This window comes from Mesocricetus auratus, unplaced genomic scaffold, assembly GCF_017639785.1.
Source record: "Mesocricetus auratus isolate SY011 unplaced genomic scaffold, BCM_Maur_2.0 Super-Scaffold_100003, whole genome shotgun sequence".
Lineage (NCBI taxonomy): Eukaryota > Metazoa > Chordata > Mammalia > Rodentia > Cricetidae > Mesocricetus > Mesocricetus auratus.
Window position 1 is genome coordinate 112,684,043 of NW_024429188.1, and position 72,089 is coordinate 112,756,131.

At 39.3% G+C, this 72,089-nt stretch overlaps 1 protein-coding gene and 1 pseudogene across 2 annotated transcripts; one reads left to right on the forward strand and one right to left on the reverse strand.

The window, feature by feature from the left end:
• Window positions 1-18,309: 18,309 nt before the first annotated feature.
• Window positions 18,310-42,968, forward strand: Fmr1nb (FMR1 neighbor). Of its 2 annotated transcripts, XM_040743918.1 has the most exons (6): window positions 18,310-18,670; window positions 21,574-21,669; window positions 24,817-24,954; window positions 27,877-27,973; window positions 42,042-42,184; window positions 42,837-42,968. In XM_040743918.1, the coding sequence occupies exons 1-6, from the start codon at window positions 18,382-18,384 to the stop codon at window positions 42,851-42,853; spliced, it is 780 nt and encodes a 259-aa protein (XP_040599852.1). In that variant the 5' UTR covers window positions 18,310-18,381; the 3' UTR covers window positions 42,854-42,968. The 2 variants fall into 2 exon arrangements, with proteins under 2 accessions (XP_040599852.1, XP_040599853.1); XM_040743919.1 differs by lacking the exon at window positions 42,042-42,184.
• A 6,871-nt stretch (window positions 42,969-49,839) lies between these two features.
• On the reverse strand, window positions 49,840-50,393 carry LOC101833207 (annotated as a pseudogene).
• Between the last annotated feature and the right edge of the window lie 21,696 nt (window positions 50,394-72,089).

Here is a 72,089-nt window from a genome sequence, read left to right on the forward strand (position 1 = left end):
GCTCACATCAAACTCATGGCAGTCCTTATCTCTTACCTTCTGAATGATGGGATTTCATATGCGTGTGATCCTGGCTTTTGTGTGCTTTCAAAAGAGAGAGAAAGGGGGCAAGATGAGTGGGTGGGCAAGAGGTGGGAAGGGCCTGAGGGAAGTAGGGGAAGGGAAAGCCAAGATCAGAATATATTGTATGAAAAAGCTTAATAAAAGTGTAAAACAAGAAAGAAAATACTTAAATCTATCGTGTTCTCCAGTATAAAATTCCAGTATATTAAGGGATAGGATTCCAAAAAATATATTAAACTTGTGTCTGTGAACACATCAGCACACCCTGCCATTGGGGATGGGGGAGCAAGTAGATATTTGTATTTTAAAAAACTACATTTTTATTATATTGTGTGTATACATATGCACACATGTGCCACAGTATGCATATGGAGGTCAGAGTACAAGTTTTTAAGTTGATTCTTTCCATGCTGAGAGTTCCAGCGATCAAAGTCAATCCCCCAGGCTTAGAGGGAAGCACCTTACTTACTCTCTGAACTCAAGAAAACAAAACAAAATTAATTTATCATTTGAGGGTGTTTTTGTTGTTGTTTTGCATGATTATCATCACCCCAGATTCCCTTCCCTCCTACGCCTTCTATTCCTCACTTCCACTTTTCTCTCCAAAGGTCATGAATGGTTTTTTTAAAACCCACTATCTAAATCATTTACTGTTACCAGTATGTTCATGGCCATAAGGCCTTCTACTGCAGCATGGGTAGCCTGTCAGGGACTGAATCCTTGAAGAAAACATACTCTCTCCTCCTACCCCCAGCAGACATCAGATGCAAAGTCCATCAGGTAGGGAGAGGTGGAATGCTCACGAATGCTAGAATTTTGGCTGATTTGGTACTGTGCCAATCTTGTGCATGTATATATAATCAGTCACTGTGAGTTTCTGTGTGAAGCAGTCCTGTCACGTATCCAGAAAACATTCCACAGAAGTCCTTCGTTACCTCTAGCTCTTAACAGTTTTTCTGCCTTGGGGTGGAGGGGTAATAAAGATGTCCCAAATAGGGTCCAGTATTTCTCAGTCTTACTGCAGTTTGACCAGTTTTGAGTCTATATTGACCACCATCTACTTTCTATTACAAAAGGAAACCTCTGAGGGGAGTTGAATATAAAAATAAATATTTAAGAGGTAGTTTAGTACTATATTCATTTTAAGAATAATAGTACTAGATTCTCTCCTAGATCCTACAGTCTACTCAGTTCTTTTGAAATAGCCATTGCCAGGTACAAGTCTGGATTACTCAGAAAGCTTTGCAGGCACAAGGATTTACATCTTGGGCATCTCTTCTTCGGGCTGTTTTAAATATTTTCTTGTTATACCAAGGAGCTTTATGTTAATGGGAAAGTATAAAAGTTTTTTAAATCTTTCACGTGCCACGTAATAAAAGTCTACAATTCAGAATTGAGTGTTTAAACGTCTTTGTGACCAACTTATATGTACTGTATCCTTGATTATTGAAATAGATTGAGAAATGAAGCAAAGTAAATGTCAACAGGCTGTTGCAAAGAATTCTGGGAATTAGAATTATCACTATTCAGTATTGCACAGAGTTTGGATGGTTTATGCTGAGCAGGAAAATGATAACCTATTTGTTCAAGATCAAAATTCTTTTGGTTAATTCTAAGGCATTCTTGTCAGAGTTTTCTAGATAGTAGGACATGTAAGATACTGTGTAGAAGAACGGAGTGCTGGGACTCGATATTTGTCATTAGAATGTGCTGGTACTAATGTAGCACAGACACCATATATACCATACAATGCAGTTTAAAAGAAAGCATGGCTTGGGGCAGGGCTAGTTGTAAGCATTTTTATTCCACATTTCTACTGTATTTGTGTTTTATGTGGAGAAACCTTATTTAAAAATATAATGGGAAAGTCAACATTGAATTAAAGGACAATCCCATCCATAGTGCATTGCCACTGCCAAGATGCTCAGTTAGGTGAAACCATATAAGAGGGCCACAATCCAAACAGGACTGGCATGGAGTCAGTAAAAAGACTTCTTGGATGAGGTTAAAATGCCTCAAGAAAGAGGGCATGCAGCCATGCAACAGAGTTCAAGCGGAGGGGTTTTTATTAAGGAGAGCTGATCATAAAAGGGAAGACCAGCCTCAAGGACGGGAGCAGTGGGAAATAGGAAAAGGAGACGGGGGGGGAGGAAGAGAAATAGAGAGGGATGGGAGATTGGCAGGGCCCTTTTAAAAGGAAACATTGAATTAGGCACAGGTGGTGCTCTTACTGGCAGCAACTGGGGGTGTATCCTGTCAGAACTCCAAAGGCAGGCCAGTAAAATGCCTAAATACTAACAAAGAGAAACAGATTTGGCTATGGCATTGATCTATGCATGTCATGTTAAGCCCATTGTTTTCAGGAAACTTCCAAGTTTGATATATAACTAGGGCACTTAGAATTTGAGAGTAAAGAGATACTATTGAGGATATTAGAAACCAAATTGAAGTTGAATGTAAGAGCCTTTGAAAAATTATAATCAGATTTGTACTTAAGTATAGGAGCACAACTGGACTTAACTGCTGAAGGGGCTTTGCCCAAATCCTAATGCAAACCCCATGGCACCTAAGGTTACAGTTGCTAGCAGCTGGTGTTCACAGACAGTTGTCCCTGCTGAAAGCTGTCATCTAGGCTCAAGCTGGTTGACATGTAAGCCTTAATTTGTATCTCCTTTTGCAAGACAGCCATAGGTCTTGCTCTGTGGGCCGACAGACCACAGAGAAACACTTTTGGAGTACAGGTATTCAGCTATGCCTCTGTTGTCATGAGAGAATGGAATCCATGTGCTGCTTTCATGATCACCCTTTCTTTGATAACACGTTATCAATATTAAACCTTCGTTTCTTATATATGCTGTGTGGTTTGCCTTGATCCACTACTTCACAAATGATAACTTGAAACAAACTATGCCTTGCCCTTGGAAACTACAAAAGGGATCAAGCCAGAAGCATACCTTGCATAAATGAGTAACCCTCCTAGGACTGGTGGCAATAAATGGAAATGAGGTGGAGAGTTGGTGGAATGCTTGCCTAGCATTTCAGGATGTCCTGAGTTCCCTCTCCAATATTACATTAACTGGGTATAGAACACAACTGTAATCCAGTCCTCGGGAAGTGAAGGCATAAGGATCAGAAGTTTGAGGTCAATCTAAGGTATGTAAAAAAACTGTCACAAATGAGAATGAGATAAAGTATCTGGTGAACATGTTTATGACCTATGACTACACAAAAGCTTTGGAAAGCTTACCACGGTAGGCAGGTAGAAATAATTTAACCCTTTCCAGGCCTAGTAATCCTAAGGAAAAATAATTTCAGGGGAAAAGATTCCACTTTCACCACCTACTGCCACTGAAGCAGCTGATGCTACCTAAACTTGGGCACTTGAGTTGTCACTTGAGCAGTATGTACTTTCCATAGGTCTTTGTAGAAAAGTAAGTCTTGACCTGTGGGGCTTCAGTATACTTAACAGGGCATTGGATTCTAGCTGTGGACACTGCAATATCTTGAGGTTTGAATGGTTATGTGATAAAAAGGATACACCCATGAAGTAAGTAAAACTGAATGGCAAACTTGTGATTTTACTGCAGTAGCTCTCAACCCATGGGTCATGACCATCAGAAAGCACATTCCTGATGTCCTAGGAACTGTAACACTGCTCAGTAGCAAAATTACAGGTGTGAAGTAACAATGAAATAATTTTATGGTTGGGGGTCACCACAACATAAGGAACTGTATTAAAGGTCAGCATTAGGAAGGTTGAGAACGGCGGCATTAATGCATGGTTCACTTTTGCCTGACTGATTAGCTAAGCTGCTGACCTGTGAGGAAAAAGCAAATATGAGTGCAGCTGTTTCTAATGTGGATGCTTCAGGAGGAATTGGGGCACAACCCCCTTTTTGAGTGGGCTGAGTTAAACTGTTGCACCTTTAGGGATATCCCACCTTGCAGGATATTGTGGTTCATAAGCATCACAGCTGGGTGGGACTGTTGGTTGCTTACCTCCCTTGGCAACTTGTATGGTAGCTTCTGGTGCTATGAAAGCTACTTCTCAGGAAGCTTCCAGGTAATATTCAATTTGATCCTATGTCCAAAGTGCATGGTGTCTTCAGCAATAGGGACTTAATCTTCAACCTCTGAGAGGTAACCAAGAGTAGCAGAATAACCTATATTGTTTGGGGAAGTCTCAACAACTTGAGAAGGGTGTTTTTGTGCCTAGGGTTTTTGGTAGACAGTCAATGGCTTGTGGGGATTGCATCATCAGCCAAAGTGATATAACTTCATTTAAGACAGACAGATACACACACACACACACACACACACACACACACACACACGGTATACATAATTTAGGTAAGTAAACAAGTAATGTGATGGCCTGGAGAGATGGCTCAGCTGTTAAGAACACTAGCTGCTCTTCCAGAGATCCTGAGTTCAATTCCCAGCAACCACATGGTGGTTCACAACCACCGTGAATGAGGTCTGGTGCCCTCTGCTGGCCTTTAAAAAAAAGTAATGTGACTTTTTCAAGCATCCTTAGTATTAGTTTTTCTTCCCTCATTCCTCTTCTTTCATATTCCCTATGCCCATGACTCAGGGAACATCACAGAAGAGTGGAAAGATTGTAAGAGTCATAGGACCAGAAAACCTATGAAATTGTATCTCCAGAAACAATAGGGAAGCTATGCTACCTCAACAATATGGCTACCTAATCAGGACCTGAATAATGACAACACTAATAAACATGCTATCATGGAAGGAGGAAAACTCATGGGGCTCTACCTCCTGGCAAAGAACTACCAGCAACTAACCACTCCTGAGAAGGAGAACAGTCAGGCAAGAGCCCCTAATTGGTTATCCAATACCAAGTGGTGAACCCTGAAAATATATACTCAAAAGCAACACTAAATTGTCTCAGCTGACTGCATTTATGTATGCATGCATTTATACATATATGTAATAATAACAGTTAAAGAAAAAGATTTAGCCATTGTTCTATTGCCATAAAGAGATACCTTCACTAAGGCAACTCTTATAAAAGAAAGCATTTAACTGGAGGCTTGCTTACAGTTTCAGAGGATTAGTCCATTATCATCAGGGAGCATGGTGGTGGGCAGGAGTGGTGCTGGAGAAATAGCTGAGAGCTGCATCCTGATGGACAAGCAGAGTGAGATTGAGCCTGGCATGGGCTTTCAAAGCCTCAAAGCCCACCCCTACTGACACATTTTCTCCAACAAGGCCACACCTCCTAATCCTCTAATCCTATCAAAGAGTTCTGCTCCCTGGTGACTAATGGATGAGCCTATGGGAGCCTTTATTATTCAAACAACCACAGTGACCATGAATTTGAGAGGGAGGGGGGGTATACTGGGACATAGGAGGGAAGACAAGGAAGGGGAAATAATGTAATTATATTTTAACTTTTAAAAACATTTAGAAAACCTCTAAATTTTAAAAACTGAAAATTTTTTCTTCAACAATTTCCTACCTCTTACTCCTCCAACTTTCCTCAGGTTCCCCTATTACATTTCCCAACTTCATGCCATTTTTTTTTTTGGTTTTTTTCCAGACAGGGTTTCTCTGTGGCTTTGGAGGCTGTCCTGGAACTTGCTCTGTAGACCAGGCTGGCCTCGAACTCACAGAGATCTGCCTGCCTCTGCCTCCCGAGTGCTGGGATTAAAGGCGTGCGCCACCAACGCCCAGCCTTCATGCAATTTTTAAATTAATTTTTGTTTTAAAATCAACTGAGTCCACCTGATACTACCCATGTGTGCATGACTGTGGGGTCATCCACTGGAGGATAGAGAACCTACCAGTGGCATCAGTCACCAATAGTTCCTCAGCTGGGATGTGTCCTTGAGATCTCCTCCTCCATCCAGGCCAAAATTACTTACTGACTTGATCTTCAACAGGCAACCATAGATGTGCTAAGCTTATATGTACAATGGCTATGCCGTGTCCTGAATGCAGCATTTCACAGCATTGCTACCCATTCTCTGATTCCTACATCCTTTTCTCTCTCCTTGTCCTAGTTAGGGTCACTATTGCCGTGGTAAAACACCATGACTAAACAAGTTGGGAAGGAAAGTATTTATGTGGCTTACACTTCCACATGATGGCCCATCACTGAAGGATGTCAGGGCAGGAACTCACACAGGGCAGGAACCTGGAAGCAGGAGCTGACAGGCCATGGAGGGGTGTTGCTTACTGGCTTGCTCCTCATGTTTTGTTCAGCCTGATCTCTTATATAACCCAGGACCACCTGTTCTGGCATGGAGAGGTGGCCCCACCCACAACTGGGCCTTCCCACATCAATCACTAATTAAGACAATGCTCTGCAGGCTTGCCTATGATCCAATCTTATGGAAGCATTTTCTCAATTAAGGCTTCCTTCTCTCCAGTTGCTCTAGCTTGTGTTAAGTTAATATAAAAGTAGCCAGCACACTCACATCTGTAATATGCACATGTAACACACACACACACACACACACAAAGCTAACAAGTATTGGCCAAGACACAGTAAAGAGAGCAATTACAAACTGTTGATAGGTGAATAGGGCAACTACGAAACAATTTGGAGATTCTCCAAGATCAAAAAACAAAATTGTCATATGATACATCAATGACAGTTTTGCATATGTAGCAGAAAGAAATTTAGACTGAATACAAACAATAACTATACTCCTAAGTCTATTGCAGAAACATTCAAAATAGCCACGAAATGAAATCAACCCAAGTTTATTTCCTTAAAGAGGCTGGAAGGGAAATCTAGGCCATTAGCTAACCTTGCTTTGACATTCACTGATAAAATAAAAAACCTTCCCAAATATGGCCCCCAATACTTAATGCCAGTGTACCAGTAATGGCTTGTATGAGCACATTCCATTACATCGATGACACTTTGACAGTGGCCATTATCTAGTCTTCTAGAATAACATTCTCACTATGATATATGTTCTCTCACTAGAAAGACTATCCACATGTGGTCGGGGCCTAATTGAGAGTAGAGCCAGGATTCAATCTACTGGAGTTCATATTTGGGCACTGTAGAAACAGTAACCCAAAAAGATGTTTTATAGTCCAATAAAGGAAAGCTACTGACCTCAGAGTTACTAGCTGCAAGACAAGGCTTGTGACCTGTTTTTTCTCTTTAGGTATCAGAAACAGTATATCCACAACTAGGTATGTTATTCAAGCATGTGAATTAATTCACCACCCTGGTAGCCAAATTTGAGTAGAGATACCTGTGCCAAGCCTCGCAATCAATACCATAAAACATTACCTGTTATTCCCAACCATTCTGATCCCTTGGTGTTTATGTATCTGTGACTAGCCTCACCTCACCCAACATTTCAATCAGCATGAGTTTACTGAATCAAGTCCCATAAGGTAGGGATCAGGAAGGATCCGATCATGGGGATCTGATCGTATCTGATCAGGAAGATAAATCACATTAGTAACTTTTTTTTTTTGGTTTTTCGAGACAGGGTTTCTCTGTGGCTTTGGAGGCTGTCCTGGAACTCACTTTGTAGACCAGGCTGGCCTCGAACTCACAGAGATCCGCCTGCCTCTGCCTCCCGAGTGCTGGGATTAAAGGCGTGCGCCACCAACGCCCGGCTCACATTAGTAACTTTTATATTTCTTAAAAATATTTGTGTATGCACACATTTACCACAGTATGTGAATGGAGATCAACAGACAACCTGTGTGAGCCAGTTCTTTACTTCCACAATGTGGGAGCCAAGGATCAAACTTAGATCACTGGGCTTGGGGGTAAAGCCCTTCTTAGTTATCATGCCAGCCCAATATTTGTCTTTTTCAAGTGGTTAGATAACATTTTTTTTTGGTTTTTCGAGACAGGGTTTCTCTGTGGCTTTGGAGGCTGTCCTGGAACTCACTTGGTAGTCCAGGCTGGTCTCGAACTCACAGAGATCCGCCTGCCTCTGCCTCCCGAGTGCTGGGATTAAAGGCGTGCGCCACCAACGCCCGGCTTAGATAACATTTTTTATATATAAGATAATTTGAAATATATGTCTTTTATGGAAGACATATACTTTTAATCTAGGCAATTAACAAACACATCATTTTTACCTGATTTTTTTGGTAACTACATGGAATTATCACCACAGTGGAATGAGGTATTTTTAGGTAATCTGAATCTGTGGTTCTGGGTCTTGGTCATTCATATTTGGCTTCAAAATAAACGATGTCTATTTCCTATGAGGAAAGAATCGAGTTTTTACATACATTAACAGCTTTTGCCACCAAAGTGTTAGTCTCCAAATGTGATTCATTTTCACTGGAAGAGTCACTCAGACAAGCACCAGATATCAGTCTTGTCTCCTTGGGTTCAACTATTATATCATAGGGAAGCAGAAGCATATATCCCATTCATGGATGGGAAGGAACTTTGTTGGCTCTATCAGAAGATACACATGAGAGTTGATCACTTAGGGATTTGAGCTCCATCATGTTCCCACAATCATGTTGGACAAGGGTGAGATACTGTGGGTCTGACTTTGGAGTGAGGGCTGAGGAGCTAACCTTGGCTTTAGGCAACCTTGTCTCAAAAGACAAATGAGCAAAACCCCACAAAACAAAATAATAAACCAACCCCCGCCACACAAACACACACTTGATAAATTTCTTTCCTGCTTGCCTGTCGTGTTGTATTCTCTCAGACTCAAAAAAAAAAACAAACAAACAACTCTCCTGTGGTGATATATTATTTTTGATTTAATAAAGTCACTGGAGATCAAATTGCAAAACTAGCCATAGTCATGGAGCCAGGCGATTGTGATACACACCTTCGATTCCACCAGCCATACCAGTTAGCTATAGACGCTGGGCAGTGGTGGCACACACCTTTAATCCCAGGACTCAGGAGACAACAGTAGATGGATCTCTGTGAGTTCAAGGCCACTCAGGGTTACTTTAGAGTGAATCAGTCTAAAAGAGAAACAAGCTCACACAAAGGAGATCTCAGCTTTTGGGATTACACGCCTTTCTTTAGTCTCAACTCTAGAGAGGCTTGTAAAATAGGAGTGGGGCATTCAGGATTCAGTCTCCGAGATTTATTCTCCAGCCATGCTGAGGACAGTCCTTTCAGCCTAGGCAGAGGTAAGAGCTACTGGCCGACTGCTTTGTTTCTCTGACCTTCAGCTTGAACCCCAATACTAGTCTCTGGGTCTTTTATTAATCGTGTTACACTCTACTGTTCATGAGACTCAGAACCTACAAAGGAGTCCCAACGGCATCACATGAAAGAGAAATTAAGGAAGTGTGGGGAAAGGAGAGGAGTGCCACAACAAAGTCTGGGTGGAGCATTTTACCAATTGAGAGTCAAAAATTTCAACAAAACTAACATTTGTTTATGGCAATTCTCCCTTCAATTGTAAACCTGCATTCGCCAGACACTCCATTTATCACAAAAACACATGACCAAACTCATTTATGCAAACTCGTGGCTTCTGGTTTTATTTTAACAGATTGTAACTCCTCCTAAGGTGTCTCAGTAATCACTTTATAATTGCAGTCAATGTACATAAAAGCTAACAGCTAGATTCTGACTACTGTAAGGTGTAACGTCTTGAAAAAGCTCGCAGTGTGGCAACTATTGAGCACAGCTTTCTCTAAATTGGCTACATATTTTGTTTTTCATAGTCAAGTACTGTAAGATTATTGATATTAACCATTAGATGCCAGATCTTAGGGGAAAGTATGTGAGGAGCATTGAACCTATTCTCGGGGTTAAAGATGGAGAATTAAGTCCTGAAGAGGTAGATATAGCTAAGTCAAAAGGAGGGAAGAGCACGTTGGAAAGGTGGAGGGAGACAGGATTACAGGTCTGGGGAAGTTTGGCCTGAACACCTGAAGGAAACGAAAGGTAGCAAACGCTCAGCTCTTTTAAACAAGGGAAAGGTGTGTGAATCATCAGGGCTGTGTTGTAGCTCCCTTTTCCCAGCTTGCTGGAGCCATCACTGCCACAGAGCAGAGGGCCTGTGGTGAGCTAAGAGAACACCTTCTCAGTCGACCAAATAAGCAAAACAATTCTGCTGATAGCTACTCCTATGCTAATGCTAAGGAGGCTGTTAACAGCCTCTATTGGAAGGAGCAGACGGGGTCATAAAACCTGCGATTCTTTCCGCTGCCTGATTTTGCCCCAGCTGCAAGTAGTCATCGGCATGCTACAATGTTTGAGAGGTGGAAGGCTGACTGGGGTTCGGGACTCTTCAAAGAGTGAGAGATGCTGGAGGACAACCCCACCCACACCCCACGATGGAGCTGCTTTTGAGTGGCCCGTGCGCTCCTGTGCAACTCATTTTGCATGTGCATTTGGCTGTTTCCTTTCCCTGTTCTACTGGTACTCTATCTGAGGTCAGTAAGTATGCCTTTGTCTTCTCTGGAGAAACCAGACAATGAGGTTGATTACTTCCAGTGGAGAGTTTCTAAGCAAGAGACAAACACAGTAAGATTTGTTTATCTACCTGTTTGTAAAGCCACAGTGTGTTAAATGGATTCAAGTGGGGAAACCAACAGGAAAGATTTATTACTGTTGGGAAAACGGGAGGTAGTGCAAACAGTGTGGTAGATGGACAGCTATTTAACCATTGGCATATCAAGTTTAATGTATAATTTAAAACCAAATAAGGATTGACTAACAAAACGATTATTTTGTAATGTGATGGGTTTTGTTTTTATTTTTTAAATAAGTGAAACCTGAGTTTTGTTCTTAAGGGTTTTCTAAGAAATTAGACAAGGCAGATTCAGATTTTGGAGGGTAGTTTCCTTTGATTAAAGCCAGTTAATTGTAAACGTTAAAAACATCTAGAAAATACATTCAAGCAGCACTAAGACTGATGTCTGATAAAGTAGCATTGTTTTAGCCAAGTTAGTACCTAAAACTAACCACTTTGGGTAGTTTCAGAGACAGATTTTGTTGATTCAAAAGTAGGGTTTGAAGAATTTAGAATAGTTGAAGAGTCAGATTCTCTACTTGGGCAAACCATATTAATTACAGATTTTAATGATAGAGGTAGAGGGGCAGCGAAGAGAGTGTCCATGTCTGGTGGCTAATCATCAATTTATGAATGCTAGCAATTTGTAGTGATTTTGAATAATTCATGTAGAGATACTTAAGCTATTATTTAGTGAATCACAAATTGGTTGGGAGATTATTTTAAAGATATTTTTTATATTCCAGAGAAGTAACAAAGGTCCCATCTAGGGCTGTCAATTCAGGAATAGGAGAGATGGACTTAGCAGAATTTTGAAGCAAAATTAACAGGCAAAATCTGATTGGGTATGAGTAATAAAGAATCAAAAATAACCTGGAGGTTGAGTTGAAGGTATCACAAAGGAAAATAAGGCATGGTTTAGTAGAAAAAGACTGAAGTTTAATTTAGAACTATTTCTAAGTGTGGCAGAATATTTGTTTATTTTCTTAAAGGTACTAGAGCAAGCTACAAAGCTGTTAGCCGGACATGTGCAATCTTGTCAAGTTCTTTCATTTGGTTGAAGTGTGACTGTTCCTATTCAGTTTCTACAATTAAAGTAACTTGTTTGTCTAGATTCCTGCCCTGTGGACTGACAGTAATGGCCAACCAGGAAAGATGTTTATTATGACCTAACAATCTTTAATTAACTACTCACTAGTTACCCCCAGCAACAGCCAAGTGTAGAAAGCTTTTCAAACCACACACTCCCCATCCTCTAAAACTCTAAGGAACCCTTATTGTCACTCAGTGAGCCTCTCTCCTCAATGTTCCTGTCATGCTACTATCTGTTTACAGCATTAACAACTCTTCTAATGAAAGAACCACCCCAATCCAAGTTCCCCTGGAGCCTCAAATCCAAAATCTTTGTCAGCTCTCGTACTTTTTAGGTCCTCCTGGTCTCTCTTCAGCTTCATCCTGAAAAGCACTCTTGTCACTTTTCTTTTGGTGATGCTGGGGATCGAACTCAGAACCTTACACTGTTAGACAGTGCTCCACCACTGCACTGTAGTCCCAGTCCACAGCTGTTTTTTGAGATAGTCTCTTATAGATCCTAGTCCGGCCTCTTCTTACTTGGATGAATGGTGACCTTTAATTTATGATCCTTCTGCCTGTATCTTCCAAGTGTTGGAATTACAGGTATTACTGATTATGCTAAATTTTTAGATTTTTACTTATTTTTATTAGGAATTTGAGCATTTTATACATGTTTTGGTTATATTCAGCCCCCCCCCAATTCTGTCCACATCTACATCCCATCCCCTAGCCATCCAACTTTGTATGCTCTTTTCTCATCAAGACCAATTTGTGCTGCCCTCATATTCTTGAATGTGTGGCCTTCTACTGGCATATAGTCAACTTATCAAAGGCTACACTCTTAGACAAAGCTGACCCTCCCTATACCAGCAGCTAAAAGATGCCAAAAGCTCCTCAGCTAGACGTGGAACTTCGTGTCCTCCCCTGCCCCCTCCATGTTAGGTTTTGATCTGGCTTGAGCTTTCAGGAAGCTTCTCTGTGCTATGATAACTGCTGTGATTTTATATGAGCAGCTGCCCTGGTGTGTCATGCTGTATTCAGAAGACATTGTTTCCTTATAGCAATGCACTTGCTCTGCCTCCTTACAGCTTTCTCTGACCTCTCTTCCCTAAACCTCTCTCTCTCTCTCTCTCTCTCTCTCTCTCTCTCTCTCTCTCTCTCTCTCTCTCTCTCTCTCGCTCTCTCTCTCGCTCTCTCTGTGTGTGTGTGTGTATGTGTATGTGTGTGTAGTATATATGATCCATTAATTAAGAGCTGACCATTCTGGGTCTCTTACCTTTATTTCTTACTTGGCCAGCTGTGGTTCTCTTTGCCATCTACTGCCTCTCTGATGACAGTTGAGGGATGCATTAATCTATGGGTAGAATAGTAAGTCATTGGGGGTCAGTTTAATACCATATCAATTCAGCAGAATAATAACAGTATGTTCTAACTTAGGGTCCATGTCCTGTCTAGTTATAGGTTCTTAGCCTGATAATGGTGCCAGGTATGGGTTTCATCTTGTGGAATGAACCTTAAATCCAATCGGAAAGTGGTCAGTTATTCCTATATCTGTATCACTTTGTGCCAGTTGCCAGGTTAGTCATTATTAGACCTTGCAGAGTTCACAGCTGGGTAAGCTGATAATTCCTTTCCCTTCTAGCATTGTGTACAACACCTTCTAGCTCCTTGAAAGCTAGCTACTCAATAGGAATGAAACTTCCAGATCAGTACCAGAATTATTTCTCCATGCTCTATGATTCAAGCATGTGGTTTCTTCAGCAATAGGGCTTACTCTCCGCTTCTGGAAGGAAACTAAGAGTATTTGTAACAATCTGAGATGTTTAGGAGTCTATGGGACCCCACTGGCCAACAACTTTGAGAGAAGTCCTTCCTGGTATTAAGATTTTAAAAATGATTTGTATTGAATGTAGTTTTTGTGAGTGTGTACACACACAACAGCATGTGTTTGTTTAGCAGTCAGGAAAGGTATCAGAAGTCTGCTCTCTCCTTCCATCAAGTGGCTCTCAGGGATCAAACAATATGAGAACTACGGTCTGGGGGAGCAAGATCATTATTGATCTAAGGTCATTACTGTTCCTTTGAAAGTAGAAAGGGGCGTCTTGGGAAGGTCCCTTGATGTTGGATTAGTCAATATGAAGCTAAACTAAATTTGGTGGGTGTATACTCACTGTTTTTTTGTAGCTGCTAACCAACCTCTTCACACATGTGTTCATGCATTATAGAATCTAGAAAACTGAAAACTAAAAACTGAAATTTTCAGATTCCCTTGCATATCAGGTTTAAGTGTGGTTTAAGTATATCCAGTAAGATAGAGTTGCATTATACTTAAATGGAGGTGTGAGTCCATATGGACAGGGAAACAGCAAAATGGATGTAACGTAACCATTTTGCTGATAAGTCTGGAGCCAGAAATTCTTGGAGTAGTTACCTAAGGACTAAAAAGAGTATAGAATAAATTGACTTCTGATCTCCAGCTTCTTGATGCCCTAAAACTATGAAGAATTTTGGTTCCTGAGAAAATCATCTTATAGAAACAAATTGAAAAAGAAATTGTTTAGTTCAGCTCTGATTTCAGAGTATTTGGTTCATCATGTAAAGAGGGGGCTAGCAGCTCACATCACAGAAGTTGTTTTCTTTCAGGATGAGTCTTTCCCTCTTAGGCAATTTTTTTCTAGAAATGTCCTCAGGTACTAGAAATTTCTCTTTAGGTACTTCTCAAGTTAATCACAATGGCAATGGACATAAACGATTAGAAACAAGTCTCTTTTCAAACAAATCACAAACTATCAAATTTCAGAAGTGACATCCTCAAAGTTTCACTTCTAACAGTGTGTAATACTTTCGGTATATCTTTGAGAGTTTCTATAACCGTTTTTCTTCTTTTTTATTTGTTTGATTTTAGATTCTATGATGTTGTTTTAGTTTGGGGGATACATTATAGATCTGTCAATTGAAACTGGGTATCCCATGGTCCGTTCTCTGTATTTTGACTAGTTGTGGCTTTCTGGAATGATCTGCTGCTGCTGCAGCACGAAGCTTCATTGTTACCTGATAAGAGCTACAGTCATCTCTGGGTGTAAGAATATGCATTTAGAACACAGTTAGGAATTATACTGGCTTACTAACGTGACAATAGCACATTGTCCTCCAAGATCCATGGCCTCACTATCCTCATGTAGATGGCTAGTTTTTACAGTGCCAGACATTATTTCTCTCTTATTAATTGGTCCTTGAGTCCAATTTTCCTGAATCTATTTTTACTGTAGTTTGGATTTTTCTTCTTACTTTCTGCAATTTTATTATCTCTACCACTTATATCTTATACAAAATTGTCTCTATCAAAGAAATTCACATTCCCTGATAGAATTGCAGTAGCACAGAGTCTCATTGGTCCTCTGAGATTCTGTTACTGTCTCATCTAGGAGAAGCTGACCGAAGAGAATCATGAAGGAACTAATGCCATGGACTGATTACTTGATTGATGGACTCATAATGAGATGACATTAATGGAAGATGGTACAAACTTTAGGGAGTAGGGCCCAGTTAGAGAAGTAGGTCATTGGGGATGTTGTTTGAATGCGTGAAATCTGTCCTTGGACCCATTTTTCACTTTCTCTGTTTCCTGGCTTCTATAAGGTAAGCAATTTTGCTCAACCACATGCTCTGTCTTTATAAATGTCTTACCAAGTCCCAAACACAATAAGCCCTTGTCATAGTCACTGTTCCATTGCTGAGAAGAGACACCATGACTAAGGTAATTCTTATTAGAAAGTATTCAATTGGGGGGTTGTTTACAGTTCAGAGATTTAGTCCATTATCAGCATGGTGAGAAGCTTGGCAGTGTACAGGCAGACATAGTCCTAGAGTACAGGCAGACAAAGCCCACCCCTAGTGACACATTTCCTCCAATACAGTCACATCTCTTCCCTCAAAGCCACTCTTCCTAATAGTGACACGCTCTTGTGGCCAAACATTCAATATATGAGCCTATATTTAACTGTTTTGTCACAAGAGAGTTATTAGGAAGTGTGGCTTGTTGGAGTAGTTATGGCACTGCTGGTGGGTTTTGAGGTTTTGGATGCTTAAGCCATGCCCAGTGTCACTCTCTTTTCCTGCTGCCTGTCAATCCAGATGTAGACCTCTCAGCTGCCTCTCCAGCACCATGTTTGCCAGCATGCTGTCATGCTCCCCAATCATGATAATGAACTAAACCTCTGAACTGTAAGCAAGCCACCACAATTGAATGCTTTCCTTTACAAGAGTTGCCATGGTCATGGTGTCTCTTCACTGTACTAGGACACTGACTAAAATAGTGTCAATATGCTCCCCGTGTTTCATGTTAAAGGCATCATCCCAGAAATTATATACTAACGGAGTTTGGGGATGGAACTTTTGGAAAAGTTTGGATTATGATTGCATTCATAACTTTATAAGATTTATCATTTTGCTTTCCTTTCTGTGATGTTGCCCATTGTGCTATGATACAGGATAAGCACAGCTATTAGATGCTGCACAGATGTTGCCACCATACTCCTGAATGTGACTAAAACAAGCAAGCATCTTTTCCTTATAATTTTGCAGTATAACATATTTTGTTATGGAAGTTGAAAATGGACAACACAAATACTACATTAGTTTTCTTGTGGCACTAATCTTACATTAGTGTTGTGCATTCTTGAAAATGTTCAAATCTGGGTTTGTAGCAGTATGGTGTAGATTTCTTGGGAATATGTACATTGCATAAAAACTATCAGGCCTTACTTGTTTACAAAATCTCTCAAATGCTATATTTAATGAGTCATAGGATGCCAGAAATGAAAGGTATCTTCACAGTCAGGCCATTGATAGTTCATAATTGATACAGAGGGAAACCAAGTCTAAGAGACCTCAACCTGTGAGGTAGTCAGAGCTGAGTTCCCACCCTATAGTTTGATCTTCTGAGCCCTCAGAGTAGTTTTGTAGTACTGGCACATATATCTAGCTTTATTTGCATATGTGCTATAACATGAATAAGGTTGTTGTTGGGAGGCAGTTTTTCATGAGTCTGTTGAATTTCTGCATTTATGAGAACTTTTTGCTCTTTGTCACCTATTCAATATTCTTGCATCTTATGTGGCATCTGTGAAACTTCAGCTAACCTGCTACTTGAAAGCAGGGAGCAAAACCTCAGATACTTCATGGCTCCTCCCAGTTGCAAGCAGTGCTTTCAGAAAGTTGTTTGTAAGTATTTAGGGGTAGTTGTGTTCTGTTTAAGTTAGTTTTAAAGATGCTTAGGCAAAGGAGGTTATGGCATTGTCAAATCCTGCAATTAAAGTAAGGGTCATTGTAAAATATTCCCAGGCATTGGGATGTTTCTAAATTTCAGTTATGGCACATGCCTTTAATCCCAGCACTCGGGAGGCAGAGGCAGAGGCAGGCAGATCTCTGTGAGTTTGAGACCAGCCTGGTCTACAAGAGCAAGTTCCAGGACAGCCTCCAAAGCCACAGAGAAACCCTGTCTCCAAAAGCCAAAAAAAAAAATCAATTATGATTTGAATAGGAAAGCTTTTCAGTTTCTCCTTTAATGTAGCATCTTCTAGTTTTGCAAAGAATGATAGAATAAAATTAGTAGATAAAAATGAAAACATAATTGAGGGGGATATCTTTCACATCCCTTATAAACACAAATGCATTAAGGTAAAACCAATGACAGTATAACCCAAAATGTCCTTTGACTGAAAGCAAAAGAATTAATGGGATTTGCCCATGGGTCAGATGCTAGAGTGAGAAAAAGCAGGACAGACAATGTGAAACACCCCATTTTACATATGACACAATCAGATATAGTAAAAGGATGTCAAGTTCATAGAGGACAATGGTAGTAAAATACGAGTGTTCTTTTTTTTTTTTTTTTGGCTTTACGAGACAGGGTTTCTCTGTATTGTTTTTGAGGCTGTTAGTCCAGCCTGGCCTCGAACTCACAGAGATCCACCTGCCTCTGCCTCCCGAGTGCTGGGATTAAAGGCGTGCGCCACCACCACCTGGCCCAATATGAGTGTTCTTAAGCACTGTGCAATATTTCTTTTTTTTTTTGGCTTATGTTCTTTTGCCTGTTTGTAACTCAATTTTAGGGTCACTGGAAGGAAATTACCACTTTTTCCCACTTATAAGGTCCTACTATATGATCGTTTGTTGACTATCTGCCATACTGAGTCTAGACACCAAGGTGTGATAACTGATTTCTCAAGCTGATTACTTAGGTTCACTGAATTTTTTAAAAAGATTTATTTATTTATTATGTATACAGTGTTCTGCCTGCATGTATGTCTGCAGGCCAGAAAAGGGCACCAGATTTCATCACAGATGGTTGTGAGCCACCATGTGGTTGCTGGGAATTGAACTCAGGACCTTTGGAAGAACAGGCAGTGCTCTTAACCACTGAGCCATCTCTCCAGCCCCAGTTATTTATTTTTGTTATACAATAAGCAGCAATGCTACTGGTATACATGCTGGAAACGTCCTTCACTTATTCAGCAAACATTTATACATATGTATAAAGTGCGTAGGTAGAGTGGGCGTGTTTAAAACACCATCCATCCACGGGTTTAAAATGAGTAGGTGTATGGAAGGCCACGCAAAACAGCGGGAAAGAATGAGCCTGAGATCTCGCGAGACTTGCTACTGTAGCAACTGTCACGAGAGCTCCCAGTTCCATCAGAGTTTCAAGTTCCACGAGAGGTTGAGTGGCGAGGTTGTGGGTTGTTCACAAGCAGCGAGTCTTTGCTCTGGCAGGTCCGAGTTCCGAACCATGCCTTCGGAGCTCAGGCTAAGGCAGGGGAGAAAGAGATTCAAGAACCGTGGGGCACGTTTGAAGATGGCAGTTGTTGATAGTGGCTACAGAGGCGAGAATCTTTCCCTCGGGATGTATCACGAAGCTTGGAGTTTTGGCCAGGGGATCAACATGGTGGCCAGCCCTCGGTTTGGCTTCTGGTCTGCCGTACGTCAGCGTCTGCAGAGAATGTGCTCCTGGAGGCTCTTGGGCCTGTTTCTGCTTTTCCTCTGGGCTCTGGTGATCCTGTGCTATCTTGCGAACTCTGGTGAGTGTTGATTCTAGGCTGGATAAGCAGTGACAGGAGCTTGGGAAATAGAGAGGCGAGGACAAGGGTAGAGCCAAGTGATCTGTGGTGTCCCGGAGGGGACTCGGAAAAAGGGGCTATCGGGTTACTATTCATTCGGCAGGACAGTGGGGCCAAAGGTATCAGTGTGAGACGGAGAGCTAGGGGATTAATGGGAGCCACGGGGGATAGTGAGGCCCGGATTGAAGGCCGCATGAAGCGGGAATGGGCTGAGGTGAGGTGAGGCAAGGGTTACAGGGGCATGTGAGGTTGGACTAGGATACTGGGGTGGGGGTTTGTGAGTGAAGGGATGGAGAGGATTAAAATGTGTGAGGTGATTGAGGGCTTGAGCCCAGTACTGAAATGTGTGAGGGAGTTTTTGAGAGGGTGAGGCAGGATTTTGGTGGGGGCGGTCAGGAGGACAGCGGGCGAGGCCAATAGTGAGGGTTGAGGCAGGATCGAGGATGTGTTGTGGGAAATGAGGGGACTGAAAACTGTACCAATGATTGACAGGTGTTTCAGTCTTCCTCATGAACTCTTCTCCTCACACACTTCTATTTATAAAATGCCTGTCCCTTTTTAGGGCTAAATGGTACTTCATTATATGGATTTTATATATGCATATATGTTTATTTATCGAGTGTACCAAATTTTGTTGTTTCTTACCAATCTGTTATGAGCATTTATGTATCAATAATTGTGTGGATATATATTTAAAAACTAAGAGTGGAATTTAAGGTCATGTAGAAGCTACATATTAAATTTTCTGAAGAAGCCATAGACAGATTTATCATGACTGAATCATAAATGTCTCCAGCAGCTGTGTTCAACATTGGCTGTTCCTCTACCTTTCTGGTGGTGGCATCCTGATCACTTTAAAGTGGTATCTTGTTTTGATTTTTACTTGTATTTCTCTAATGACTAATAATTCTGACCATCTTTGCATGTGTTTGTTAACAGTTGTTTAACTTTGGAAAAATGTTCTTTTAAAGCACTGCCCACTTTAAATGTGTTTTTAAAATTTTAATGCATTTTAAAATTTTTCGTGTTATATGTATTGGATCATTACCCCAAAATATGATTTGCAAATATTTCCTCCAGTTCTATAGACTGTCTTTTCACTCTCTTCATGATGTCCATAATGTCTTTCTTTTGTTTGAAATGGCCTTGCTAACTAGCCCAGGCCTAGTTAGCCCAAGTTATGCTGCAACTTGTCAAGATCCTTCTGCCTCTACCTCTCACATGCTGGGATTATAGGCAAGGGACACCATAATGTCCTTTGATATACAAAAGATTTAAATTCCTATAACTCCAATTTATGTTTTTTCTTTGTTCATTTGGTCCTTCAGTGTCATATCTAACTAGTCATTCCCAAATCCAAGGTCATGAATATTGTTTTTGTTTTCCTCTAAGAATTTTAAAGTTTTACCTCTCAAATTTGGATTGTTAGCGCATTTGTGTTAATTTTTATATATGGTATGTATGAGGAGCTAACTTATTTTACAGTTTGCATGCAAAAAATCAATTGTTCAAATACCTCAAAAAGTTTAAAAATGTATTTAATTTTTATTCGTGTGTGTCTGTGTATATGCACATTTGTATCAGGGTGTCTTTAGAAGCCAAAAGAGATGATCAGATCCCCTGGACCTAGAGTTAACAGACAGGTGTGAGCTTCCCAAAATGGGAACAGGGAACTGAACTCTGGTCCTCTAAAAGAGCAAAAAGTGCACTTACTACTGAGCATCTCACCAGCCCCTCCCTGCTGCTGTTAATATTATTATTATTGGGAGTGTATGTGTGTATGTGAGTCAATGGATGTTTCTGCATACAACGGTCTGCGTATGGAGGTCAGAGGACAGCTTCAGCGACTCAAGTCATTTCTTTTCTTCCTGCCTTTACACCTTATCTTCCAAGGATCAAATTCAGGTTGTCAGGCTGGCTTTGCAAGTGCTTTTCCCAGTGGCCCATCTTGCTAGCAACAGATCAGATTATTGTATTTTGGCTACCCAGTTGGCTAATGATAACAAAGGGTGTGAGGGTACAAGAAAAGTGGCATTTGGCTCTACTATTATTAATAGTATACTTTAGGATTTTACTGGAAAGTAAGAGCCCAGTGGTACAATGTGCCAGGCTCTTCGATTAATTTGGAGCATCAAAAACTTTAAAAAAATTATCAAACAAAACAAACAACAAAAATAAGAATTTATCCAAAGTATTTTGAAATATTAGCAAATGTATAGCTCTAATAATAATATTCCAAGCAGGTGATAATCATTCTAATGGTCTTTAAAATAAAAATGAAGTAAGAACAGCATTAGTAGTTTCCTTGATAATTCAGCCATGTAAAGCAATTCTGAGGTATAATTAAAGAGATTACTGAGGAATATTTTTTCTTATTTTATATGGGAGAGAATTATGCAAATGAAACTAAAATTGGGTTCTCTGTAATAAAATGAAAGAGGGATAAGAAATACTTACTGTATCCTTGTTGAGGATTTCAGCATACTTGTCAAAGACTTTATTATCTAGGTTCTGATTTAGTTGGAATACATACAATTTCTGAGTTTTCTTTTTTTGTTCCTGATTTTACCATTGATAAACCTTTAAGCACTAAGATCTTTGTTAGGCAAATTGGTTATTTAAATCATTGTCCAGAAGACCAATGGGCTCTGTGAGCCTGTATGTTAAATATTTGTTAATTTGAATACTTCAGTTTTGTAGCAGAATCACAATCTGATTATTAATGCAGTTACAAGATTAAAATGCAACATGTTATATTTCTATAATTAGTTTAATCAAAGGTTGATTACTATTAAAGCTTTATTGAAAATGACAGATATTTAAATATTTGGGGATTAATCATTTCACTTCTTTACACTTCTCAGATTCTTTTTCGCCAAGACAGAAGTTGCCAAGGTACAATGCAGCTCTACATCATGGATCCGAATGGGAATTTCTGGCCAACTTTTTCTTTCCAACAAGTAAGTTGTTGATTGATTGATTGGTTGATTTTTACTTAATGTCCTTGTTTTAAAAATAATAGTTAAGTAGTTAAGTACTCAGGAAGCAGACTGTTTTATCAACATTGGAGTGGGGCAGACCTGAGTTTGAGCCCTGACTCTGCCCTTTGCCTTAGGCAAGACAATCTCTGTGGGTATCCGTGTTTTCACCTTGCAATGAAGATACATAACCCAGGAATCATGAGGATGAACTGGGACAATAACTGCAAGGAGAATGTGGCAGATTAAGGCTTAAGTTTGTAATTTTTCAAAAAGTAGTTTTCCTTTAGAAATACTTAAAGCTTTTATAATTTACCTGAGTGGTGTGGCCTAAATTGGTCACTGACCCAGTACTGTGAAATTGATGTCTTCTGTGGCATTAAGCAGTGGCTCTGTTGTTATGGAATATAGCAGATGTTTTCCCATCTGTGTTAATGCTAAAAAGTCCAGGTTTCAAGTCACATCATCTTGTGATCTGTAGATGGTGTTTGTTTTTTTATCAAGCACATGATGACCCTTCAGAATTAACCACAAATAAACACGTTTTACTTTGTACAACATGAGATCCCCTTTCAAAGTGAAGTTTCTCATAAATTGGCATGGTAAAGAATTTTATTAAAAACTATGCAGAATTCATTCTAAGAAAATCTGATATACTTATCTAAACACTGAATTGAATCCATTGTTTAATTCCAGATTGTAGCATTACACTATTCTGTGAAAAAAATCTCTTAATGCTTCTCTAGTGATTTCATCAAGTATAAAACAGCTATTGTAATACCTGCTACCTATGAGAATAACAAAATAAATTAAAGCTACTGCCATAGTCAAGTTGAATGAACAGGAGAATAAATCTGGGAAGGTGTTATGTTAGGTAGGCTAAAAGAAGGGCTTATTGAGTACAACAAAAGGAAATGACAGCTTATGCTTTAAAGGGTTAAGAACAAACAGAAATAACTATCAAATATTTGCCTACTTGCCTAGGATGATTACAGTAGTACAAACAGTGAAGTGGCCTTTAAAATGATCCAAATGAGATTTATTTATCTTTATTTTAATTTTCCTAACCTAACACAAGAAACTAAATCAAAATCAATTGTGTAAAACGTCTTCCTCAAATCAAATTGTTTTTTCTCCCTCCAAGCCTTCCTCCCACCATTTCTTCCTTATATTTTTATTTATTTTTTTAAAGATTTATTTATTTATTTATTATGTATACAATCTTCTGTCTGCATGTGTCCCTGCATGCCAGAAGAGGGCACCAGATCTCATTACGGATAGCTGTGAGCCATCATGTGGTTTCTGGGAATTGAACTCAGGACCTCTGGAAGAGCAGCCAGTGCTCTTAACCTCTGGGCCATCTCTCCAGCCCCATTTCTTCCTTTTATTATTTTTGACAGGGACTGACATAGCCAAGGGTAAACCTCAAATTTTTTATGTAACCTTTTTTATGTAACCTTCTGTTCCTTCTGCTTACATCTCCCAGATGCTAGAATTATAGTCACATGCCACCCATCCTTGTTTTATGTGGTGCTGGGGATCCAACCAAGGGCAACAGGTACATTAGGCAAGCACTATATCAGTTAAGCCACATTGCTAGTCCTGCTCTCTTTCTTTTTTTTTCAGAAATATTAACCCTAGATTGATCTACATCTTTGAAAACAGAGGGTTAATATTTATCAACTATACATGTTATCTTTTTTGAAAACAATAATTGTGAAATACCTAATGGAAAGGATTTTGAGTGTTTACAACACAAAGAAATGATAAATGTTTAGGGTGATGCAAATACTTGTTACTCCAGAATAACCATTATGAATACACCATGCACATATATACATATATTTATATACTTATTACAAGATCATTGTGCCCCATAAATGTATACAATTATTGTGTGCCAGTTAAGGATACTCTCTGTGATTCTGAAATGCTTCTTTTACATATATAGGTTTTAAAAATTAGCTTTAAAAAAGTAGTATACAGAGGAATAGGTTCCAGTATAACATTTTCATTCTTCCTTTAGTTTGGTTGATCTTCTTTTCCAGTGTTATTCCTGTGCTCACTTGCTTTTCCTTTTCCTTCCCTCAGGAACCTCCTTTTTGCCTCATCAAAATATTCATATTTTTAACCATTTATTTTTATTATTTTTGATCATGTGTCTGTGTGTTGATGTATGCTTACATACATGTGTGTGCAAGTGGCCGGTGGAAAAAAAGGCATTGCATTACCCTGGAGTTGGAGTTATAAGCAGCTATAAGCCACTTGACATGGACATTGGGAATAGAACTCTGCTCCTCTGGAAATATAGTACATGCTTTAACCTCTGAGCCATCTCAGGCCCCCACATATATTCAATTTACTTTTTTTTTCTTCTGCCCATTCCCTTAAGATCTCTTTTTACTCCCTGTCATAAATCTCCTTTCTAGTCTCATACCCACCATATACTCACAGTTATAAAAATTAAAATATAGGATTGTATATGACAGAGGACATGTAACATTTGTTTTTTTGAGTTTGGGTTACTTTACCTAAGAGAATAATTTCTACTTCCCTCTATTTTTCTGTTAATGTCATGATTTCAGAATGGAAAAGTATCCTTAACTGCTGCTTAGTTCCCTCTGTGCTGTGTTTGTGTCACGACCATCCCCTCATTGTTCATAGTTCCTTTAAAACTATGTTATCAAGCTAGGTATTTAGTTCAATTCATAAACTGTCTGCCTTGCATGCACAAAATATTGAGTTTGAGCTCTGGCACTGAATGGAAACTGGGCTAGGTGTAATCCTAGCAGTCAGGAGGCTGAGGCAGGAGGATCTGGAGTTCCAGGTCATCTGTGGCCATGTGGAGAATTTGATATATAAGTTACATTGGGTACTGGAGATCTGGTCTCAAAAAGATATCCTATTAATTATCAATTTATGTATTTCTACAGTTTAACTGTTATTAAAAGTGTACTGTTAAATAACTGGTAATTTTAACCTTTATTTTCTCATTTTAACTTTAGCATTCATCATTTATATTTTTGAATGTACTATGTTAATTTTTTCTCTTGCTTTGTATTTATTTGCTTATGAGAAGTGCTTATTAATCAGGCTAACTATTCTTTATTGGATTCCTGTCTTTGAAAGCATGCATCATAAGGGGCAACCAGAAGGTAGTGCCTTGTAATAAGCAGCCAAATCTCAGCAAGACTGAATGTTTAAAATCCAAGTGCTGTTTTTCATCATCTGGGACCAAAGTGAAGTGCTATGCCCCACTAAGAGATAGTAAGTAGATCATGTCTCATTTATTTGCTTAAAATGCTGAAAATAACAAGTAGAAAAACATTTAAATAGATTGCAAAGTTTTAAGTACATCTTTAGATTTTCCAGCTTAAGATTACCAAGGGATTTCTAAACCAAGACCAATGGTATCAATAGAAATTGTGAGATAATTCCCTGGCAGTTTCTGTTTAGTCCTTAGATGATAACTAACCATTCAGAATTAGTCTAACCTGTTCAGTTGGTTCAGTCACTCCCATTTCTTTCAAAGCTTCTAAGCTGCTGTATTAGGTACCTCTGCCTGAGAGAAGGCACTAGAAAGGTGCAGAAAAGAGGATAGTAGTTCCTTTCTTGCTGCTCTGACACAGGTGCCTGACAGAAACAACTTGAAGAAGGCTTCATTTTACTCACTGTTTCAAAGGCTTCAGTCAATGGCTGCTTGACCCCGTGTATTTCAGCAAAACATCATGGTAGTTAGAACATGTCATGGAGGGAGAAGAGTGAGCCGTTTCATGACCAACTAGAAATTAGAGGGAGAGAATACAGGAGAAGGGATGGCATGATACACTTGTTCTACCTCTACTTTCCACTGCCTCCCAGTGCCATTAATAAACTATAAGTCAGGAAAGTGATTGAACCACTCATTAATTACAGGAAACCTTCACGATCTAATGTGTCTTGAGATTTTCTTACAGGTACATTCAGTGGTGTGCTTCACTAAATCTTTTAGGCTTTTCTGAATCTGAAATCAATTGTGAATCAGCGTTCACTATTACAGGGAGTAACCCATTCTCACTCATTGTGAAGAGTCTTAGATGACATTCCCATACCAAAAGAGACATTAACAGGGAGAAAACATCACAATTTTTTTTCATCATAGTTTTTTGTGACACTGAGGCTTTTTTTTTTTTTTGGTTTTTCGAGACAGGGTTTCTCTGTATTGTTTTGGAGGCTGTCCTGGAACTCACTTTGTAGACCAGGCTGGACTCAAACTCATAGAGATTGCCTGCCTCTGCCTCCCGAGTGCTGGGATTAAAGGCGTGCGCCACCAACGCCCGGCTGACACTGAGGCTTTTGATGGAGTCAGTGATACAAGATAACATTTAATTTAACATACTTAGGCTCCATGAAGCACAGACACATGTAGAAATAATTGGACAAAAAAGAGTGTGATTTAAATGGGAAAATTGTCTGTTCAGATTCTTAACATCCTCTCTGTATAGCATTCCTTCCTCCTAGGTATTTGAGGATCCTTTTGGAAATAGAGAACCTCTGACCCACTAAGTTAGGGGTTTCTTTTTGCTATCTCCCTCTTATCTTTTATCAATTTTGCTGTTTGCTTGCTTTTGGTTTTTGGAATGTGGTCTCCTGAAGCTCGAACCTGCCTCAAATTTGCTGTTTATTTTCCTATCTCAGAAATTCTAATGTTCAGATTACAGTCATATGCCACAGTACCCATCTGGCCAGAAAAATTCTTTATCTTTAAGATTGAAAGACAGGTGAAAATCAGAATAACAGTTTTGAGCTTATGGCTGGCTTTGAGGAAAAGAACTTCTGCTTTCTGTGACCGGCCTTGGGGTGAATAAATTAGAATTTCTCTGGCTTTTCCTCTGGAGGAGGGAATAGTAGAAGATAGGAAGCAAGGTGAAAATCAAAGAAATTTGACTTTATTTTCTTTTTTCTGAGTCTTCTGCATTCATTCCAGTCGGGTTTTGAACTTTTCTATATAGCAGGCGATGACCTTGAGTTTTCATGAGAATATAGGCATGTGCTACCACACCTATTTTATGCGGTGCTAAAGGTCTAACCTAGAGCTTCTTGCATACTAAAGCACTCCACTAACTTCTGGGCTTCTAAGGTTACATCTGAGGCCTTCCTTCCAGGGTATCATTTTCTGCTTAGTCCTAAAAACACCAGTTAGATATACCTTGGCTTATTTTTTTTTTATTCTGAGTTTCTCTCCCTGTGTCGAATTCTTCCCGTTTTTTCTTTTCTTCAAAAGTTTGGCATGTAGCAGTAGATGTAAATGTTTCCTGTTAGCTATCCTTAATAGCTTTTCTTTGTTCTGTTTCTTTTAGAATAATCCAAACCAAAATTACCCTCTTAAAATTTTCTTTCTTTCTGAAGTTAAAGAAATATCATCTGTTTTTTTCTTTTTCCTTCATTTGCAGGTAGGGACATATTATCTGTTGGTCTCATGATTAATGTATTGGATGTGATAGAGCACTAAGAAATAATAACAGGATCCATGCAGAATAATATCTTAGATTTATATATAGTCCCTATTCAATTTAGAGCTCTTTTTTGTACATCTAGTATTAATGATGAAAACTAAAGCATGATCATGAATATAGTATTGAAGTTTTAATGCTGTCATATTGTATTTAGAATTCATTCATCAGTCTACTGTTTCTATTATGTATGAAAAAACATTTGGTTCTTTTAATGGAAAAAATTGAGCCGTGACTTACAATTCCCCAATCACATTACAATGCATTTCCCAGTGCATATGAGGCAAAATTTGCTTATTCACCTGCAGATTTTTGATTCTGTGTTTAATTGAGAGCTTTGTAATTTGGGAGGAAACATTGAAGAAGCCGCTTCTTTACCAGGTTAACTGTGCATAGATTGATTTGTACTTCAGATGCATAACATATGGCCATAGAGCAAGTACACTCAGGGCCATATGAAAAGTATGTTCTGAATCATAATCTGCCAAGGAAAACAGCCTGATTATTTTGTTTAGGTATTGTTGGGGTACAGTTTGAAAGTAGCTTTTAGTTGCATTTCAAGAACTCATACCTGAAGCATAACAAGTAGATTTACCATTCACCTTACTGACAGTTTTCTGTAATTACTTTATAAAATAGTTCAGCTTTACCTCTCTTGCCTAGCCATAAAAGTAACAATACATAATTAAACCAACAGAACCTACACAGATGCTCCGGGCATTTGGGCTCTCTTTGATCAGCATGGTATTCCTGGGATTTCTTCCTATGTATTGCTGCCTTCTTTGCCGGAGGAGGTAGGCAAACATAAACCTTACTTGCTAATTGCTAACTGTATGTGGATATTTGTTTGTTGGCACTTTTATTCCATTGCTTTAAATATTTTTTGAGAAAAACCTAAAAATAAAATTACCAATATTTTCTTTTAAAGGCATGTTATTTTTTCACAAATGTGAAGTGTCCTGTTTAATAGGCTTTGTATATTTTATCACCAAACAAAATCCCAAGTGTAAGGAAAAAGAAGTCTGCAAGCTGGAGATGTGTGGAGTTGGGGTAGCTATTAAGTGCAAATGAGAGGGTTCTCTGGAAGTGGCAGGCTGCCAGGGGTCTTTGACCCTTGGTCTTAAAACACTGGTCTGTCTTTAACAGAATTTATGTTAGATTTTTCCTTAAAGACTTATACAAAAAGTATTTACACCCTATTTTAATTTCTATAAGGATTATCAAGGCTTTGTTTGTCACTTTAACAGACCTGTATGTATATGTGTGTGTGTGTGTGTGTGTGTGTGTGTGTATGTATGTACATATGTTTGTATGTGTATGTGTTTCTAGTACTGAGGATTGAATATAAGGCTTTGTGTGCGATAAGGAGGTGTTTCATTGCTAAAGGGTCTCATTGAGATGTCCACTCTGGCTTTGAACTTAGTATGCAGTTCAGGATGGCCTTGTACTTTGGATTTTCCTTCCTCAGCCTCTGTGTGCTTAGGATGATGAGTCTGTAGCACAACTTCACATTTCAACTATTCACACTCACATCCAAGTCAATTCTTTTTCTCAGATTTCATTTCACTTCAGATGTTGAGGGACAGTTATCTGTGTGTGTGTTTGTGTGTGGTATATGCTCATGTGTATGAGGGTGCATGTGCCTGTGCTTGTGAGGAGGCCAGAGGATGCTGGATATTCTGGTTCATTACTTTCTGCTTAATTCATTTGAGACAGGCTGAGGTTATAGGTGTACAAGGCCATATCTAGCTTTTTAAATGTTTCTGCTAATAACCAATTACATACACACACACACACACACACACATTTACTTGTGTGGGTGTTTTGTTTGTATGCATGTCTCTTCCATGTACATGCTTGGTGCACAAGGAGGCCAGAGGAGAGCTTCAAATCTCTTAAGACTGGAGCTATAGATGGTTGTAAGCCACCTTATGTGTGCTTGGAATCAAACTCGCATCCTTTGGAAGAGCAGCCAGTGCTCTTAACCACTGGGCCATCTTTTTAGTTCCTCATTACTTTTCACGTATATTTTTAAAAAATTTTCTTTAGAGGATTGGAAGTAGGAATGGGTTTTTTCACACTTTTTAATTATATATTTAAATTGGAAACAAGCTTGCTTCCCATGTCAGTCCCAGCTCCCTCTCCCTCCCCTCCATGCCCACTCTCCCCCGGTATCCCCAGCCTCCCACCCACTCCCCACTTCTTTCCTCAGGGAGGGTAAGGCCCTCCATGGGGGATCTCTAGAGTCTGTCATTTCATTTCGGGGAGGGCCCAGGCCCTCCCCAAAGTGTCCAAATTGAGAAAGCATCCCTCATTGTGGGATGGGTCCCCAAAGTCCGTTTGTGTGCCAGGGATAAATATTGATCTACTACCCAAAAACTCCATAGATTGCCTGAGTCTCCTCACTGACACCCACATTCACAGGGTCTGGATCAGTCCCATGCTGGCCTCTCAGCCATCAGTCTGGGGTCCAAGATCTCCCGCTTATTCAGGTCAGATGTTTCTCTGGGATTCACTAGCCCAGTCTTGACCTCTTTCCTCATCACTCCTCCCTCTCTGTCACTGGGTTCCAGGAGTTCAGTTCAGTGTTTAGCTGTGGGTGTCTGCCTCTGCTTCCGTCTGTCACTGGATGGAGGCTCTAGGATGGTTTGTTAATAGTCCTCAAAATCATTACTAGGGAGGGGCATTTAAAGTAGTCTCTCCACTACTGCTTAATTTGCCAGTTGGTGTCATCCTTGTACATCGCTGGAGTTCTCATTACTGCCAGTTCTCCCCTCAAACCTAGAATGGCTCCCTCTATTATGGTATCTCTCATTCTGCTTTGCTGTATTCTTTCCCCAACTCAACTTTCCTGCTCCCCCAGGTACTCCTCTCCCTTCCTCTTGTCTCCCTCTCCTTTTCCTGGCTCCCTTTCCCCTCCCCCACCCTGTGCTCCCAATCTGCTCAAGAGATCCTGCCTCATTCCACCTTCTCTGAGGTACCATGTATATCTCTGTTAGGTACTCCCCTGATTCATGTTTAAAATCCATATATGAGTGAGTACATACCGTGATTGTCTTTTTGTGACTGGGTTACCCCACTCAGGACAGTTTCTCCTAATGCCATCTATTTGCCTGCAAATTTCAGGATTCCATTGTTTTTTCTGCTGAATAGTATTCCATTGTGTAAATGTACCACATTTTCTATATCCACTCTTCAGTTGAGGGGCATCTAGGTTGCTTCCAGGTTCTGGCTATTACAAATAGTGCTGCTTTAAACATAGTAGAACAGATGTCCTTGTTGTATGAATGTGCATCTTTTGGATATATGCCTAAGAGTGGAATTGCTAGGTCTTGTGGTAGACTGATTCCCATTTTCCTGAGGAATCTCCATACTTATTTCCATAGTGCTGTATGAGTTTGCACTTCCACCAGCAGTGGAAGAGTGTTCCCCTTTCTCCACATCTTCTCCAGCATAAACTGTCATTGGTGTTTTAGCTTTTAGCCATTCTGACAGGAGTAAAATGGTATCTCAGATTTGTTTTAATTAGTATTTCCTTGATTGCTAGGGATGTTGAGTACTTTCTTTATATATATATATATATATATATATATATATATATATATATTTACGTTTAAATTTAGATTAGAAACAAGGTTGCTTCACAAGTCAGTTCCAGGTCCCTCTCTGTTTTCCTCCCCTCCTCCCGTGCCCTCCCCCAGTTGAGTACTTTCTTAATAGTCTCCTCTATTGAGAATTCTCTATTTAGTTCTGTAGACCAGTTTTTAATTGGATCCTTTGGTGCTTTGGAGACTTGCTTCTTGAGCCCTTTGTAGATTTTGAAGGTCAGCCCTCTGTCAGATGTGGGATTAGTGAATATCTTTTCCCATTTCGTGGGCTGCCTTTTTGTCTTGTTGACTGTGTCCTATGCCTTGCAGAAGCTTCTCAGCTTCAGCAGGTCCCATTTATTAATTGTTTATCTTAGTGTCTGTGCTACTGGTGTTATGTTCAGTAAGTAGTCTCCTGTACCAATTCATTCAAGGGTACCACCCACTTTCTCTTCTAATAGGTTCAGTGTGACTGGATTTATGCTGAGGTCTTTAATCCATTTGGACTTAAGTTTTGTGCATGGCGATAGACATGGATCTATCTGCAGTGTTCTACATGCCAGCATCCAGTTATGCCACCATCATTTGTTGAAGATGCCTTCATTTTTCGATTGTATAATTTTAGCTTCTTTGTCAAAAACGAAGTGTTCATATGTGTGTGGGTTATTATCAGGGTTTTCAATTCGATTCCATTTGTGTACATGTCTATTTGTGTGACAATACCAAAATGTTTTCAATACTATAGCTCTATAATAGGGCTTGAAGTCAGGGATGGTGATGCCTCTGGACGTTGCCTTGTTGAACAGGGTGGTTTTGGCTATCCAGAGTCTTTTGTTTTTCCATAGAAAGTTGAGAATTGTTCTTTCAAGGTCTGTGAAGAATTGTGCTGGTATTTTAATGGGGATAGCATTGAATATGTAGATTGCTTTTGGCAGGATTGCCATTTTTACTACATTGATCCTACCTATCCAAGAGCATGAGAGATCTCTCAATTTTCTGGTGTCTTCTTTAATTTCTTTCTTTGAAGACTCAAAGTTCTAGCGATATAGGTCTTTTACGTGTTTGGTTAGGGCTTCCGCTTCCCCAAGGTATTTTATATTGTTTGTGGCAATTGTAAAGGGTGATGTTTCCCTGATTTTTTTCCTCAGTCCTTTTATCATCTGTATATAGTAGGGCTATTGACTTTCTTGAGTTGATCTTGTATCTTGCCACTTTGCTGAAGGTGTTAATCAGCTGTAAGAGTTCCCTGGTAAAGTTCTTTGGGTCATTTATGTAAACTATCATATCACCTGCAAATAGTGAAAGTTTGACCTCTTACTTTCCAATTTGAATCCCCTTGATCTCCTTTTGTTGTCGTATGGCTCTGGCTAGAACTTCAAGTACAATATGGAAAAATTATGGAGAGAGTGGACAGCCTTGTCTTGTTCCTGATTTTAGAGGAATTGCATTGAGTTTCTGTCCATTTAGTTTGATGTTGGCTGTTGGTTTGCTGTATATAGCTTTTATTTAGTTTGATGTTGGCTGTTGGTTTGCTGTATATAGCTTTTATTAGGTTTAGGTATGTTCCTGTTATCCCAGATGTCTCCAAGACCTTTATCATGAAGGGGTGTTGGATTTTGTCAAAGGATTTTTCAGCATCTAGTGAGATGATCATGTGATTTTTGTTTCTCAATTTGTTTATATGGTGGATTACATTGATAGATTTACATATGTTGAACCATCCCTGCATATCTAGGATAAAACCTACTTGATCATGGTGGATGTGTTTTCTGATGTGTTCTTGGATCTGATTTGCCAGTATTTTATTGAGTAATTTTACATCAATGATCATGAGGGATATTGGTCTGAAGTTCTTTCTTAGTTGTGTCTTTGTGTGGCTTGGGTATCACGGTTATTGAAGCCTCGTAAAAAGAGTTTGGCAAAGACCCTTTTGCTTCTATTGCATGGAATACTTTGAGAAGAATTGGTACAAGCTGATCTCTGAATTTCTGGTAGAACTCTGCACTGAGGCCATCTGTCCCTGAGCTGTTTTTGGTTGGGAGACTTTTGATGACTGATTCTATTTCCATAGGGTGTTATAGGTCTATTTAAATTGCTTATCTGTTCTCGATTTAATTTTAACAGGTGATATCTATCCAGAAAGTTGTTCATTTCTTTTAAATTTTTGAATTTTATGGAGTACAGGTTTTCAAAGTATGACCTGATGATTCTCTGGATTTCCCGTGTCTGTTCTTATGTTCCCCTTTTTATTTCTGATTTTGTTAATTTGCATGTTCACATTCTGCCGTTTTTTGAGTTTGGATAAAGGATTGTCTATCTTATTAATTTTTCTCAAAGAACCAACTCTTGGTTACATTGATTCTTTGTATCGTTTTCCTAGTTTCTACTTTATTGAGTTCATCCCTCACTTTGATTATTTACTGGTGTCTACTCCTCCTGGGTGAGTTTGCTTCTTTTTGTTCTAGAGCTTTCATTTGTGTTGTTAATTCTCTAGTGAGACTATTCTCCAGTTTCTTCATGTGGGCACTTAGTTCTATGAATTTTTCTCTTAGCACTGCTTTCAAAGTGTCCCATAAATTTGGGTATGTTGTGTCTTCATTCTCATTGAATTCTAGGAATCTTTAATTTCTTTTTTATTTCTTCTGTGATCCAGGAGTGGCACAATTGTGCATTATTCAATTTCCATGAGTTTGTGGGGTTTCTGCAATACAATTTGTGTTGTTGTTTAATTCTAACTTTAAACCATGGTGGTCTGTTAAGATACATGGAGTTATTCGAATTTTTTTTGTACCTGTTGAGGTGTGATATGCTGCCAAGTATGAGGTCAACTTTTGAGAAGGTTCCATGTGGAACTGAGAAGAAGGTATATTCTTTGTGTTTGGATGGAATGTTCTATAGATGTCAGTCAAACCCAATTGTGTCATAACTTCTATTAGTTCCTTTGTTTCTTTGTTAAGTTTCTGTCTGGTAGTTCTGTCTAGTGGTGAGAGTGGGGTGTTGAAGTCTCCCACTGTAAGTGTGTGAGGTCTTATGTGTGGATTGAGTTTTAGTTATGTCTCTTTTACCAATGTGGATGTTTTTGTATTTTGGACATAGATGTTCAGAATCGAGACTTCATCTTGGTGGATTTCTGCTGTGATGAATGTGAAATAACCTTCTTCATCTCATTTGATTTTCAGTTTAAAGTCAAGTTTGTTAGATATTAGGATTGCTACCCCTGATTGTTTCTTGGGGATCCTGAAAAGAAAAATTGGGTTAATTTTCAAGTTCTGGGAAAGGTATCTGTATCCTTTGTTGTCCAGTCTCTGCATAATGGAAAAGTTCTGGGTTTGTCTCAAGTCCTGGAAAGAATACTCTGTGAGGTTGGATCATCTCAGCTAGCCACCTTGAAATTGTTCTGAGCAGTGTTTGTGAGGTTTGATCATCTCAGCTAGCCACCACATTTATAGTTCAGAGTCAATCTTTACTTCATGTTTTTCAGGTTAGTGGTGTTATCATAGTTCTGGTGGAATTATCATCTGTGGGGTCTCATCATGTTTTTGGAGACTTTAGGGATCTCATTAAGTCAGATTATTCCTTTTCTTGGTAACTTTTTCCTGATAATTCTCCCTTCTGCTTTGAGTTTTTATTTGTCCATAGGTCTTTAAATTCCTCAAGGTGTTTATTTTTTACTTTTCTGGAGACAACTAAAAACAAAACCCTGCCCCAACACTAACTTGGGAGAAGAGTGGGTTTCCTAACCTAAGCATTATCAATTTTGATTCATAGTTCTCCTGAAATTTTGTCTTATTTTCTATTGCTCTTCTATCATCCAGAGCAGTATGTTTTTGTTTGTCTTTTTTTTTTTTTTACAAAAGGTGTTAGGTTCTTTAATTGCTCTGGGAAGAAGTTTCCATGGTGACAAACAACAACTGAGCTGGATTTGGCATAGGGGCCTCTGAGAGACCCCTCAAGGAATTTCCAGATGACAAAGTAGTGCCTTGATTATTTCCGGATGATCTACATTCATTCGTTCAGTGGCTACCTTTGCCACACCTTCTGCATAATCCAGAAGGGAGGGGCGTTCTGTTTGGATTATGCTTAGAAAAAGAATTGTTTCTAGAAACACCCTGTTTGCAATACCTTTTTAGGTGACCATGTTTGCTATAGGAAGGCTACTGATTTTTGTGTGTTAATTTTTTATCCTGCTACTTCACTAAAAGTGTTTATCAGCTGTAGAAGTTTCATGTGGAGTTTTTAGGGTCTTTTATGTATAAAATCATATCTCCAAATATAATTTATTTTTCTGTTTGTATATTCCCTTGATCTCTTTCAGCTGTCTTATTGCTATTGCTAAGATTTCAAGTATTATATTGAATAAGTATAGAGAGAGTGGGTATCCTTGTCTTCTTCCTCATTTGAGTGTAGATGCTTTGAGTTTCTCTCTGATTAGGGTTATGTTGCTGTAAGTTGCCTTTATTGTTTTGAAGTATGTCCCTTGTATCCATATATTCTTTAAGACATTTATCATGAAGGGATGTGGGATTTTTGTGAAAAGTCTTTTCTACAGCTAATGAGATGATCTTGTAATTTTTGCCTTTGTTTATAAGTTATATTGACCTTTAATTTTCTTTCTTTGTTGGGTCTTTGGGTGGGTTAAGGATCAGGGTACTTGTGGTCTCATAAAAAGAAATAGGAAATGTTCTTTCAGCTTCTTTTTATAGAAGAGTTCGAGGAGTATTGGCAGTTTGAGTAGTATTGGCATTAATTGTTTTGAAGGTATGGTAGAATTCTGAGTTGAATCTGTCTGGCCTTGAACTTTTTTTGAGTGGGTGAATTTTCATTGCTGCATCTATTTCACTAGGGGTTATGGGTATGCTTATCTGATTTTAAGTTGGTAGGTTGTATATATCAATAAATTTCCCCATTCTTTTAGATTTTCAACATTTGTGGATTACATATTTTTGAAGTATGCCCTTATGATTCTCTGAATTTCCTTAGTATATGCTGTGATGTTTGTCTTTTCATCTCTAATTTTATTAACTTTGGTTGTTTTCTGTCTTTCAGTTAATTTGGCTAAAGGTTTATCAATCTCATTGATTTTTCTCAAATAACCAATTCTTTGTTTTATTTTTATTGTTAATGTTTGTTTCTATTTTAATGTTTTCAGTCCCAAGTTTGATTAATTCTTGCCATATACTCTTTTTGGAAGCTATTTCTTCTTTTTATTTTGGAGCTTTCAGGTGTATCAATAAGTGGCTAATATGTGGTCTATCCAGTTTTTACTTTTTACTGTAGGCACGTAATGCTTTGAACTTGCCTCTTAGAATTACCTTCATCGTGGCCCATTGGTTTCGGTATGTTGTGTTTTCATATTCATTTAATTCTAAATGTTTTTAATTTTCTTCTCAATCTGTCTTGACCCATGTTTCATTCAGTAGTTTCTATGAGTTTGTATACTTTCTGTTTCTCTTGTTGATATCCAGCTTGAATTCATAGTGGTCAGATTGGATTTGGGGTGTTATTTTAGTTTTCTTCTATTTGTTGAGACTTGCTTTGTGTCTGAGTATATTGTCTTCATTAACTTTCTATTAGTTGTGATAAAGCACCATGGCCTGAAGGAGCTTGGTGGGCGGAAGGGTCTATTACGTTTACATGTCCAGGTCACAGTTCATCACTGATGGAAGTCAGGGCAGCAACTAACTAAGAAACATGGAGTCAAGAACTGAAGCAGAGGCTATAGAAGAAGAATGTGCTTCCTGACCAGCTCCTCTTGGCTCACCCAGCTTGCTTCTTTATAGCACCCAGGACCACCTGCTTAGGGGTAGTATTACCCACAGTTGACTAAGTCATACCACATCAATCATTAATGAAGAAAATTTCCTCATAGTCTGTCTATAGGCTATCTGATGGAGGCATTTTCTTAACTAAAGATGATTCAGATGACCCTAACTTTGCACACTATGGTGACAAAGCAAAAACAGAAATCTGTCTAGCACAGATATGTAAGTGTATTATCCTATTAAAGGGATAATTATTCCTTACATGTCCTTGGCATGTATTCAAGTATTTCAGCTTTCCTAAGAGATGTTTTCCTGATCAGGTGATTAACAGGCATAGTTAAATTAACTGTTAAAGAAGAGTACAATAGTATGTAATGTTTAGAATGCCATGTCTCCACCCAAGATCAAAGGTAGACATGACTTTCCCTTAATGAGTCTTAAGAAAGCCCTTCTACCTTTATCTTTTTATATGGTGCTTTAAATCTTAAAATGCAGTTACGATGTTTTCCTTTTATTTCTTTTTTTCTTTATGTGTTCATGTAAGTATATGTTTGTATCTACATGCCCATGCAGGCTAGAAGGGGGGTGTTAGATTATCTGGAGCTGGTGTTACCAGTGCTGGTAACTGAACTAAAGTCTTTTGGAAGAACAGGACATACTGTTAATTACTGGGCCACCTCTGTAGCCCCTGCTTCCCTTTCTTAAAGTTGGTTTGTTACTAGGAAAATGGGAGGTGAGATCCAAAGCATATCATGAGGAGTCTGTCCTCAAGGCTTCTAACCCTGCTAATTAATGCCTATAGCTTCCTGTGTTAGTTAGAATTTACTGGAAGAACAGAATGAATAGAATATCTATCTTAAAGGGAGTTTGCTTAATTGTCTTACATGTTTTAGTCTGGATAGTTGAATGGCTTTCTGTATGCTGGAGAGGCTGAGAACCTGATAGTTGCTCAGTCTGAGTAGCTTAGAGGATCTGCTGGTTTTCAGTACACATAGAAAGGGTAAAGAAGTTATGTTCTGACATTAGTGAAGTGTGACAGCATTAATGGAAGCCACAATTCACTCAGCTAACAAAGACCAAAGGCAAGCAGGGATATACAGCACTGCATTTTCCTCAGAACTTTTTATATCTTGATCACTTCCGGGAAGCACTGTCTACTCTGGGAGACAGTCTTTACCCTTCATATAATTCTTCCAGTGAACACTTTCACAAACTTGTTCAGAGGCTTGTCGCTTAGTCACCTGTAGATCCAGCCAAGTTGACAACCAAGGTATTAACTATCATACCATCTAAGACTTGTGGTCCTACTTAGTGTTACCAGTGACACCATTCTACTTGCTGTAGACTATATGGCATGCCACCATTCAGTCACTGGCTTGCTATGTGTCTTCTCACCCCCACTATTCTTATCTGGCTCATTTCTAATCAGATAGTATATCTCAGAGTAGATGTCATATGTCCTAGGAAACTTAACAGGAACATCTTGCTCACACTGGGTCAGGTTTCTTTTTGCTTGTTTTCTGCCATTATTGTCTGCCTACCTCTACAGTGACTGACTTCAATTTGAAATAATTATAAACCTGTGAATCTCCTCTTCCTTCTAAAAGGTGCACTCTTTTAGGACAGATCCTATGTCTTATTTGTCTTTAGTTCTCTAATATCGAGACATTTATTTCATTATAGAAAATCTGAAAGTAAATGAATGTAAAAAGTTGGGTTATGCTTTGCAAGTACACTAGCCATGAAGTTAGATAGTATATGTGAGAATAAAACACCTCTAACATATGGGACAAATTATTTTGCCTCTAATTGCTCTTTTGAGCATTTTCAATAAATATGAGATAGAATATCTTGTAAGTTGTATTGTTAGTACTTTGGAGTGTAGGCACAGGAGGCATACTCCATACTACTACCCTCAGCAGTCTTAAGAGTTCACCTAAAGATTTAGGGACCATGACTCAGGCCAAACCAGGCTTTAATGCTGAAAAGAATTTTAAAACTAGATAGTTTATGAATCAGAATTACATGTTTTATAAAAGATTTTATTAAAGATATTTTAATATAAGTTTAAGCACCAAGACAAGGAGAAAAAGCAATGCTTATAAGTAAGACACCTGACAGTGTGGATGTGGATTCATTTTCTTTTCCTTTTTGTTTGTGTGTGCTTATTTTAAATTCAGGGTTTCTCTGTGTAGCTTTGAAGCCTGTGCTGGAGCATGCTCTGTAGACTAGGCTGGCCTTGAACTTACACAGAGATCTACCTCCCTCTGCCTCCTAGTGCTGGGATTAAAGGTATATGGCTAGGGTATGGATTTCATTACGGTAAGTTTTTGTTATTGTTGTTCTGTTTTTAATTTTTTGAGACAAGGCCTTAATATGAATTCCTAGCTTGCCTAGACCTTGATAACTTTGTAGACCAGGCTAGCCCTGAACTCACAAAGATCAACTTTTCTATGCCCCTAGAATGTTGGAATTAAAGGCATGGAAAAACATCATGCACCAACAAGGCCAGTTTTACAGTAGTCATATATAGTGCTGTCATAGTGGGGCTTAGAGTTACTATCATATTACTGGATGGCTCCTAAGGGGCACCTGATAAGATGAATGTTAATAAGGTAAAAGGTCTACCACACAGACATACAGGAGGGTAAACAAAGTTAGTTTTCTTTTGAGATTCTTAAACAATGCTTGGGAAAGAAAAGTGTCACTGCAAAATAAATTGCACACTTGATGCGGGTATAGGTAACTATTTATTGCGGAAGGCACTTACAAGACAAACTGGGAACCCAGGTGAGTCAGCAGCTTTCTGAGACCAGACCGGAAGCCCAAAAGAGAACATGCATCTCTCCTGCACAGCTTTTTATTACCAAATCTGTATGGGCGTGGTCAGTGGCACAGGTATCTAAAATCTCTCCCTACAGAAAGGATCTATACCGAAGGTTTTACACATTCAGACCTTAAGCTTGGGTAATTTCTACCTTAACATAAAATACATATATATGAAATTAATATTAACTTTATGTCAGCAGTCTTTACAGCAAATGTTAATCGTGCTGGAATTCTTGGCTTCTTAGCTGACAAGAGATTGTAGTCAAACTGTAGGATGTGGGTGGAGCTCTAATCACATCCTTCCTTTTTATCAGCCATAGTATGACAGTGATAAGGATAAACTGGAAACCAAGTCCTTTGAAATTTAGATGAGTTAATGTTCTCTCTCCCTCCCTCTATGTGTGTGTATATGTGTGTGCATGTTCATATGTATGTACACATGTGTGCATATGGGTGTGCATTTGTGAAAGTTAGGGTCTTGATCACTCATCACTTTATATTTTTAAACCTCTCATTGAATGTGGTAGTCTCTAGCACTCCAACTGTCTCCCCTTCCCCCGTTAGTGTTACAGGTACAAGAGACTATATTTGACCTTAAAAATATTTGCTTCATTCTTGTTTTAAGAATTTCATACATGACTATTGTTTTTATGTCACTTCTACCCCTTCCAGTCCCTCTCCAGTCTCTCCCATGTTCCCCCTACTTCTACCCAATGTAATGACCTCTTCTCAATTATTATTGTTATGAGTTATATACACATGTACACACACAAACACAACCTGTTGAGTGCATTTAGTGGTGTGTGTGTGTGTGTGTGTGTGTGTGTGTGTGTGTGTGTGTGTGTGTGCATGCATGCTTGTTTGGGCTGACCACTTGGGAGTCCCTGAATCTTTTTTTTAAGTCTAAGGATGGGGCCTACCTTGTAGGATTTCCTCTATCAACTTTGAAATGCCATCTGGTATTGTTATTGTGCAGGTTTTGTTTAGACAACTATGTTCTTAGGATTTCATGCTTGTCTCTTTTATGTGGGTGTTGGGACCAAAAGTCAAATCTCTTTGTTTTTCTGTGATATGAATTTTACTGATGGAGTCATCTCCAGCCCACAGTAGTTTTTCTTTGGTAGTAAATGTTAAATGTATATCGCTAAACTTAAAATAAACTCCATGAATAAAGGACATCTGGCCATTTTATGATGTAAAGTAAGATATATTAAGGTTACAGAATCAAGAAGCTTATATAAACCTTAGTTTCTTTATATTTCTGGATGTCTAGAGATTCTACAAATCTAAATATTTTTTCTAAATCTTTAAGCAAAAATACTGATCTAATATTATCTGAGTTATTTTCTAGTCTTATTTATTGCTTAGGGTAAATATATATATATATATATATTGTAGAAATGTTAATGTGTTTTATTATGAAATGCTGCCCCAGGCATGTGAAACAATAATCTATAAATCACATCATGTTACATTTGTGAAATTAAAAAAATGTATTCTGATGCACATCTGGTCTCAGTAGACTGAGAAGTATGTTGTTTTAGTTCTCTCCCTTTTTCCAGATTGTAGTTAACAATGCAACAACCTAATGAGGTCATAGGCAAATCATATGAATATATTTGGGGCTTTTACTCACTATTTCATTTTATGCCTGGAGACATTTTTCTAATTATTTGAGAAAAAGGTATCTCTTTCTTTCACATCTGTCATATCTATTGGAGCTCAGTGACAACCAACAAATGTAGTTTTAGGGGAGAAAAAAGTGAGTATTGCCTTCAAAGCCATATGTTCAAAGGCAGGCTTATCTGTCTCTGGGTCCCACATGCTCAGAACCCAGTTGCTCTGAACATTGAAGTAGCACAGTCGGGTGGCCTAGTGTTCCCTTCTTTATGCTGCTTAGCATCGAACTAAAGAGGTGGCAATTCTGTTATTTTTTCTTCATAACCTTGTAGGCAGACCCTATTTCTGGCTGACTGACCCATGGCTGGCTACTTCCCAACTGGCTGGCTGGCTGGCTTCCCTTTTCTTTCTCTCCTCCATCCCCACATATTCCTCCTCTGCCTATCTATTGACTGTTTAGTTTTATATTAGACCAATCAGGTGCCTTAGGTGTGCAAGGTAAAATAGTAACACATCTTTACATAGTTAAACAAATGCAGCATAAAAATGCAACACATTTTACATAAACAATTATTCTGCTACACAAATACAACATATATTTATATATTTAAACAAACATTGTCTCCCACAACATTGCCTTGCATAACCAATGCCATGACAGCAAAAGTAAGTGGAAGTGCTTTGAAAATTGTAAATAGTAACACAATATAAACCATGACTTTTGATTTTGAAGGTCAGACAGTGGGAGATTCTCTCTGGAGTAGAAGTGAAAGGAAAGGTGTCCTAGACGAGAAAATGTGTAAGGTGGTTGTTAAGTAGGTACCATTCATGCTATAGAGGAATTGTGATGCCTAGTCCTGAGTGTGGAGGATCATATGATCACAGTGACTATAAAGAAAATGATAGTAATGTTTATTGTGATAAATTTGAAGTATCCAAATGTAGTATATTTTTCATAATGAGGTAAAAAATTCAGACAGAAAAGTTTAGTAATCCGTGAAAATATTGTTGCTGTCTCACTACTGTCGAACACGAAAGCTTCATCTGAACATTTCCTATTATAGCAGACAGTTTAATCCTTTAAGAAGAAGGATGAACAGAGTGATGAAGGTTTTGAAGAAAAAAAAAATAAAACTGAAGAGGGAGCTAAAAGCAAGGAAAGCACCAGAAGAAGAGACAGGAGATAGAAAGGAGCAGGAGACTAGAGGTAATTGACATGATATAAAGTTGAAGTGCTCACTATTTGATTGTTATTATTAACTTTATATGTCTATCATTAACCCATTTGACTGACACTTATTTTTGCATGCAAATATTTCAGAAAGTTTATCATCTGAAACTATTACAACTAAGGATGTCTGGATGACAATAAAATAGTGAAGAAAAGTACTCAGTTGTTTGGGTGTTGCATTATTTGCTAAAGAACAGTACATCCATTCAGTGTTAATAAAGAAATGGAATCCTTCTGTTCTGACTCTAATGCTACATGCTACTTGATAAATAATCATGGCCACAGTTTCCAGTGTGTCCTGGACATAACACTTACCCAAGGAAAGGTTGACATATCTTTAAGCCTTTAAGTGAGGCTCAGTGCGTCCATGATACATGATTATGGGGTCCATCTTTAAATCCTTTCTAATCCTGCACTGTGTGTATTTGATGAGCAGGTAGTATAGCAAATATCTAAAAGTGCAAAATATGATCCATGTTTCTATCAGACTGCTCAAGTATATTTTGATCAGCATACCCAGGTTATAGTTTGAAGTTTTTGTTGCTGCCATTTACTTTTATAATAGAATATGATATATACATATATTTGTCATTGTAAGATGCATAACTCTACTTATTTTTTTTCATAGCATTTCTTTCTGATTGAGAATGCAGACCTGCCAGAAGAGAGACTTTCCTAGTCATCCAAATCTAGTTAACACTAGAAAGACTTGTTTTGTCATAGTTTCAAATAAAATTAAAGTTCTGTTTTGTGCATCAAATCAGAATCTGGATTGTTTTTCTTAAAAAAAATGATTCTTCTGGGACCAGGAAAATGTCTCAATGATTCCAGTGTTTAATGTAAAACATGAGGACCTGAGTTTGAATTCTAAACACTGGTAAAAAACTGGGTTAGAAACGGTTGGGTTGACTGCACATGCTTACTTTAATACTATTGGGGAGGGGAGCTTGGAGGCAAGGATCACTAGAGCATGCTGTCTGTTTAGCTTCAAGTTCAGTGAGACACCTTGTGTCAGGGGAGTAAGACAAATAGTGATAGAACAGAACACCTGAAAATTTTTTACTGGCCTCCTTACATGCATAGGATGTGTTCATATACACCTTTTGTGGTAGTTTGAATGTATTTGTCCCCCGTAAGCTAATAAGGAGTGTACTATTAAGAGGTATGGCTTTGTTGGAGTAGGTATGGCCTTGTTGAAGGAAGTATATCACTGTGAAGATGGTCTTTGAGGTCTCCCATGCTCAATAGTACTCAGGGTCACAGTCTTCTTCCTGTCACCTTCTGATCAATATGTCTACCTGCACACTGCCATGCTCCCCATCATGATGATAATGGACTAAACCTCTGAAAATGTAAGCTGCCACGTCAATTAAAATTTTTCCTTGTCAGACTTGCTGTGGTCATCTGTTGAAAGTAATAGAAACCATAACTAAGATACCCCTAACACAACTATCATTGTATACACATACACAAATAAAAATTTGAGAGATATTTTTTCTTTATAAAATTAACTATAACCAACTATACAAAGCTAAATACTCTTAAAATGGTGTGGTACTTTTGCTATTTTTAGACAGGGTCTCTCTATATAGCTCTGGCTGACTTGGAACTCATTATATACCCAAGTAGACCAGGCTAGCATCAGAGTCACAGAGATTCATCTTCTCTTGCTTCCCTAGTGCTGACATGTACCACAAAACTAGACATGGTATTCTATTTTTATGATTTTTTTATTTAAATAAGAAACAAGTTTGCTTCACATGTCAATCCCAACTCTCTCTCCCTCCCTTCCTCCCCTGCCCTCCTACCAGACCCCCTAGTCTCACACCCAATCCATACTCTGATTCCCATGGAGGGTGAGGTCCTCCATGGAGGATCTCCAGAATCTGTCATATCATGCTTAGAAGGGCCTAGGTCCTCCCCCATGTGTTCAGGCTGAGAGAGCATCCCTCCATGTAGAATGGGCTCCCCAGGTCCATTCATACGCCAGGGATAAATGTTGTCTGAGGCCCCATAGATTCCCAAGGTCTCCTCACAGACACCCACTTTCAGTGGGTTTGGATCAGTCCCATGCTGGCCTCTGAGCCATCAGTCTGGGGTCCATGAGATTCCCCTTGTTCAGATCAGGTGTCTCTGTAGATTTCATCAGCCAGGTCTTGACACCTTTTCTCATCGCTCCTCCCTCTTTGCAAATGGTTTCCAGGAGTTCAGTTCAGTGTTTAGGTGTGGGTCTCTGCCTCTGCTTCCATCAGCCACTGGATGAAGGCTCTAGGATGGCATATAAGGTAGTCATCAATCTCATTATAGGGAAAGGGCATTTAAGGTAGCTTCTCCACTATTGCTTGTAGATTTTTGGAAATCTCATTAGTGCCAGATCTCTTCTCAAACCTATGACTCCTTCTATTATGGTATCTCTCATTCTGCTTTCCTCTATTCTTCCCCCGACTCAAACTTCCTGCTCCCCCATGTCCTCCTCTCCCCTCCTCTTCTCCCACTCTCTTTCTACAAACTCTCTTTCCCCTCCTGCCATGCTCCCAATCTGTTCAGGAGATTCCCTTTCTCCGGGGACCATGCATGTCACTCTTAGGTCCTCACTGTTTCCCAGACCCTCTGGCAGTGGGATTGTAGGCTGGCAATCCGCTGATCCATGTGTAAAATCCACATATGAATGAATACATACCATGTTTCTCTTTTTGTGACTGGGTTACCTCACTCAGGATGGTTTCTTCTAGTGCCATCCATTTGCCTTCGAATTTCAAGATTCTATTGTTTTTTTTTTCTGTTAATACTCCATTGTGTAAATGTACCACATTTTCTCTATCCACTCTTCAGTTGAGGGGCATCTAGGTTGCTTCCAAGTTCTGACTATTACAAATAATGCTGCTGTGAACATATATGAATAGATGTCCTTATTGTATGAATGTGCATCTTTTGGGTATATGCCTAAGAGTGGAATTGTTGAACCTTGTGGTAGACCTATTTCCCATTTTCCTGAGGAATCTCCATACTGATTTCCAAAGTAGCTGTATGAGTTGGCACTCCTACCAGTAGTGGAGGAGTGTTCCCCTCTCTCAACATCCTCTCCATCATAAACTCATTGGTGTTTTTTATTTTAGCCATTCTGACAGGAGTGAGATGGTATCTCAGAGTTGTTTTGAATTGCATTTCCCTGATGGCTAAGGATGTTGAGCACTTTAAGAGTCTATCAGCCATTTTAGATTCCTCTATTGAGAATTCCCCATTTAGTTCTGTACCCCATTTTTAATTGGATTATTTGGTGTTTGGGTGACTAGTTTCTTGAGTTCATTGTAAATTTTAGAAATCAGCTCTCTGTCAGATGTGGGGTTGGTGAATATCTTTTCCTATTGTATGGGCTGGCCATTTTGTCTTGTTACTGTGTCCTTTGCCTTACAGAAGATTCTCAGTTTCAGGAGGTCCCACTTTTTGATTGTTGATCTCAGTGTCTGTGCTACTGGTATTATGTTTAGTAAGATGCCTTCTGTACCAATTTGTTTAAGGGTACTTCCCACTTTCTTTTCTAAGAGGTTCTTTTTGGCTGGATTTATGTTGAAGTCTTTGACCCATTTGGACTTAGGTTTTGTGCATGGAGATAGAAATGGATCTATCTGCAGTCTTCTACATGCCAGTATCCAGTTATGCCAGCACCATTTATTGAAGATGCTTTCTTTTTTCCAGTGTATAGTTTTAGCTTCTTTGTCAAAAATCAGGTGTTCATCTGTGTGTGGGTTAATATCAGGGTCTTCAGTATGATTCCATTAGTGTACATGTCTATTTTTGTGCCAAGTCATTACTATAACTCTATAGCAGAGCTTGAAATCAGGATGCCTCCTGTAGTTCCTTTATTGAACAGGGTTATTTTGGCTATCCTGGGTTTTTTGTTTCTCCATAGAAAGTTGAGTATTGTTCTTTCAAGGTCTGGGAAGAATTGTTCTGGGATTTTGATAAGGATTGCATTGAATCTGTAGATTGCTTTTGGTAAGACTGCCATTTTTACTATGTTGATCCTACCTGTCCAAGAGCATAGAATATCTTTCTATTTTCTGATATCTTCTTTAATTTCTTTTTTAATGACTCAAGCTCCTTGTCATACAGGTCTTTCACTTGTTTGGTTAAATAATCCCAAGATATTTTATGTTGTTTGTGGTTATTGTAAAGGGTGATGTTTCTCTGATTTCTTTCTCAGCACATTTATTGTCTATAGTTGGTAGGAATACTGATTTTTTGAGTTAATCTTGTATCCTGCCACTTTGATGAAGGTGTTTATCAGTTGTAAGAGTTCTCTGGTAGAATTCTTCAGGTCACTTATGTAGAATATCATATCATCTGAAAGTAGTGAAAGTTTTACTTCTTCCTTTCCAATTTGTATCCCCTTGATCTCCTTTTGTTGTTTTATTTCTCTAGCAAGAACTTCAAGTACAATATGGAGCAGACATTTCATTAATTTGCATGTTCTTTTTCTGCCTTTTAGTTAGGTTGGATAAAGGTTTGTCTATCTTGTTGATTTTTCTCAAAGAACCAACTCTTTGTTTCATTGATTCTTTGTATTGTTTTCTTTGTTTTGGCTTTATTGATATCAGCTCTCAATTTCATTCTTTCTTATTGGATTTCTTTGCTTTCCTTAAGAGATTTGTTGATTTCATCCATTTTAAAAGGGATTTTCTCATATTTTCTTTGATGGCCTCTATCATTTTCATGAGGCTGTTTTTAAGATCATTCTCTTCTGTTTCATCTGCATTGGAATGCTCAGGTCTTGCTGGTGTACAGTCCCTAGACTGGTGGTGTCATATTGGTTTTTCTGTTGTTGAATGTGTTTTTATATTGTCATCTTCCCATCCCTTCTTTCAGTGGTACACTTGGTGTCTCTTCTTCCCCTGGTGTGTACAGTTATAAGGTTCTCTTCTGGTAGGTTTAAGTAGATCCAGTACTCCGATGGGTCTCAAGCAGAGGGTGGAGGGGGCCAAGACTGAAGTGTGACCACACCCAGGATGGTCCTTTCTGCTGAGGCGGGTTCACTCTAGGTGTGGAGCAGTCCAGGAAGATCCAAAGCTGGGTATGTGGGGAGTTGAGCCCCGAGTAGAGACCACTCATGTCATGCAGATGTCAGTGGGTGGTGGGGGTGGCAAGACTCAAGCAGAGGATGGTGGGCGGAGGGCAGGCCAAGACTGACGTATGGGCAGACTCACAGTGGTCCTTTCTGCTGGGGCCGGTCCACTCTAGGTGCGGAGCAGGCCCAGGAAGATCCAAGGAGGAGAATGTAGGGAGTTGGGGCCCTGAGCAGAGCCCACACTCACCTCAAGCAGAGGGCAGAGGGCAGAGGATGGCCCAAGGCTCTAGACCTGGTATTCTTTTTTTTTCACTTAGCACCATTTATTGTACTAAAGGTTAGCTTTTTCAGAAAACCCAAGGTAGAAAACATCCAAGTCTGAAGATCACATTTACAGGACTCCAAAGGAAGAGCAAACATGACTCGTGCCATAGGTCTCCACTCTCTGGTCAGTACGGAGAACAGTATTCAAACTTCTAGTTTAATAAGACAAACATAAAATCTTTTTGAGACAAACATAGGTTTAAAGAAAATAAAGAATTTCTTGGGCACCTGCTGACTTCCTGAACACAGGCATCCTCTACAATGGCATGTGGCCACTTGGCTCATGGAATGTTGTGGACTAAGGAGTGACACAGAAAGAGTGAGGGGAAATATTCACTTTGCTGATCTTAGAGCATCAGCCTGCACTGGAGACCAGGATGCTGACAAACACTCAGCAGTCATCTTCAAAGGAAGAGCACAGCACACTGATGCTTACACAGTGCTTATAGTAAAATGGGGGAACAGTCCAACTGGGAAGTTAAAGGAAAGCCAGGCATGCTAGTGCATGCGCCTTTAATCCCAGAACCTCTGGTGGTGAGTGATCTCTGAATTTGAGGCCAGCCTGGTCTACAAATCAAGTTCCAGGGCAGCCAGGACTACACAGAGAAACCCTGTCTCAAAAACAAAACAAAAACAAACAAAAAACAAAGAAAAACAAAACACAAAGAGGAAAAAATTAAGTTAAATGAAAAGTCAGGATACAAAACTGTATATACCCTGTGATCCCAGTTATGACCAACTGCTTTAACCAATCAAAATATGCCGTACAAAGAGAGCACTGGTAACAGTAGTTACATGAAGCTGAGTACACAATGGTCTTTCTTCTTCCTTTCAGTTGACTGTCCTTTCTGGTGTGTGCAGTCATACCTAGCCTTCTCTAATGTTTCTCTACTAGAGGAATTAAAAAATCAAACAAAAGTTATGTTTGACAGAAGTAATGAATATTTGGATATGTAACAAAGGATGGGACCATTCATAAGTACTGCATGCTTTGTGACCGGGTGTTCGGAGGGTGTAGCCGAGTGGGGCTTCAAAAACATGCTCCCTCCTCCCTGCCTACCCCGACCCTCAAAGTATGACCAGGTTCTGCTAATAGAAAATACAGAGCCCAGCTGGAATGGCAGGAGTTGACAGAAAGCAACAGAAATTCCCATTCCTAGCAGCAGCTTACTCACAGACAGAAGATCTTCAAAACCAGAATTAAACAAAAGGACTGTTCTTTTTTACTGTCTGTGTAGATGTCAAGTTAGAAAAACACTCGTGACAGTGACTATGGAAAGTCCACCTGGTTCAAAAAGAAGAGAGCTGCCAGAGTGGATCAGGAGGCAGCTGATTGAGTTCAAGGCCATGCAGGGTTACAGTATGAGACCCTATTTCAAAACGACAAAAGGGCAGAGAAGGCCATGGTGCACAGGAGGATCAGAAATTCAAGGCTAGCACCACCTACTGAGTGACCGAGGCTAGCCTGGGTCTAAAAATAAAAAATAACAAAAAAAGGTAGAAAGAAAGTGCTGAGAAATGGAAAATTAAAGTTCTTTCAGCTGGGCGGTGGTGGCGCACACCTTAGTTCTAGCACTCCGGGGGCAGAGGCACGTGGATCTCTGTGAGTTCGAGACCAGCCTGGTCTACAAAAGAGCTAGTTCCAGGACAGGCTCTAAAGCTACACAGAGAATCCGTCTAAAAAAAAAAGTTCTTTCTAAACACAGGACACTAAGCTGCTCCTTTACTTGTACCCTTAAGGCCTTTCTCAGACAAAGAGACAGATCCTCTAAACTCTTCCACCATGGTCTGTTCATCTAACATTCCATACTGAAGACTCCTGGCACATTAGGCACTGGGCCTCAAAACATCCGTCCCTACCCTGGGGCCTTCTCAATGCTCCCAAAGCAGGAGGCAGGAGCCCACTGTTCAAATGTCACTGCATTTTCCAAATTAAAGGGCACAGTGCAACCCCAGCTGGAGAGCTTACACAAACATCCTTACACAGAACTTCCTGACTTCCCAGGAAGCAAAACGAAAGCCCTTTTGATGAGTGCGTCTCTTCTACAAAAGGGCAGACTCAGGGGCATTGTGTGATGTTAATCCTTAAGCACCACAAAGCCCAGGGATGTTAGTTAACTTTCTTTTACACAATGGAGTACATTTTACTCTGAGAATGAAACATTGTAAAATGGAAAGTGACCTGTCCTATGTGCAGATTAAGACTCAGAACCATCAAAGCTGGAATTCAGGACCACTAATCTTAATGAACTCCTTCAGGATCCTCTACCAGGGGCTGATTTTCAAAGTGCTCTTGGGTCAGCCATTGTATGTCCTTCCGCACATTTGGGTGGTCTTCCAAATCTTCATAGAGTGACCTGACGATGTCCAGCCTCCTGTAGTTCTCAGGCTTGACCAGGCTTCGTACAACCTGAAGGCACCGCTCTTTGAGGGTATACACTGGCAGTAAGATGTTGGTAAAAATAGGCTGTCCATCCACATTGAGGGGTGGCACAAACAATTCTGTTTGGTTAACCAGAAGTCCATCATGGGTCCCCGCATCCCTGAACAGGCAAAGATGACCTCGGTAGCTGTGGATGCGATGTGGTGGATGGTACCCAGTGGCAGCATCGGGTAGGGCTGAGGCTCGCAATCGAAGTTGAGCCACAAGGGCAGCACGATGTGCAGGCTTCAGTTGCAGAAGATGACCTGGGAGGGCTCGCGCGAGTTCACCGAGCTCAGCACCAGTCGCTGCCACTTCTCCCCAGTGCCGGGGTCCCCTGCTGCCTCCTCTTAACTAGCTGCCTTCCAGGGCATTATTGGAACTGATCGCCTCCGGATTCGCAGGCTAAACGTGGGCGACGCGTGCATGTGAGCTTAACGTGCTCGGGGTAGGCCTGTGAGCTCTAGATGCGCTACGTCCGGCTTGAAACGTGGAAAATGGACCTGGTATCCTTTAATAAACACAAATTGATGGTGTTTTCTAAAAATCATCTTTCATCATATTGATCAAATCTGGGTCTTTGCTCATGCTAAGCAAACACCATACAACGGGGCTATCTCCTCAGCTCTACAATTTTTCAGCAGTCAATTTTTTCTTTTGCAATTCATAATATCCAAGCCATCTTGGTTCATCACTTATGTATCTTGAAAACATTTAAGAACCTTGCTGTGTGCTGTGCTCTGTGTGTGTGTGTTTGTGTGCTGAGACATAGTCATGAGATAGACTTGGCTTTGGCTTCCCTGGGTTGGCAGTTATCTGGAAAGCAAGGCAGGTAAAGAGGGAATGGCATGGCTATAAGAGAAAGAATGACAAGTTCTTGGAGGAATGATTAACAGAGACACAGCCTAGACCAGCAGTTACCCGGCCAATGACAACTGAAAGGGGTGGCCACTCAATTTTACCAGTGTTCATTGTCATCTGCATAGATTGCATATCTCTAGCAGATACTGGTTTTTTGTTAATCTCAAGGAAAAAAAGCTGTAATTATAGAAACAGCAGTAAATCCCATAGAGACCCAGATATTGCTTATGAAATGAATATAAAAATTTTTTAAAGTGAAGGTGTTTAAAGACACAGTTCCTTGGAGATGTGCACTTACCGTGTAGATTTGTTATGTCGAATGAACTGCCATTTGATCCAACGAAGGCCCACAGATGGAAAATAGCTGTTTATACTGCAAAATTCCCAAGGTGGTGATGGTTCTAATTTCTGAGGTATTTAATTGACAGAAGGAAACTTTAGTTTATTTTTTTTGTGACTCCCTTGGATACAAATGAAATTAAACTATTCATTTAGTCAACAGCACATCCAAAATATAACTATGGAGAGAAAGAATGTAATGTTTGCTTTTTTGATGCTAATGAGAGAGTATCTGTCAAATGCTGCTTAAGTACAGTTTTATTTTCAAGGATTAGTGGCATAACCTTCATAGACCGGAGGGCATGGTGTCAGGAGAAGGGAGGTGGTTGGTCACGCTGTATATGCAGTCAGGAAGCAGAGTGTGAATAGGAAGTGTAACTGGAAAATAAAATGTCAAGGCTCTCCCCCAGTGACTTAGTTTGTCTAGCAAACCTTTGCCTTCTAAAGGTACATAACTTTACCAAACAGCATCACCAGCTGATGACTAAGTCTTCAAACATGTAAGCCTGTGGAGGACATTTTATATTCAAACTACAGGAGATGACCAAAACATGTTAAAAAGAAAAAGGTATCCCCTTGATCTCCTTTTGTTGCTATCACAAAAACATACAAGTAGACCTATGGAATTGAATTGAAGACTCTGATATTAACTCACACACCCATGAACACCTGATTTTTGACAAAGAAGCTGAAACTATACAATGGAAAAAGAAAGTATCTTCAACAAATGGTGCTGGTATAATTGAATGCAGACATGTAGAAGACTGAAGATAGATTCATATCTGTTACCATGCACAAAACTTAAGTCTGAATGGATCAAAGACCTCAATATAAATCCAGCCACACTGAACCTCTTAGAAAAGAAAGTGGGAAGTACCCTTGAACGATTTGGTACAGGAGAGTGCTTCCTACACATAACACCAGCAGCACAGACAGTGAGATCAACAATTAATAAATGGGACCTCCTGAAACTGAGAAGCTTCTGCAAGGCAAAGGACACAGTCATTAAGACAAAAAGGCAGCCCACAGAATGGGAAAAGATATTCACTAACCCCACATCTGACAGAGGGCTGATCTCCAAAATTTACAAAGAACTCAAGAAGCAAGTCTCCAATACACCAAATAATCCGATTACATAGTGGGGTACAGAACTAAATAGAGAAGCCTCCATAGAGGAGTCTAAAATGACTGATAGACACTTAAAAGTGCTCAGCATCCTTAGCCATCAAGGAAATGCAATTCAAAACAACTCTGAGATACCATCTCACTCCTGTCAGAATGGGTAAAATCAAAAACACCAGTGACAGATTATGCTGGTTGCAGAGAGAAGTAGTGATGAGCAAAGGAGTCAAGACCTGGCTGGTGAAACCCACAGAGGCAGCTGACCTTAACAAGGGGAAGCTCATGGACCCCAAACTGGTGACTGAAAGGCCAGCATGGGACTGATTCAGACCCCCTGAATGTGGGTGTCAGTGAGGAGGTCTCAGCATTCCATGGGGCCTTGGATAGTAGATGAGTATTTAGCCTTGGTGTACAAATGGACTTTGGGGGCCTATTCCACGTGGAGGGATACTCTCAGCCTGAACACATGGGGGAGATCCTAGGCCCTGCCTGGTATGATATGACAGACTTTGAAGATTCCCCATGGAGGCCCTCACACTTCCTGGCAAATGGAGGGGGGGATAGGGAGGAGGGTTGGGGGAGTTGGTGGTGGGTGAAGGAAGGGGGGGTGAGGGAGCTGGGATTGATATATCAAGCAAGCTTGTTTCTAATTTAAATAAAAAGATTAAATAATTCAAAAAAAGAAAAAAGTGACAACAAAAACTAAACTCTTCCTTCAGGGAGTAACAAAGTTCTAGAAAAGTATTAAAAAACAATATAGAGCAGTAAAATACTGGGCTGGAAAGATGGCTCAGTGAGTAAGAACACTTGCTATTCTTCCTGAGGACCTGAGTTCAGGTCTTAGCACCTACATACAGCAGTTCTGGCACTGCCTTTTGACCTCTGCAGGTACTTGAACACATTTGGTATACATATATACACCCATGCACACACATACACACATAAAATAACATTGACGTAGAGTATCAAAGAGATCAGCATGGTTCAAGCAGAGTGAGCAAGGATGAGAGAAGTGGGAACTGAGAAAATTGAATGCTTCGCTGGCTTTCATTTGGAGTGGTTTCGTTAGCTACAGGGGAGTAAGAAGAGTAATGCCATCTATTGTTTTACCATGAAGACAGGATTGAAAAGGGATTTCGGTAAGGGGGTAGATGTAGAAGCAGAGAGACTAGTGTGGGAATTCGGCAGCGGTTCAGAGCAGAGTGCCAACCAATGAAGTGTTTGCATTCCCAGTAAATTCGGAAGCAAGACCTAATAAGACTTGCTAAACAGTAGTACATGGAATGGGCCTGGATACCTAGAATAGGACTTTTTAAAAAAATTCTAGGTATGTCCTCACTATGTAGCCTTGAAGTTGCTATATAGGCTATTCTGGCCTTGAATTCATAGGCATTCCCTGTATCTGCCTTCCAAATGCTGGGATTAATGTTTTGTGTGTCCATAACTGGCAAAAATATAAATCTTTGTTGTGAGCTTAGTAACTAATAAAAAAATTGCAAGAGAAAAATCTACATAATGCCAAAAACTGTAATCCCTGGAAACCCCAATAAAATTCATGTAATTTCTATAGGAATGTCAAATATTACAAACAATAGTTCAACAATTCTTCACAGACATTGAAAGGACAATACTCTACTATATATGGAAAAACAAAGGACTCAGGATAGCCAAATCAACCCTGTACAATAAAGGAACTTCAGGAGGCATCACCATCCCTGACTTCAACCTCTACTATAGAGCTATAGTAATGAAAACATCTTGGTATTGGCACAAAAACAGACTGGTAGACCAATGGAATATAATTGAAAACCCTGATATTAACCAACACACATATACCTGCTTTTCGGCAAAGAAGCTAAAACTATATAATGGAAAACAGAAAGAATATTCAACAAATGGTGCTGGTATAACTGAATGCAGACATGTAGAAGACTACAGACAGATCTATTGCCATGCACAAAGCTTAAGTCCAAATGGATCAAAGACCTCAATATAAATCCAGCCACACTGAACCTCTTAGAAGAGAAAGTGCGAAGTACCTTTGCATGAATTGGTACAGGAGACTGCTTTCTGAGCATACCTGTAACATAGACACTGAGATCGACAATCAATGAATGGGGCCTCCTGAAACTGAGAAGCTTCTGTAAGACAAAGGACATAGTCAATAAGTCAAAATGGCAGTCCACAGAATGGGAGAAGATATTCACCAACCCCAAATCTGACAAAGGGCTCGTCTACAAAATTTACAAAGCACTCAAGAAACAAGTCTCCAAAACACCAAAGGATCCAATTAAAAAGGAGGGTGCAGAACTAAACAGAGAATTCTCAATAGAGTAGTCTAAAATGGCTGAGAGACACTTAAGAAAGTGCTCAACATCCTTAGCCATTAGGGAAATGCAAATCAAAACAGCTCTGACATACCTTACTCCTGTCAGAATGGCTAAATTCAAAAAACACCAATGACAGCTTATGCTGGAGAGGGTGTGGAGAAAGGGGAACACTCTTCCGCTGCTGGTGGGAGTGCAAAATTGTACAGCCACTTTGGAAATCGGTATGGAGATTCCTCAGGAAAATGGGACTCAGTGTCCCACAAGGCCCAGCAATTCCACTGTTACACCCAAAAGATGCCCATTCATACAACAAGGATATCTGTTCCACTATGTTTTAGCAGCATTATTTGTAATGGCCAGATCCTGGAAGCAACCTAGATGCCCCACAACTGAAGAGCAGATAGAGAAAATGTGGTACATTTACACAATGGAGTATTACTCAGTGGAAAAATACAGTGGAATCTTGAAATTTGTAGGCAAATGGATGGCATTATAAGAAACCATCCTGAGTGAGGTAACCTAGTCACAAAAAGACAAAAATGTTATGTACTCACTCATATGTGTATTTTAGACATGGATTAGGGGAGTGCCACCCTACAATCCCATTACCAGTGAGTCTGGGAAACAGGGAGGTTCCCAAGAGAGTTATATGCAAGATACCCCAGAGAAGGGGAATGAAACAAGATCTCATGAGCAGATTGGGAGCATGGGGGGAGGCAAGAGGTAACCAGAAAAAGAGAGGATGAGAAGGTGATAGGAGAGGAAGATATGGGGGAGCAGTAAGGTTGAGTTGGGGAAGAATGTAGGAGACCAGGATCAGAGATACTATAAGAGAGGGACTCATTACAGCTTTGAGGAGAGAGCTAACACAAGTGGGATTTCCAGAGATCTACAAGGATGACACCAACTGGCAAACTAAGCAATAGTGGAGAGACTACCTTAATTTGCCCTCCCTGATAATGAGATTGACGACTACCTTATATGCCATCCTAGAACCTTCATCCAGTAACTGAAGGAAGCAGAGGCAGATACCCATGGCTAAACAATGAACTGAACTCCTGGAACCCAATGACAGAGAGGGAAGAGTGATGAGCCAAGGTGTCAAGATGGTGCTGGTGAAACCCACAGATGCAGCAGACCTGACCAGGGGGAGCTCTTGAACCCAATACTGATGGCAGAGAGGCCAGCATGGGACAGATCCAGAACCCCCTGAATGTGGTGTCAATGAGGAAACCTCGGCAATCTCCGGAGCCTTGGGTAGTAGATCAGTGTTCATCATGGCATACGAATGAACTTTGGGAGCCCATTCCATATGGAGGGAACCTCTCTCAGCCTGGGCACATTAGGGAGGACCTAGGTCCTGCCCCAGATGAAGTGACAGACTCTGGAGATCCTCCATGTGGAATGATGTGGGGATTGCGTAGGGGGTTGGGGTGGGCTGGTATAGGTGCAAGGGAGGAGGGGTGGGAGAAGGAGCTGGGATCATCATGTGAAACAAGCATGTTTCTAATTTAAATAAAAAATATACTGAGAAAAAAAGAACTTGATATCTCCCTCCACCATGTAGGACCCAGATATCAAACTCTGGTCATCAAGCCCAGTGGCAAACACCTTGAACCATTGAGGTATCTCACTGGCATAATAGATATAATTTTTAAAAAATGAATTGGTAATGTTTGATTCAAGATGGCAATTATATATGTGAGTACATATGATGAGATAGTAATTATGCAGGCTGTAGATATAAATTTGAGGATTTTCTGTTTAAAATGATATTTCAAGTCATGCAGTTAAGTGACTGAGAAAGTTACAGAACCAAGGACCACCAACACTGATGTGGGAACAAAGGAGAGCCAACAAAGAAGTCATACTCAAATGAAATGGGAGGAAGCCCAGACATATATGATGTTCAGAAAGCCAGGAGAAGAAAGGAGAAGGGTGTGATTCCCCACCAAATGCTGCTGATGGGTCAATTAGATGAGAGCAGAGACTTGAAGGTAGATCTCTCAATACAGAGGTCATTGTAGACTTTGCTGAGAGCAATCGTGATGGAATAGTTGGAGTGAAAGCCTGATTGTAGTGTGGTTAAGTAAGACTAGAGGAAATGGAGACTGCTGAGATAGGTGCTACTTTGAGAAAATTTCTTTCAAAGGGAACAAAGAAACCAAGCAGTAGCTGGCAGATAGAGTAAGATCAAAAGATGTGAGTGCATGTGTGTTTTAAGTAATGTATTTCATAATTTTAAAAAGAAAATCATTCCCACAGGAAAAAATGATTTTCAAATGCATACTTCATGTGGCTTGTTTTCAGACTCTATGTGCTAAATGTAAAAAGCAATGGCTTTCAAATAACGTTCTCAGAAGATCTACAACAGTATCACCTGGGGATATATTAGAAATGCAAATCCAAGGGGATCTACTCCAAATCTATTGAATCAGAAGCTCTGTGTTCTAACAAGCTTTTCTCAGCATACTAATGCACACTAAGGCTTGAAAGCCACTGATGCAGAGCACACTGATCAGGTAAATTTACTTCCATTTCTTATTTCAGAACAGAAAGTATGCTTCCTCAGGTTCAGGAATCTGCTTAAGGTTAAGTCTTTATTTCTCTCTACTGGAGAATTAGCATAATACTAGTATGCTAACAGAAAAAGTCAACTATAAAGCCAAAGTATCATAATACAGAAAGGAGGGGTGGGTATGAGAATATCAGTAGATTTCTGACAAGGTTCTTATGTCAATATTCTAAGGTAGGTAGGAAGCAAAATTATTAACTGAGAGGGAGAGTGGAGGAGATTTCATAAGCTTGGGAACACATTCTGTGGACAAGAGTTCTACTTTATGTGGGACAGCATGAGTCTGGTACATTGTTCATATGAGCTTGAAATTAACAGTGACTCTTTTTTTGTTTGTTTTCTTTATGAGACAGGGTAACAGTGACTCTTAAGGAGACAGATTTAGCAATAGTTTGTACTTTGACAGAACAATCTCATTCCTAGTAAATTAGCCAGAATATACCTCTCCACATATAATGAAGCAGCATATGCACTGAGGTTATTTAGTACAGCAGTATTTGTAATAAGAAAATATTGCAATCTTAATGAGCATTTATAGGGAAATGGCGATGGAGGGCTATGTGGCCTTACACATAGTAAGGATGGCCTCTGTGTGCTGACGGAGAGTAGTTGCTTGGTTAGATGAAAAACGCACGATAAAGTAGTTCAGCAGTATGTTACCCTTTTGTATAATAAAAGTAGATGAGATCATGTGCTTATTTTAAAAAATATTCAGGAAGAATAAACCAAAATAGAAGGAAAATGATTAGATAAAAGAGGCAGGTAGGAATAGTATATGGGAATAGGAGAGTCTAACTTCCTGAGTAGTTCTTCAACTAGAGCATTTGTAAATAGCCTTATAGTGATACACTTCAACATGATGACCATTTTATTTACAAACTTTGTTTTCTTATTTATTTTGTTTGTGCATGTATAAGTGAATATGTGCCACAGTGCTTCAGTGGTCTGACAATAACTTGCTGGAGTTCTGGGGATTGAACTCACATTGTCAGACTTCAGCAGAATTTTCAGTTTTGTATTGAGGACCACCATTGTTTTAGTTATACTTTTCTATTACTGGGACAACTGTTTGACAGAAACAACTTTAAAGTGTGGGCTCAGTAGCTCAGAAGTTTTAGTTAGTCATGGCAGCTGACATCCTAGTGGCTGAGAAGCAGAGAGACAGAATGCCTGTATCAGTAAAGTGTTCTCATTTTTCTCCTTTAATCCCATTTGTACCCTTCCCCATAAAACCTATAGAATGGTCCCACCAATATCCAGAGCAGGTTAACCCTTTTAGTTAATTCTCTGTGAAAACATCTTCATAGAATCGCCCACAGGTCTGCTTTGCATACCTACATCTCTCAATACAATCCAGTCAAGCTGACAACCATATAATGATCTAATTCCAGCATTTTCCCATTCTGTGGAGAAACCCCTCAATCATCAGCATTCATACTCCACTGATACCTGCCTCATCCTACTTTTCTTACCCTAAGCCCCAGTAACCTCTAATCTCCTTCCCCTAGGAATTAGTTAGTTTAGACATTCGGTATACATGCAGCCATATGACATGAGGTCTTTTGTGACTGCCTTCCTTCCCTTAACAGAAAGCTCAAAAGTCGTTGAAGTTATAGTAGTCATCACTTCTTTTTTTAAAGTCAATAACATTTGCTCATATTGATATACGACTTTTGATAATTCATTAATTAGATAGTTCTTTGTGTTCATTCTAATCTGAAACTATTAGGAACAACATTTTTATGAGCATTCATGTACAAGACATTTTTTTGAGATACCATTTCTCTGTGTAGCTCTGGCTGTCACGGAACTTGCTCTTGTAGACCAGGCTGGGCTTGAACTCAGTGAGATCCTTCTGCCTCTGCCTCCCAAGTGCTGAGATTAAAGGCGTGTGCCACAACTGCCTGGCCTGTATAAGACATTTTTATGAGCATGTTTTCATAGTTTTTGGGTATACATATCAGAAATGGAGTGGCTGCATCATATGGTACTATTTATGCTTAATGTTATGAAGATCTAAAAATTTAGCAATATATAATACTTCCAACTTCTTCAAATTGGTACCTATACTTGTTATTTTCTTCTTTTGATTTATAGCCACTTCAATGAGTATGGAGGAGCATTACATTTTTTATATGCATCGCCCTAACTACTGATGTTGAACATCTTAAGTGCTTTTGACTGGAGGAAATTAAAATCCTTTGTCTGGTTTCCGAGTTATTTGTTTTCTCATTGTTGATTTATAATAATTGCTGTTTTGTGAGACAATGATTTCTGCCTAGTCCAAACTGGTCCCACACTTGTGATCTTTCTATCTGAGATTTCCAAACTCTGGGATTAGAGGTCATGCCACCAAGTCTTGTTGTGAGCATTATTTATCTATTTTAAATAAAAATTTCTTATTAGATACAGTATGCGCCAAAATTTTGTTCTTTTATGCATGTTATCACTTCAATATCTTTAAAATTTTTGAAACACTTAAAATGTTATTTTATGTGTATAAGCATTTTGCCTGCTTGTTTGTATGTATAAAATGTATGTGCCTGGTGCTCACAGAGGTCAGAAGAAGGTATTAAATCTCCTGAAACTGGATTTGGTAATTATCAGGTTGGTGATGGGAAACAAAACTGCACCCTCTTCCAAGGGTGCCAAGTGTTCTTAACCACTAAACCATCCCTCCAGCCCTCATTTCAATATCTTAGTAGTCTTTGAAGCACTTTATTTTCACTTTGTGAGTGTATGTTTATTTTTTCATCAGTTTTCTTCTGAATATTATATGAAGCCATTTAGACCTAGCTTTTCCATGTAGCAAGGTTTTAAAGAATTGATTTCATTTCTCTCACAGATATAGGGATATTTATGTCAATGTTATAGAGTTGTATTCCTCAAGGATTTCATCTGCTTCCCCTAGGGCTGCTTATGTCCTATTATCTTGTTCTCTTTTTCTGAGTCCTTCTCCTACATTTGACTTGTCCACCACTTTCATAAGCCTGCTCTATTCTTTTTGTAATGCCCATCCTTTTTACTCCCCCACTCCATAGATAATATCTATCAGCTTGCCTTTTGGTGTATTAATCCCATTTTCAACTTCTCCCGATGTGTTGTTACATCCATCTGTTGAGGTCATAATTTTAGCTAGTTTCTTTTCTTTTCCAGGTATTCCATATGGATTTTCATTAAAGATTTCAGTTCCAGTGGCATAGTTTCACTTACCATATTTTGTTTGAACCTGTTCACTACAGTTTTAAAAGCCTGTCTCTGATTTCTCCAGTATTACCATGTCTCAGGTTTTTACTTCAGTTTTGTTCTTAGTCTTAATTGTTTTATCTGAACATAAATTTTGATTGACTGTTCAACATTTTGTATGGAAAAATATTAGCTCAAAACAATGTGGCTGTTCAGGGGAGGTTTCCCATTTCTCTGTCAGGCAGCAAAGGATGGCATCATCTCAGTTTAACTACGTATATTGATGCTCCAGGCTAATTTGAATTCTTCAGTGACATTCTAGCTTGCTTCTGGTCCCTTCCCACTATGACTTGTAAGGAAGAATCATGGTTGTTTGCTAGGGATTCTCCTATTTGATCCATCATGAATGAACGTCATGAATGAAATGAAGTTTTGGCATATAGGACTTTGACCCTGCCACAAACTTTCTTTGTTTTACTGATACTTTTGGCTTGGCTTCTTGGCCTCATTTTCTGCATAACTTCATCACAAATGCTTCTAGAAGAAAACTGGCTTCAAGGGTTAAGCTTGTTTCTGTGTGGATCTCACCTCTTTGGAACATTTATCCCTCAACATCCCGCTACTTGCCTTGTCAGTTTCAGATTTTTAGGCTGTTGGACCCCTTGAAGTGACCAATGTTTTTGGGTTGGCCTTTCTTGTCTCATACTTTATACCATAAATAACTGAAAAGTAAAGGAAGGCCCCAAAGATTTGCCCTTCCAGATCTCAAGTGTTAGGTACTTTAGTAGTACCCTGATTATGTCACAAAAGACACTTAAAAAACTTCCAATTTCTAGTTTTTCATGCTAGGATATTCTTCTGAATCATTCTACTTGTTGATTTAGGGTGAAATTGTATGTATGTCTTCCATTTACCTCTGTCCATTAATTGAAAGGTTACAGAAACACTTAAGCCACAGTAGCAGTGGATAGACCTAACATCTAGATATAACACATAACTCAGATTTATTGGAAGAAAAGACTGATTTCAAAGAAAAAGACAAATATAAGATAAGCTTGTATATTTTGCTATACCAGAAAGTAAGAAATTGATAAAAGCATGACATGAATAATTCATAATAGACAGGAGTAATTTGAGCATCAAGTTTTAATACTTACTTTAAGACAATAGATCATGAATCAATAGTGTTTTTGAAATGAAAGAAAATCAGAAAACAAAAAGTAAATCTCTTTAATTAAATGGAAGAGTGCTAGCTATTAAATGTTGAGAGAACAATATAATTCAGAAGGTTAACTTTCTAATTAATGGCTGGCTCATCCAAAGACAAGGACATGCTAATATGACTGAGTGAAATGTTTCTGGAAACAGGTCTTCAGGAATCCTTACCGAGCTTACATCAAAAAAAGAAAATCCTTTGTGGCCTTTGATTATGATTTTTTTACCCAAAATCCACAAGATGGCAGTAGAGGCACATTCTTTGCATGTGTTTCTTTGTTGTCTTTATAAAGTGATCTTATTTTTTGATTTCAAAAGAAAATTTAAATCCAACAATAGATTGTTTTGACTTTCTGAACACATTTATGTGAACAGTTATGCAACTTTAGGAACATATAACTGCCATTTAGTTATATAATTTTATGAATTGCTTTTATTGAAATAAGTATCATTTTGATCAATTTGGTGTATCCTGAAGTGTATCCAAAATGTACTTCTGAGCATTTTTCTACAGAAAACATCCACAATTTCTACTACACCATAAGGTGTCTGTCATGATGCTAACTGGTACATCTAGGGGCTCAAGGAAGCAGTATATTAGAGTTCCTTGTACTTTTCCTGAAATATGTTCTTGAAAATTGTTGAGATGAGTGAAACAGCCTAACAATGCTGCGTTGTTAAGTGGATCAAAATAATAACAAATCGATGCTAAATTACAGTTCTGCTATCTCTCTTTCAATCGTTCTACACACACACACACACACACACACACACACACCAATATATAATAAAAGGAACTTAGTTGTATATTCATCACTGCATAAAGCAATTCCATACCAAAACTGAATCAGTGGTTTGTTGTGTTTAAATTTTTACTCTCCAAAGGAAACAGTTTATTGATTAGTTCATTAGATACATGGGCCCTATAAATATTTCTCTTTATAGATATGTGTCAAAGGAATAATTTTTTAAGTAAAGCATGTTATGAAATAGAAAATGAGGGATTAAAAAAGTAGTCCATTCTCCAGCATTGGCAGGGATCTTCAAGGAAGACCTCAGCTCATGTAAACAAATGTTTGGTGAGTGTTGTTCTTTTTGTTTCAGTTATGAGTAGAGTAGATGGAACACGAAACCAGGTTTCAGCCATGGGTAGATGAAAAAATGAACCACGGGACTCAACAAACCCATGTGGAGTTTATTGAAGGGAAAGGGAAAAAGAAAATGGGGAATGGGGAGAGAGAGAAAGAAGCAGAGAAGGGGGAGAGAAGGGTGGAGAAGGGGCGAAGGGAGAGAGAGAGTGAACATGTGGGAGTTCTTGCTTAAAACGGGAAGCTTGCACATGCATACTGAGTCCTTACACAGCCCGTAACATGTGAGGTAGCCATGGCACAACCAGGCAACACAGGGCCCTTTGAGCTGCCTAAGTATCTGCCTGAATGCCAATATGCATGTCCCACCCAGTGTCAGAGGGGCAGGGTTAGCACAATGCCTGGTTCCAACAGTGAGAATAAACAAAATGAGTTATCATGGTTCATTTTATGTGTTTTGGGGGGGCAAAGCAGTTCATATACCTGCTCAAATGTGATTATGAGTGTATCTCTGAGGATCTCCCAGGAGGAGATCAGCATCTCAACCAGTAGATTGAGTTCATACTGAGTTCGTAGCCAAACCCAACCAATGCCCTCATGCGCAGAATAGAACTTATGCCCTAGGCTGCCTGCTTTTGGACTTTAACTTTGTATTGGGATGCCATAACTTGCTCCTTGGGGCTTCCATCTTGCAGATAGCGTATCATGGGATCGCTCAACTTCCATTATTGAGTGAGCCAATCCCTTGTAACAAATTTCTTTCCATAGCTTTAAATAAAAAAAAAGAAAAGAAAAAAATCCAAGATGATTTTTAGGTTAATATGAATCATGTTTGTAGTTATAGGAGGCTTCTCCCGCCCAGAAATGTCTTGGTTTGAATCAGGACTAGGTTTTCACAAGTCAATTTATGTAGCTTGGTGATCACAGAAAGAGTCAAATTACGTAGAGTCTTTTACAAAATTTATTCATTTTAGGTTTAATTTGTGTGAGTGTTCTGTTTTTATATATGTCTATGCACCATTTATGTACCTGGTGCTCATGGAAACCAAAAGGGAACTTCAGATCTCCTGTAAGTGGAGTTACAGAAGGTTGTGAGCCACCATGTGGGTGCTGGGAACCAAATCTGTTTCCTCTGCAAAAACAGGAAGTGCTCTTAAGTGCTGAGTTATCTCTTTAGCCTCTATATACCACGATTAATTCACTTAAACATAGAGATACTTTTGTTTACTGTGGAACTGGAAACAACTCAGCAGGTAGCCCTTATCAGTTTGCCTATTGACTTATTTTTAAAGAAAGAGCTGCTAAGCATCTTGATCTGGTTATCTGAGAGTCAAAGATTTAAAAAAAAACATGGCTTGCATTAGAACCAAACCAAGGAGGAAAATCTCATTCAAGATGTGTTGTCACTATAGTTGGTTTGAAGTACAATTTACTAATTTCTAACCAAGTTTGTCCTTTCTTCTTCACAAATACTAACATTTTCCTAATCAAGGACCATGGACTCCATGCAATGTACTGTGATTAGAACTGAGAGGCTAGCTGGGTGGTGGTGGCGCATGCCTTTAATCGCAGCACTCGGGAGGCAGAGGCAGGTGGATCTCTGTGAGTTCGAGGCCGGGCTAGACCGACAGTCTCCAAAACAATACAGTGAAACCCTGTCTCATAAAACCAAAAAAAAAAAAAAAAAAAAAAAGAACTGAGAGGCTAAACAACAAAATGGCTACGTCCTTTGAAAGGAACTTCTCTTGGGCTGGAGAGGGGGGCCAGAGGCTAAGAGCATTTGTTGCTTTTGCTGAGGATAGAGGCTTAATCCCAGCATTTACATGGTGGTTCCCAACCATTGGTAACTCAGTCCCAGGGGATTCAAAACTCTCTCTTCTTACCTCTGTGGGAACTAGCATGCAGGCAAAACACTCATACACATAAAATAATTAAATTCAGAAATCTAAAAAAAATATTCAAAAAAGAGAAAAGAACTTCTGTCTGCATTCCCAATGAAAACATGCCGTGCCATATTTTTCAGGGTTTTTTGTTTGTTTTGTTTTGTTCTGGGACAGGGTTTCTGTGTTACTCTGTGTAACAGCCCTGCCTGTCCTGGAACTCAATCTATAGACCAGGCTGGCCTTGAAATCACAGAGATTCGCCTGCTTCTGCTTCCCAAGTCCTGGGGTTAAAGGTATATGTCACCACTGCCTGGCTTCATTTTTTAAGTTGAATTTTTAAATGATTTTAATTGAAATAGAATTATATCACTTTCCTACCTTCCTGCCCTAAAAGAGCTTATATTCAGCAGAGAAGTCATAAGTTATGATTTCCATGTAATGGGATTATTTGTGGCTGTTGTAAATGACATACATTCATAAATATTGACATGGGAAGATATCCATGTTGAAATATAAGAAAGCCAGTTGTAGTACTGGCTTTCCAATTCCCATTAATTTTTTTGTCTCTTGGGGCAATGTCATCTTTCAGTATGAAAAAAAGCAGCCAAGTTCAAACACAAAATAGAAGGGTAGGGTAGGACCAAACCAGGAAGAAAATGGCAGAAACAAAGAAGTCACCCTCCCTCTGGGGAAGACCCCAAACACCCAGGTGCCAGCACAGCTTTCCAAATTTGGAGGTTTAAGTCGATGGGGGCAGTTTCTGGACAGAAACCATGACTCTGCCCCACCCCCATCCCTTGGAGAAAGGACAGTACTGAGAAGACACCTCCAATGGCAGATTTGGCTCAGGAGAGCTGGGAAGCTATAAATGGAGATAATACTGTTAATACCTCTCCTGAGGCTGAGAGATGATATGTGCTCTTATATGTTCAGAAAATAAGATCTTTGAGACCATAAAGGAATTTGTTTAAAGTGGTTTATTTATATTGTGTGAAAGCATTGTGGTATAAGGGGACTTTATTTTTCTACTTATGCATTTTTTCTACTTATGTATTCAGAATGTAGTCTGAATAAATAATGATTAAAAAGAGTTTATGCTGGCACAATCCTCTGAGACCTTCATATGCAGAATAGAATTGTTGCTCAGTAAATCATTTCTGTCATTCATCTTTAAAAGACAAAAGCCAAAACGGAGCTGATTAATTAACTTATGAATTGCATCCCTTGTACACGCAAAGCTGTTTACAATATTAAAAGACTTGAAATGGAACAATAAAAATAAGTATATAAACTAAAATGACAGATTTTTCAGAAGGCATGAGATAACAGCACTATGGAGTGACTTTGTTACTAAGCAGTTCAGCTCTTAGCTTTCTGGTACCTAATAGGAAAGATGCTGAATCTATCTACTATATTTCTATTAAAGGTATAACACTATAACACCTTTATTGTATGGTATCTTGCATAAGTGACATTAAGTGGCATATAGGACATTTAAAAATTATATACTTTGCATAATATGTAGAACCCCATGATCGAATGTTCTCTTTATTTGCACAAACCACAGCTTATTCACTGAAAGCACCTTTTCAGGGGAAACTGAGGGAATATATTTTAAGTGTATACTATCCAATGATCCAAATATCTTTTTCAAATATGTCTGCAAATAAGAATCAACTAGGGAGCTTTTTAGAAATCTAAATTTTTAGCCCAAAGGTTTTCCCTGCATCTCTCTTCCCCCAGCAGACCGAAACCCTCAGGCTCCTCCTTAGCATTGCAACAGAACACCAACTTCAGCCTGCCTTCTACCCTCTTACAACTCCTAGGGATTCCACAGTCCATTCTCTCTCGGCCTCCCTTCCCTAACTCATTGGTAAGCTGCAGCCAACTCTGGCACACATCTTAGGCTCAACAAGAGGCCACACCTGCCAGAAGACCAGGTAGCCTGCCCATAGACCTCTGCTGTCTCTGTTTCCTCAAACTTATCCTAGCTGCAGACACCCTTACCCCCTCGCTAGACCTCCTGACTTCCCAGAAATCAGCTCTAGACTTAAAATCATCCCAAATCCAGAAGCCTAAAGGTTGGTGGAAAAACACAATAACAGCCAGTACAATATGTTTCTACTAGAGCCCAGCTCTTACCACATCAGGCCCTGAATATCCCAACACAGCTGAAGCACAAGAAAAAAAGACCTGAAAACCACCTGTATGAAGATGATAGTGGCTTTTGAAGATGAAATAAATAAATCCCTTAAAGAAACCTAGGAAAACACACTTGAAGTAAACAAATAAAACTGCTTAAAATATGAAAATGGAAATAACATCAATAAAGAAAATCCAAACAGGGAATTATAGAAATTAAAATTTTAGGAATTCAAATAGGAATGATGGAGGCAAACTTCACCAACAGAATATAAGAGATGAAAGAGAGAATCTCAGAAATTGAAGATACAACAGAAGAAGTGGATATACCAGTCAAAGAAAATGTTAAATATAAAAAGTTCCTGACATAAAACAACCAGGAAATCTAGGACACTATGAAAGACCAAACCTAAGAATAATAGGAATAGAAGAAGAAGAATCTCACATCAAAGGACCAGAAAATATTTTCAACAAAATCATAGAAGAAAATTTTCCTAACTTAAAGAAAGAGAAACCTATAAAGGTACAAGAAGAATACAGAACACCATTACATTAGACCAGAAAAGAAAGACCCTCACCACATAATCACCAAAACACTAAACATACAGAATGGAGAAACAACATTAAAAGCATCAAAGGAAAAAGACCAAGTAACAAATAAAGACAGACATATTAGAATTACATCTGAATACTCAATGTAGACTAAAAACCAGAAGGTTCTGGGCAGATGTATGCAGACTCAAAGACAGCATGGATGCCAGTTCAGATTACTACACAAAGTATAACTCTCAGTTACTGTAGATGGAGAAAATAAGATATTTCATGACAATCTCCAATTTAAACAATGTTTATCTACAAATCCATCTAGAAGGAAAACCCCAATCTAAGGAGGTTAACTACACCCATGAAAACACAGGAAATAAATGATCTCATAACAGAAAAGCCAAAAGAATGGAAGTGTACCTGGGAGCACACACACACACATACACACACACACATACACACACACACACACACACACAACACACACCACCAACACCACTAACACCAACAAAATACCAGCAACCAACAAGCAGTGGTCATTGATAACTCTCAATATTAATCGTCTCAGTTATCCAATAAAAACACACAGACTAACAGAATAGATGCAAAAACAGAATCCATCTTTCTACTGCATGCAACAAACACACCTCAACATCATTGATAGACATTACCTCAGGGGAAAGGATTGGAGAAAAAGACAGTCAATGCAAATATCCTAAGAAGCAAGTTGGTGTAGCCATTTTCATATCTAAAATAGATTTCAAAGCAAAATTAATAAAAAGAGATATGAAGGGACACTACATACTCATCAAAGGAAATAAATCCACCAAGATGATATTTCAATTCTTAATATATATGCCCCAAATGCAAGGGACCCACTTTTGGAAAAGAAACACTACTATAGCTTAACACACATATTGACCCTCACATACTGATAGTGGGAGACTTCAATACCTCACTCCAACCAATGGATAGGTCATCCAGACAAAAATAAACAGAAATATGGGAGCTAAAAGACATTATAAACCAAATATACCTAATATATAGTTACAGAATGTTTCATCGAAATGCAGAAGAATATTCCTTTGTCTTAGGGTTTTTATTGCTGGGAAGAGACACCATGACCATAGTAACTCTTTTTTTTTTATAAATTTTTTAAATTTAAGCTGGCTTCACATGTCAATCCCAGCTCCCTCTCCCTCCCCTCCTCTCTTCCCCTTCACCAATCCCCCAGCCCCCCACCCAATCCCCACAATGTTCCCCAGGGAGGTGAGGCTCTCCATGGGGGATTTCCAGAGTGACCACAGCAACATTTATAAAGGATAACAATTAATTGTGGTTGCTTGCTTATAGTTCATAGGTTTAGTTCATTATCCACGCAGCAAGGCAGCATGCAGGCAGACATGGTGCTGGAGTTGAGAGTCCTAACATGTTGACCCAAAGGTGTGATGATATGCAACCCCCGGAGGGGACCCCCCGACCCGCGGGGATGAAGTGATGAGGATCACTACTAATTTGGTGGGTCTTCACGAGCAGATCCGACCTAAAAAGCAAACTTCAAGAGGTTAAGAGAAATAGGCTCTGGACAACTTTTGCTGATCAAGAGCGTTTATTCTTGGGGGTGAATAGCTTTTATAGGTAGAGCAACTCAGGGGGGCGGTAAAAGCATGTCAATCAAGTCTCAACTCAAATATACACCAAATAAGGTAAAGACGAAGCTGTAATTTTCCCTCAGTTGCATTCTGCAAATGCTTATCAGCGTAAGCCAGGTGCAAGAAATCCAAAGGAACACATTAATCTTTTGTTAACAAAGGCAATTGTTCTATAACCCATGCTGATGCTGGGACAAAGGCGTGCTTGCTCAAAAATGACATCAGGGCCCCACTGCAGAGGACAATATCCACACAGCTCATTGAATGTGGAGAGGTTGAGCTGGTGCCTGCATGAAATTTTCATAGTATATCTCCAGCATGGAGCTGGAGAACCTGGCTCAGTGGGTTAAAATGTACTTGCTGCCAAGTCTGAAGACCCAAGTTCAATCTCTGTAACTCACAAGGTGGAACAAGAGAAGTGACTCTTCCAAGTTGTCCTCTTACCAGCCCCTGCACTTGAGGTGGCATATGCATACCCTCCCATGACACAAAATAAACAAATGTAATGATAGTATTAACTCTAGGAATTTAATGTATGCAGGAGTTCATTGGGACTAAATTCCTAGACTTTGAGGAGGTAACCTTTATCACTCACTGCTGTTAAAGGATTTTCATGAAAGATTTTATAGCACCCAGGGAAATGAACTAGTCAGTGTTCAGTGCTTATGAAGCCATTGGAAGGGTGGTAAGGTTGGTTGTCAGAAACCATAATTGTAATTCATCCTCTCCCAGTGCATCTGTTGCTGCTGTTACCTCTCACGTTCAAAGAACTCGCAGTTGACTATGGCACTTGACTAGCAGTCAGCAGCAAGAAGAGCATGGACTTTTCCTCCAACACCTTTCCACACTTGTTCAAAGACGTCTTGAGAATCTAAGGTGCAGGAGAGCCTGAGAAAGAGTTTTTTTCCTTTTTATGTGTGGCAGGATAGCAGGGACTTTGAGGGACAAATAATCCTAAGAAGTATAATGGTGAATCAGAAATTCTAAGTAGGGAGATGTAACTGCCTAAGGGGGGCATTGAGACTCACCAAATGTACTTACAAAAAGAGTGAAGTACTCTTTCTAGATACAAGTTCAGGTGGGGAACAGAGGAAGCTCTGAGAAAATCAAGGCTTGAGTAAATGTGTATTATAGACCAGTGTATTACACCAGTGTAAGTGTGCTGAGCCTTCTGAGGTAAGCATTCTTCAGGGGTTAGAATGAGAATGTTGACAGTGTGTGCAAAAATGTTTGTCTTAGTTTCTTCTCCCAGATATTACAGCCTGAGAATTTGTCCCCTACAGAGACCATACGGAGATTAGCTAAACTTGTGTCCTTGACTGAGATCTTTTACAATAATCTTTACCTCTTGGTTTGCTGTATGCAGCCCTGCCTCATCTGTTCCACTCTGTATAGTAAACATGCTGAGCTTCTGGTTTGCTGCATCTTCTCCATTAGAGAGCAGACTCCACCTGGTCTCAGTTTTTCTGTACCCGTGTTTGTGTGTTTGACTTTCCTTCGTTCCCTTCTTCCTCTGTCAGGTCAATCCATGGCATGTTCAGATGGGAATTAATTGAACTCCTTTTATAAAAGGCATGCCCCAATAGCAGTTGTTATTGCCATTGACATCCAAGCCAAATATTTTCAAATGGAGATTTTCGAATCATAATTTTACAGGTAGACCCCCAAAGTCTTATGGCTGAATATTTGGCTATTCTAGAGCAGACCTAAGAACAGAACTTTTCAAAGTTCTGGGTGTAGTGGTACAGAACTCAGGATGTAGAAGGTGGGATATCAGGAGTTCAAGAATCTGCTACATAGCAATTTTGAGGATAGCATGAGTTACATAAGACCCTGTTTCAAAGTATAACAAAAATAAAAAACTCAACCTTCCCTGAATCTTTCCCCCTTCACTATGACTCATCAATGCCAGATTGTGAAATGTTTGCATAATATGTGTATTTCTGTAGTGATTGGAGTTGGAGTTTATTATTCTGTACAACAATAAGATTTTAATAGAAGAAACTGGAGAAGTATATGAAACTCTCCCGTTGGCTTAACTATTCTGAAACCCAAACAGCTCCAAAAAGTTTAGGAAGACAAAGCATAATAAAATAAACCAATTAAAATTAAATCAGCATTTTTCTGTAGGCCTAAGTATTGAACAAGTTCAATTTGAGGCAGCAGGTAAAACTGAAGATGGTTAGGATTCTGCACAGCAATTAGCTGGTGCATGCTGATTGGTTTGTGGAGGCTCCAACATTTGTTATGATGGAGATAGAAAGAAGTGCACCTATCCTATAGATATATGTCCCGGGATTTTAGGCACTACAGGGAGTACACAAAGTTTCTTATTGCTTTCTCTCATTTTCCTTCACATTAAAATAATATCTTGACATTGATTAAGCTGGCATATTTGAGGGTAGCATATTGTGGTCTCCTTCAATGTGTTTTCTATTTCCTGTTACAGTTAATCATTTTATGATCTTATTCCATTTGACACATTTAGGGCATTGTATAGTGTTTTCTCTTCTCAGGGATGGGAAAATAGACAATAACAGGAAGAGAGAAATCACTCTTGTAGAGTGGCCAGGAACCAGGTCTGAACTGTGTGAAACTGCAGGTGAATGCTGTCTCTCACATCTTTAGGAGCAGTTAGTCATGGACCACAGGCTGCCTTACATCAGAAGCTTACAACAAGAAGTCCTTATTAGAATTAATTGGGAAGAAGACAGCAATTCACAGCCCTGAGATAAATGAGTCTTGCAACAATTCTTCCCCAAGATAAAAACATGGGCTATCTTAAGCTGAAGTTCCATTTGTAAGTATATTAGTCTCTTGTGCACACTGTAATTTTCTTGAGGTTCAATCATTTTGCCACTTCCTTGCATTTCTTGGAATGTGCTTCAGTTTGGCCTCACTTGACATGTTAGGAGATATCATATTTTTGTTCACTGTAAGTGTATTTCTGGAGTCTCAAACCTCTGCTTTTTGCCATTGGTACAAAAGTTAAATTGATGATACCAGTTCTACAGACTGTTTTGGGACACATAATTAATTGGAGGTAAGCCAGCTGGCAGAGAAGGGACAGGCCCATTACTACTGGGATTTCAAGATAGTTTGATATACCCACATGTTGGTGGAAGGTAGACTGA

What these genes read in the sequence shown, in the direction of transcription:
- Fmr1nb (XM_040743918.1), top strand. Translation starts at nt 18,382, where the DNA reads ATGCCTTCGGAGCTCAGGCTAAGGCAGGGGAGAAAGAGATTCAAGAAC. An exon ending in CTATGCCCCACTAAGAGATA is followed by an intron (nt 24,955 to 27,876) that starts GTAAGTAGATCA and finishes TTAAACCAACAG; the next exon opens with AACCTACACAGATGCTCCGG. An exon ending in TGCCTTCTTTGCCGGAGGAG is followed by an intron (nt 27,974 to 42,041) that starts GTAGGCAAACAT and finishes TTCCTATTATAG; the next exon opens with CAGACAGTTTAATCCTTTAA.